Source organism: Bidens hawaiensis, unplaced genomic scaffold, assembly GCF_021521415.1.
Source record: "Bidens hawaiensis isolate Kalapana, Puna unplaced genomic scaffold, B.hawaiensis_p1.1 tig00028739_1, whole genome shotgun sequence".
NCBI lineage: Eukaryota > Viridiplantae > Streptophyta > Magnoliopsida > Asterales > Asteraceae > Bidens > Bidens hawaiensis.
This window is the reverse complement of record NW_027494703.1, coordinates 87,128-159,216: the sequence shown is the minus strand read 5'-3', so window position 1 is coordinate 159,216 and position 72,089 is coordinate 87,128. Positions and strand designations below refer to the sequence as shown.

The window sequence follows — 72,089 nt, the reverse complement described above, 5'->3', positions numbered from 1 at the left end:
CTAGATCCATCCAATATTTCAAACACTCAGTAACGTATAATTATGCTGAAAACGTAGTAGTGAATAATCGAATAACGTATATAAGATCTTCACCTGTATCTCGGGTATAATGCCAGCCGAGTTGCAAGTGACAATGGCAGATATTGCACAAAAACCATTAAACATCTTGGAAGCGTTGTTTCCTTTAAGTCCATAATCAATGACTCGGTTAGAATTTAACCCTATAAAATGTATAAATTTATCATTATCACCAAAGCCATGTTTACTGAGAGATGCTAATTAACATTAAGTTGACATGATTGTCATGCTAATTGATTATTTTTGTATGAACTACCTACCATCCTTAATTACAACTGCCAAAAGAATCACGATGTAAGTGAAGGTAAGAACCGTTGATATAATCAACCACTTCCCCATTGATGATATTGTTGGGACAAATATTGAAAATACAAAGTAGGCTACACCCGTGATGATGATAAAATATTGGAGTCTTAAAGAAGAACCACCAAATTCTGCATTGATTTCCTGTTTTTAAAACATTAGATATAAAATTTAAATCCTTAAAATAAACAAATCAAATCCAAAATAATTGTGTTTTGTACCTTTAATGCCTTTCCTCCAAGAAGTATGAACCCCATATTTGTAATAAGTAGGATCAAGATTTGGGAAACCCAAGTAAGATAGAACATTTCTTTTCCTACACATGACATAAATTTTTAAACTGCTAGAATTTGGCATGAACTAATATTAGTACATGTTTATTATATGTAAAAGAACTTACCAAAAAGAGAGCCCATAAGATCTCTAAATCTGATGTATCGCTGACCGTTTACAAAGTGAAAACCAGCCAAAAGCCAGCTTGAGTAGGCAGTGAAGACTGCAACCACTATCAAGCTAATGATGCCCCAAGTCCAGCCTAGAGGCACCAACATCAGGTTTGAATAGCTTAAGATGTAGCCACAAATGTAGCCGGTTACTAGAAGCAACCCAACTTGCTTCCATGAATCTACAGTTTCAAATCAATGTTTGTTGAATTTTGTTAAATGAAATGAGAAGGATAAAAGTTTTATTATGTTAGCTAGGTGTAACAGACCATGGTCAATTGTATGAGCAGAAACTGGACCACCCTTGTGCTCTATTTCCATTTTCAAAACATATCTGTTCGTCTAGGCTCAATGGGCTTATAGAAATATGATTGCTGGTGTAAAAGGTTAGTGGTGTTGGATGTGACATTTATATGTAGTGTATGTGTGGCTAGATAATATAGTCGTGTAGAAGTCACTAAGTGTAAAATCATGTCCCACGTACCAAATGATAGCGTTTGATTTTCCCACAATGTGACATTTCTCATGTAGCGAAAGATAGACAGTCGTATAGAAATCGGTAACTGTAAAAGCTGGTCCCACATACCAAATGATAGTGTCTGTTTCTCCTACAAGCAACTCACACATTTTTTTACCAAGGGATTGCCTCCTATCAAGAAGAACCCTTAATTCTAGAGGTCTCCTCTCATCTACACCCAATGCACCCAAAATACGTTGTTGGTTTTCGAGGCCAGACATTTCTTGTTAACACAACATCTCTCATGTCCGGAGACGTTGTGAGACTTGTCTATGGTGTTACATCGTGAATTCATCGCTACCGATAAGCTTTGCGCTACCATCTTGACCACGGACGTGGGATTAGCCTAAGGGGTCCAAAACACCACCTCACGTGATGATGCTCCCGAACAACACATGAGTGACTCTCATATCATTTGTAACATCCGCCCCTTGTATCAACAATGTTGTATACTTTGCTAAAAAGTAGTTCACAAATTTGTTTTTTTAACAATCATGGATTTTTCCAAGCATGTTCAACTCTGTAGGTCTCGTCTCATCTATAGCCAGCACACCTAAAATGCATTGATGGTGTTTGACACATGGCATTTCTTAGCAATCTAACATATCTCATACCCACAGGCCACAGCAGGTTTTGAATTTGCCTAGAGTGCCACAATATGTTGAACCAAGTTAATTGCTTCCATCATGTGAATTTCAACATAAATTATATATTGCCACTTAGCATTGTTAATTTTCTGTGTTTCCCTTCTAATGTTTTGAATTCAAATCGTGAATGATGTAGTGTTTTATGTTTAATTTGATTAGAGGTGACGCGGGTCCGACACATTGAGCTAGCATGTCAAAGATTATTGAAAAAGAAAACATTTGTTATTTGATAATCGTTAGGCCTTCATTTGATCCGGGAGAATCTTAACTATTATTTCTTTTATTAATTATTTTGGCCTTAAAGTTTCATACTCTTAAATTTGGTGCCATAATATATTTTGAAAGGAAAGTAAGTCACACTCAAAGATAAGCTTTGATGGACGGGTCACACAAAAGCTTCAACAAATTGAACTTTGATGAGCAAAAGATTTCCCAATAGGATAAGCACACACAAAAGAGGTCAATTATTGTATGGCTTCCTAGTGCCCAAAATAACAATAATTCCAATATGATTGCAATCATGTGGCCTCAAATTAGACTCCAACTTGTTGGCAAGACCGCTCACTTTATCTTTGTTAAAGGTGTTTTACATATTTGATTAACATGTAAACTTTTTTTATTAGTATGCAATAAAATCTTTTGTTGCAATATTATTTTGCAAGAATAAGTTGAAAAGAAGATGTTACATTGGAAGAATAAGCGAACCCACATAGAATTGTCTGGTTTATAAAAGGTCAGTTAATGTCATTTGACAACACAAACACAAAACTAGCCTTTTGTATCCTGGTAATTAAGAAGCCAAGTATTTCATAATATCAGCATTTGAGCAAATGAAATGGCACTTGAAAAGCCATATGCCTAATGTTCCTGACTATTCTTTCGAACAAATCTATCATGCATCAGCGAAAAAATGGTATTCCTTAAGGTTGTTTACAATCAGTCTGATAGCAGATATTGTAGTCGCAATCGTGAGGAGAGAAAACAGGACGATAATTCCCCCGTGCCAGACCGTCTTCTCCAATCTTTTTGACTTTCTTTTCACCTTTCAATGAAAAAAATATGCATTAATCCTTTTTTTTCTAATGCTTGAACTGTCTTGTATATTATTTGTATATATATTATTTACCTTGAAATATATCATGCTTGGGAATATAAAGGTTAAAGGGATGAGAGAAAATGATCCAAGCAAGTTCACAAAGTCCCCCATAAATGGGAATGCTGCTGTCACCAATGTATTGCCTGTAAAGACCATTGCTTGGACGAGCAGTAGGTTCTTAATGTTTTCACTTGAATGAATGCTTTTGTCAAGCCTCAGAAATTTGGTGTCGAGAGTCTCATGAATCGGTGCAATAAACATCTGAACAAGAATGGGGATTAAACATTAAACAGACTGAAAGTCACCTCGGAAGTGTACGTTTAATGTGTCCAATTATCCCCATCTGATTTCACACCGTCAAACGGCTATCCACAAAAAGAAAAATAAAAAAAAAAGAGAAACTTTGAAAAATAATTGGTCAGACGATCGTTTGAACCGACTACATGGTGTCAAACTTTGGAAAAAAAATTGGTCAAATGGCTATTCCGAACGTAGACAAACAAACTTTGAAATTTATTTGTCAAAACGGCCGTCCGGCCTCTATCCGAAAGGTTGTTATATACGGCGTGGGATTAGATGTCAGATGGTGTGTGAATATCTGACCCCTTAAAAAATGGACAAAAGTGTACCGAGTCAACCCAACCCAATCTGTAACTAACCGGATGCTAAAATTTTCCAACCAGAATCTTTTTTTTTTTTTCACGTCAAAAAGTGAAACAATAGAAGAAGGCTTACATGTTGTGATATTATAGATTGAATAAAGGTGATAGCGTTGATAGTAACATTAGCCCATTTTGGGCCACTGAGCTCTTCAGGCAAATAGGTAGATACAGATGAACCATAGGCCCAGTACCCTACAATGCTCACACCATAATAGAATAATAGTCCCACACTGTATTGTAAATATAAGGCTTTCCTCATGTTTGTGATAGCCGGTTTACGGAGCGTAGACTGCAATTCAGATCATATTTATGGTGCAAGTCAGATAATATAAATGGATGGCATTTCAAGATTAAGTAAACTAGTTGCTTTCCTCCGCACGAGAGGCGGCGAAAATTCAGTTTCGGTTGGTATACACTTTTTGGTTCATACAACCCACATAACTTGCACTACAACAAATTAGTTGATTGTACACACTTTTTGGTCTAATGAATTCAGTGCCACAAATTGATCTACGCTCTTTTAGCTCAGACAAATTATATAGTTCTCCGCTAAACAATTAGTGATTATCTTCTCTATAGCCATTCTAGTCATTTTGGTTATTTATCTTCATTTTCGTGCTTATACAAGCGAACATGTCTTTACACATTTATAAGAGTTAGTGTTATCTCAAAATCACCTTTTAATATGGATATATGTTTACCTGTAGTTCTGGTAGTATACCACTTGTGTTGCAAACAATAATGGCTGATATCGCACCAAAACCGTTCATCACTTTGGAGAAGTTGCTTCCGCTAATGTCATAATTTCTGTCTTTGTTTGATCTTCCTTTAAGAGAATATCAACATAGCAATCCAAAAGAGCATCAAACATTAACATAATAAAATGTACACTTGTAACCAAAAGGCTAACATTTAACTTAGGTAGGACTTTATTTAGGGTGCTACTAAACGTACGTCCTTCTCACAAACTTGTGGGTAAACCCCAATTATCCCTCTCACAAGGGGGGTATGTAAAGGGGGTGCGTTTAGACACACCCATTATATATACTTCCTGAATTTCATCGTAGTGTAGGAAGCTAAACGTCTCGTTTAAGGAAATCCAAATGATCAAAGTAGATCTGATAAAGTAGGCAAAGGGTTCAGGTTAACACTATATATGTGGTTTTTTTTTGTTTGGGTCATGTTAGGTTGAGCTTAAAGTTCCTTTAGTAGTTTTTAGGGATTACCCAACCTTGAAAACTAGTTAAGAATTTACACTAGACTCCTTACATAGCAAAAAAGATGACACCTACCATCTCGAAATAGTACCACAAGAAGAATCATAATATAAGTGAAGGTTAGAACCACAGAAATTCCTAACCATCTTCTCATTGATGACAACGTAGGAACCAAAAGTGCGAATACAAAGTAGGCAACACCGGTTATCACTATGAAACATTGTAGTCTCAAAGGTGAATCACTAAATTCTGAATTGATTTCCTGCAACCATTAACTACCGTTACGTTTGACCAAGCATTGTTTCAAATTAATCACAGTGATAATACCTTAAGGGCTTTCCCTCCAAGAAGTAAGAACCCCATGTTCCCGAGAAGAAGGATCGAAAACTGAAGAACCCAGGTTACATAATACATTTCCCTCCCTTTACAAGTTGAAAACATACTATTAGAAAATATTAATATTAAGGTAGTTGGTTCAAGTATAAGTGACAATAATTTCAAACCTCTAACTTTAAAATTGCATTTTTATCTCAAATTGGTCAAAGTATTAGAAAATATTAATATTGTTTAGGAGGGGAATGGGTGAAGTTTATTTTACTAAATGGAGCTCATCCATTTATTGTTCACAAACTCATACTAGCAAAAGGACATAATTTTAGTTTAAGTTCAAAGTTGTGTGACAATCCACCGTAAGAATGGACAGAAATAACTAACCAAAAAGATAGCCCATAAGATCTCGGTATCTAATAAAACGTTTTCCATCGACAAAATGAAATTCAGATAAGAGCCAGTTAGCGTAGGCCGTAAATAGCCCCACAACTATCAAGCTAGTAATGCCCCAGGTCCATCCTAGAGGCACCAACATCAGGTTTGAAAAGCTTAATATGTATCCACAGTTGAAACTTGTTATTAGCAGTAAACCAACTTGACCAAACGAGTCTGCAATGTACAAGTGAATGGATATTCATGACTATTCATTAATGAACACAAATGAAATAATTGATAATATAAGTATATAACTCTATGGCTAAGTGAACATGACCATGGTCGATGGTGTGGGCCGATTCTAGATCTTTAACTGGACCAGGACCGCCTTTTAGTGGACTTGTGGGTTCGACTTGTAGTGATCTGCCGGCGCTGTTTGCTTCTGAGTCCATTGTTATAAACAAAATTCAAGATTCAGAAAATGTAAGAACCATTATGGTAGGTAGTTGTAGAAAGTTATGAATTTAAGGTTGATTTTTTACTTAGGCCTGCCAATTATTATTTAATTAGTAATTTGGTTTCCCCGGTGACTAAAAGACTAGATGATTTTGACCGTTAATGTTTCTTTGATTAAAATATTGTTGAATTTAACCGGTGTAGGTGCCTCCTTTTGATTTATAATTTTTTTTTTTTTGTGGTGTTGTTGTGAACGGCGATTTATATTTTGGCTTGTGATAAATTACCCTGCCAATATAAAACGATATAAAATGCTAAAGTGCAATACAAATCGGTTGATTCTACTAGAAAATACGCCATTTTTCTATGAAAATTTTGAACTGATTTCTTACCTCATATTTTCAACAAATCTCCAACAAACATAAATAATTGATTAACCAGACGTTCGGGGTATATCGGTTGTTCGTATGATAGAAAGTTCGTTTATGTTCGTCTGTTTACTATATGAACCGGACACGGACAAAAAGTTTTGTTCGGTAAGCTTAACGGACGAATACAGACAAAGGTTTCGTTCGTTCAATAGTGTTCGTGAACGTCTGGTAATGTCCGTCTGATAACGTCTGTTTAATAGTGTGTGTGTGTGTGTCAATTTAAATTCCTTGAAGAATGAAGAAATTGAAGATTGCTTCTCGTGAAACACTTGAAGTTTGTGGATTTCGAACACCAAAACATTATTTTGATATGATTATGTGTTTTGGTTACTATGTTAAGTTTAAGTATTTTTGGATATCATATGGTGTAATGTTCATTAGTTTTTATGTCAAGTATTTTGATATGTTCGTGTTTGTTTGTTCATTAACATTCATTAGTGTCCACTGGTGTTTGTTTGTCCATTAGCGTCCGTTAGTGTTCGGTTGCCCATTAGTATCCGTTAGCGTCCGTTTACAATACTAGTGAGCAGACACTGACAAACTTAATTTCTTAATGAACGGACACGGACACGAATTTTCGTTCGGTAGGGTGTTTGTGAACCGTTTGTTTGTCCGACAAAAGCTTAACAGACGAACATGAATAATGTCTCACCTGGTGGTTGTTCAGTCCACTTACAGTCCAATAAATAAACCATAATTGTGCCACAATGTTACAATAAAATAGCAACGACACGTTATTCCATCAAAAAAAACGTTGCTAAAATGGTGGGTCCAGAAAATTTAGCCAGTGGGTGAAAAAAAAAGTTTAACCTAGAACAAGTCAATTCAAACTAAAACAAGTCAAACCAAAATGGGTCGGGTCAAACCAAAACGGGTTGAGTAAAAAATTTACATTAAACAAACTACGTATAGAAATGTAAACAATAAATTTCATTAAAGATAAACAAAATACCTATTACAATTGACCTCTACATGAGTTGATCTTTTGAAAACGGTTAATTACAGTTTCATTCGTAACACATAAAGATGCTTCTTTTTCAACACTACAAATTACGCAAGCATTCAAAAATCTTCACCAATTCGATTAAGTAAATTTGTCTTTATGATCTTCATTTCCGAAAAACATCTATCAACCATTACGGTCGCAATAGACAAAACTAATGTTAACTTTAATAATCGATAAACCAAATGAAAAGAAATATGTTTCCTTGATTCCACCATACCTTTAGCAAGATCCGTAATACCTTTCAGATTAGCAAATCTTTCATCTTTTCGCACACTATCAATGTACAAACCAAGTTGAGATGCAAGAACAATTTTGTCCACATTATCAAAATCATATGGTTAGAACTCACACAATCTCATTAACTTTAATGCATCAAACTTGGAAAATGAATCATACGGATTGAAAGCCAACATTGTTTGAAGTAAATCCGTGTTAATCTCTTTAAAACGATTACCGAATTCTTGACTTTACGTATCGACAACACTGTGGAAACAATAAAAAATATAATAATGTTGATTGGTGATTGTGTACCTTTGTTTTTTGGGTCTATAACCAGTGTCAACGTCAACATGTGAAGCCGTATCACCGTAAGCTGTTCGCATCCCACTAATTCCAAATTTTCAATTAAAGTGCTTGAGCAATTAAGTAATATGGGCTTAATTATTATTGTTATAACAAAATTAAATTTGGGCTTAAAAATTTTGGGTTAAAATTTAAAAAGTTAAGTATGGGGCACTAAAAGAGTTAAGAATTGGTCACTAAAAGTTTTTTGTATGGGTCACTTAGGTCGTTAGACCTAATATATTACAAATTTATAAAGGAAACTATGGACTTGAGTTGGTGCAAACGCTCCCCCTGGCCGAACACTGGATCCGCCCTGTGCTAAATTACGACAAACTTTTGTCAGTATATACGTTTATTAATTATACTTCCAACTATTTCTTCAGGAAATATTATATTTTGTAATATTATAATATAGATATTAAAAGTTAGGGTAAAGTTAAAATACAAAGGACAACAAAAATGAGAATGGTGAGAAGGAATCTAATCCATTGATCTTAGATTTGGATGATGGAGATAAATTCAAGAATAAAAATTGAATAAAAATAGATGAGAAGGGCATGAAGATAATAACCCACTTATGAAGACATTCTCTCTCAACATGCAAGACACATGTCAATTCCTCTATCATTTTAAAACGTCTATAACTTTTTCATACGACATTTTTTTAAAAAAAAAAAATTTACCATAATAACAAGCGTTTTTTTATCTTTAATATGAATATCATATTGTTATATAAAAATAAAAAAAAAGTTGGTGGGTTTTTTTATATTGTGTTATTAGGTTGTTCATTGTGTTTTTAATTGGGTTTTTCTATGCATTATGTTATATATTTCGATCATTGTGTTTTTCAATTGATACTCATATGAAAGATAAAAATTAACACAAAGATTACGTCATTGTGTCTTTTGTGCTTCATTGTGTCTTTGTTTGTCTTTATACTTATCTTTGTGTTTTAGTCATTGTGATCAATATTCACTTAATTTGAGAAAAAGAGTATTATGTTGTTTGTGTATTACGTTCAAGGCATTGTGTAATATATAGATTCCATTGTGTTTTATGTTTCAGGTCATTGTGTTATACGTATTTAACATTGTGTCTTACGTTTCAGGCCATTGTGTTATACGTATTTACCATTGTGTCTTACGTTTCAGGTCATTGTGTTATACGCATTTACCATTGTGTCTTACGTTTCAGGCCATTGTGTTATACGTATTTACCATTGTGTCTTACGTTTCAGGCCATTGTGTTATACGCATTTACCATTGTGTCTTACGTTTCAGGCCATTGTGTTATAAGTATTTACCATTGTGTCTTACGTTTTAGGCCAGTGTGTTATACGCATTTACCATTGTGTCTTATGTTTCAGGCCATTGTGTTATACGTATTTACCACCGTGTCTTACGTTTCAGGCCATTGTATTGTATCTTATGTTTCAGGCCATTGTGTTATACGAATTTACCATTGTGTCTTACGTTTCAGGCCATTGTGTTATATGCATTTACCATTGTGTCTTACGTTTCAGGCCATTGTGTTATATGCATTTACCATTGTGTCTTACGTTTCAGGCCATTGTGTTGTTATATGCATTTACAATTGTGTCTTACGATTCAGGCCATTATGTTGTTATATGTATTCATTATTGTGTTTTACGTTTCAGGTTATTGTGTAATATACATTCATCATTGTGTTTTATGTATTAGATAATTTGCTAGAATTTCTCATTATATATATATATAGAAACATGATCAAATATATTTTACTCTTAGCATGAAAACGGTGAGAACCAATTTGTTGTTATTATTAGGTTTATTTTTATAGGTGTTTGATGTTACTTTTTGTTCGTATTTGCTAATTTTCGATTATGAGACTTTATAAGTATTTGCTGATATTATTTTGTTGTTATTATTAGATGTTTTCTTTTGCTGTTATAAGTATTTGTTGGTATTTGTTGTTATTATTTTGTTCTTGATTTTGATTCTTTTATTGTAATTTTTAGGTTCTTTTATTTGTTATTATAAATCATTGTTTATGTAGATTGGTATTGTAGTTGATTTGTTTCTTACGTTCTCATTTTTTTTATAAATTGGTATTATTTCCTACGTTCTCATGTTAAGATTAAAATGTACATGAACCTTCCCATATATATATATATATATATATATATATATATATATATATATATATATATATACACTATTGCACAACGGTGTTATTAGTATTTTAAAAAAACACAATGATCAGATGGAAGACACAATAGCGAAAAATACAATAACAAACACAAAGACACAATGACGTAAAAAGACACAATGACGTAAATTATTTTTTATTCTTATATAACAAAATTATACTCATATTAAAGGTAAAAAACGCTTGTTATTATGGTTAAATTTATTTTTTTTTTAAATATCATATGAAAAAGTTATAGCCGTTTAAAAATAATTGGGAATTAAAATGTGACTTGCATGTGGAAAGAGAAAATGTGTTATACCATTTTTCCTTTGGCCCCTACATGACACATGCCAACTAATTATGGCTTCTCATCCTTCTCATTTTTGTTTCCTTTTGTATAATAACTTGGCCCATTAATTTACTTTTATTATCTTAAATATTATGCTATTGTCCAAAGTTAAATAATAAATATTAACATTATCATAATATTATTATTTGTATTATTGTTATAATTTTTTTTTAATAAACGTCATTCATATATAAAATTTATCATTACCATTAGTAATAAAAAGTACTGTAATAAAGAAGTTGCCTTCATTGTAAAATTGTTGGACAGATCCGTTCCTCAATTTTGTAGAAAAAGGCAGAGGAAAATCGTAGGAAATCATTTTCTCACGAGCATTTTCCATGCAAATTATTTTTGTTGGAAGCTCACTTTTCCGACAAAATCTTTGGCCAGGAATCGTCCAGTTTTTTGGTAGTGACGTTTTAAATTCTCTATTAGTTTTTCTTTGTTTCGTGTCTTGCTTGGGGAATCAAAGACTCCATCTTAGGATTCATAGAAGATATTCATTATTTCAGTGACACCACAAAATTATTTTGTAGCAACATTACCAATCTTTGGTCTCTCTCCATACTTATTTACCCAATTTTATTTACTTTTTATACATGTAGAGTGAAGCCAGAAAACATGTGAATGAAGGAAGAAGTTTACAACTTGGTTATTCTATTACATGAATATACTTATTTTTTAACTACAGATTTTATAATCAAGTTTATATACTTTTCTATATAATATAAAAATTTATCTCTAATATTGGATGATATCATCCTCAAAGGTCGTCTCACCTCATAAAATAAAAAAAAGTATATACTAGACGCTTATGATTCTTGTAACAGATTATAGAATGTAATAAGGAGGAAAACATACATATACACAGAGGTAAAATACATCATAGGGATATAAGTAAACCATTCTTGTTTGCATATATGTATAAATCACAATGAAACACCAAAGCTATAATTTGATTGACATAACTAGTTTACTCATATGAAGAAAGTAATTGGGGTTACATGTATGTCATCGTCATCGTACTCAGTATATCCTACCAATAACAAAGTTATGGTAGGGTCTGAGGAGGGTAAGAAGTATACAACCTTACCTCTACCTCATAGGGATAGAGAAATTGCTTTCGGTGAGACCCCCGGCCAATTGGTGCACGTACCTGTAACATTCCGTTTTTCGCTCGGTTAATATAATAATAATATTTGATGTTATGAGATGAGCTTGTGTTGGGTTAAGTCTTATGAGTAATGGACTTGGGTTATTAAAGGAAAGGTCGTGGGCTTAAGCCCACTACCTATGATATATAAACCATAATTACCCATTAATCCATTCATTTTTTACATATTCCATACACCATCCAAAACACACACTTGAGCTATCTCCCATATTTCTCTCTTTCTCTAACAGAAACCAAGAAGAAGAATCGATCCCGACCCGAGGTAATGATAGTATGATATTGTACGGATCCAAACCCGCTAGATATAGTCGCGAAACGACGAGCCGACACCCTCAACCGTTAAAGTCACAAGATCCGGATGGAATCGGGTATAAACCGGTCAAAAGATGAGCTTAGGGGTCACCCTAGCTCAGATCTGGATCGAACGGGACGAAAAATGGTGAAAACGGTGCGAAAATACGTTTTTTCCGGCCACCGCCCGTTTTTTACAGCGATGGCGGCGCCAGAAAAGGTGTACGAGGTAAGGGAATGTCAGAGAATGTTTCTAATATTCTCTAACCTAACCCTAATTCGTTAGCAAGGAAATGACGAACTAGCAGTAATTCGTTAACGGGGGGATGACGAACTAGCAGTGATTCGTTAAGGGGGGGATGACGAACTAGCATTGATTCGTTAAGGGGGAAATAACGAAGTAACACTAATTCGCCATGACCATTTGTAAGGCCCCGTTACCGGTAGCCCTACTTTCGTGTTGGATTTACTCATAATCGCAGTTCTAAATATCAGAGTTAATTAAAACATTCGCGGAATATAAAAGCTTTCATAAAACATTTCATAACAAAATACGTCTTGTCTTAAAAAATCATTTTGTCTTTCAAAATAAACGAAACATTAAACTTAAACGTCTTGAGTCTTCCGATGCCAGCCTCTTATTCAGTATCACGTGTCTCCTCAAGCGAGCTGCCTCATCCTACTCACCTGCGTGCATACTAAAAGTCAGCTACGCTGAGTGAGTTCTAGTTAATCATACACTATGCAATACACATAAACTTATATTCTTCCATTCATACTTTCATACTTTCATACTTTCTTTTGTATTAACTTACTTTCATATCTTACGTTATAAAGAGCATTACGCCCTACATTCCTCAAGTATTATTAGGGCTCGGTACCCTCCTTCCTCGAGTATTATTAGGGCTCGGTACCCTCCTTCCTCGAGTATTATTAGGGCTCTGTACCCTCTTTCCTCGAGTATTATTAGGGCTCGGTTCCCTCTTTCCTCGAATATTAGTAGGGTTCGGTTCCCTAGTTCTCGAATATTAGTAGGGTTCGATTCCCTCTTCGTTACCGTACATCCATCCTTTCCTGCTTTTATTAACTTTATCACATTCATACACATAAGCATACATATCATACTTACCTTATACTTAGCGTTACAACCTGACAGTACGTGCAATATCCGAAGATCGTTCACGTACCGTCAAGCAATCATTCATACATATCACATTATTCACATAAGGCATACACTTATCTCTTAGGATAAGCGTATTAACAAACATATCGAGTATGCACACAGCCCCGAAAACATAACACATAAATGGGGCTAGAAACTCACCTGAACACGGTTACGTTCACCGTTAATCGTAATCCCTTTCTTCAGTTGTGCACGGCTGACTATATAACAAGTATACGTATCAATTAACTATCACTTCTCATATCATCTTTCTAGTCTTAACTAGTACCCACAACGAACAGGGGTCCGGGGGCAGCGCCCCTGGCAGCGGGGTCTAAGGGCGGCAGCCCCTAGCAGGGTCCAAGGGGCAGAGCCCCTGGCTGGGGTCGAGCTGCCAGGTCAGCTTGGAAAAATTTTATTTACATTAACTGTCTTAACACATTTTCCATTAGGTTTTTAATTTATTTTCTAAGCGAACTTAACTTTAGGCGAAGTTAAACCTTAAGCGAACTTAACTTTAGGCTAAGTTAAACCTTAAGCGAACTTAGCTTTAGGCGAAGTTATCAGTTAGGCGAACTTGGCCTTAGGCGAAGTTACCAGTTAGGCGAACTTGGCCTTAGGCGAAGTTACCAGTTAGGCGAACTTGGCCGTAGGCGAAGTTAAGCCTTGAAGGCGAAGTTAAGCTTTGAAGGCGAAGTTACCGTTTTGAAGGCGAAGTTGCCCAGTTCGCAGGCGAAGTTGCCCAGTTCGCTACGGGTTTGGTTTTTATCACGCATTTTGGCGATTTTAATACCCTTGTTATGGTTCGACATCACCCACTAACGTTCCTTAACCATTTCGTTCGTATATATATATCCCGTATAAACTATAAAGCTTGGATCTTTAAGCTTAAGGACATTCAATAAAACATAAACTTTAAAGGTCAAGAACATACCTTTTGTGCTCGTTTGGATCTCGTTTAACTTGTTTAATCACAACTAATCGTTTACTCTCTCTCGGATCTTGCTCGTTTATGGTGTGGGTGTGTTTGGAGTGTGTAGAGATTATGATGGAAATGAAATGAGGGTTTAGGGTTTTAGCTTGGTTTAGGGGATATTTATATCCCTTAAAGCCCATGGACCTAAGGCCCATTCTCATTTAACCCATCTCAATTAATCTAAGTCCATGATCCGTTCTTTACTCGATATTAATTAATTAACAACGCGAAATCACTAAACGTAACTTTCTTTATTCAACATTATAAATTTTAGGATGTTACACCATTCGTTAAGGGGAATAACGAATTAGCAGCAGTTCATTAAGACCAATTTATTATGAAGGCCAGTTCGTTAATAAGACCAATTCGTTATCTGGATTAATTCGTTATATAAGCCAATTCGTTAAGAAATAACGAAGGAGGCAAGGAGCCTCCTTCGTTAACGAGCTGGATAACGAATTAGACTTTGAAATAATGACAGAAAGGTCCCTAGACTTATAATATAATGGATTAATAAAGAAGCCCTCGAACTTTTGAGTTAGCAATAAAATAATAGTTAAGAACTCTAATGAAAAATGTGTTAAGACCGTTAATGGAAATAAAATTTTCCCAAGCTGACCTGGCAGCTCAACCCCAGCTAGGGGCTCTGCCCCTTGGACCCTGCTAGGGGCCGCCGCACCTAGAACCCCGCTGCCAGGGGCGCTACCCCCGGACCCCCGTTCGTTGAGGGTTATAACTAGACTAGAAACGCGATATAAGTTGTTATAGTTAACTGATACGTGTAATTGTTATATAGTTAGTCGCGCACAACTAAGGAAAGGAATAACAATTAACGATGAATGTAACCGAGTTCAGGTGAGTTTCTAGCCCCACTTCCTTGTTATGTTTTCGGGGCTGTGTGCATACTCAATGTGAACGTTAATACACTTACCTTAAATTGTAAGTGTATGCTATAATGATTGATGTGATAGTATGTAAGAATGTTATGAATGAATGTCTGTCGGTGTGTGAATGATCTTCGGATATTGCGCGTACCGCCAAGGGAATGATCTCCAAGTGGTTATTAGTGTGTGTAAATGTTATGATGTAACTTGGTTATTATGTAAATGATGTAATGGCAGAAAGTGTGTTGTAGACAAGTAGAGGTAGAGTGTGATAGAAGTGGCAAGGGTCTAGTAAGGGTGTTAGTGGCATAACGATAGTACGTGGTAGGGTAAGCCTATACGTGCCTTCGTTATTAAGTGGCATAACGTGAGTGCGTGGTAGGGTAAGCTTGTACGTACCTTCGTAATTAAGTGGTATAACGTGAGTACGTGGGAGGGCAAGCCTCTATGTGCTTCCGTAAACAAGTGGCTAGGACGTAAGGGGCAGTGGAGAGGTTAAGCGATAAGGTGAACAAGTTAGACAGAGGACCACATGTGTTTGGACACGTATATAATTGCATGTAATGGTTGTATGGTAAGTTGCTTGATTAACTAGAACTCACTCAGCGTAGCTGACTTTTAGTATGTGCGCAGGTGATCAGGCTAAAGAGCTAACATGAGGATGGCACATGGCATGGATTGAACGGGCTGGCATCTGAAGATGGAAGAAACGATGATTTAAATATGATGTTTTATGTTACGGTTTTAAAGAAAATATTGAATGTTTTGTAATGAATAGTTGAAGTTAATGTTTCCGCGAAAAGTTCTAATTAACTCTGATTTGTGAGAACTGTGTTTATGAGTAAATCCGACGTCAAAGTAGGGCACCGGGACCGGGCCGTTACAGTACTCTTGTCTTTCGGCTATCAACGCCACCACATGATGCCAAATTAACTTTCCGCCACTTTTAACGTTATTTTCACAAGATTAGTAAAATAACGTCAAAATTTTTGCAATTTCACTTTTGCCCACCCGAGCGTTCACACATATATACATTATATGCGCGCACCGCAAACAGGGAGTTTGGGGATACATGTATGTAGCATGTGTATTTTACACATACTTAACCACATTAAAATTAGAGTGGGTTGTAATTTTGTCTATGTGGTTTCTTCAATTTTGTCATTTCCATCTAAAAAGTCCTTACGACCATTCTCAAGGTTTCTAAAAGTTGGAATTTTGCGTCATGTCACAAACTCTGTCAATTAATTCTTTCAACTTGAAGGGCACTTTAGTGTTTTTCTTAACTCGTATACAAGTTCTTAATGTTGATGGTACAACGATATAGCTGATTAAAATACAACCAATTAAAATAATCATAAAAGAAAACAAAAGGTTCTCTCTTCTCAACTAGGGATGTTTGTGTAACATTCTACTTTTGATAATAATAAATAAAAGAATATCGTTTATTTAACAGTGTGTTATTATTTAGTTAAGTTAAATAATAATAATTGAGTGTGAGCTTGGACAATAAAATATGGAATAAGGGATGGTGATGGCCTTAGGGGTATTTAAACACCCTTAAACCTCCCTAAAACCGTAAACCCTCATTTGTACATTTGCCTCCATACACACTCAAAAAACATACACGAACACTCTCCTTAAATCCAGATCCAAATCTGAGCCAAAAGAGGGCAGATTCTTGTTCAAGCATCACCAAACAACTAGTAAAAAACCTAGATTAACGTGTTAAATCAAGTCCAAAGCAAAACCGAGCCATAAGAGGTACATTTATAGTTTAAAGGTCATGTATTTTGTGTCAGTTTGCCAAACGCTTTAGTAGGATGATGAATCGGACCTCATGTTGTTAGAAAAACTTACACTTTGTAATAAACAAGTTGTTTGGGATGAGTCGGGACGAACTAGTGACGTTCAGACCAAGTTAAAGTAAGAAAATGAAGTTGTTATGGCACATAACTCGTTTCATAAGTAAAACGGACATAACGGGATGTAAGAAAGTGATTAGAATGGATAGGCGTGAAAAAACATATTCGAATTGAGTTCTAGAGAAAATCGATACGTTTGGAGGAAAACGAATCGAATCGAAGTGAAATTAATCGAATCGAATTGAAACTGTCACACCCCGACCAAAGGCGGCGGAACATGCCGGGATGCGACGGATTGCCCATAAGCGCATGACACTATTTAAAGCGACAACATTTAACAAAATTCATTTAATTTCACAACAACAAAATGTCACATAACATACTTGTTCATACGATAAACATAACAAAATATATCAAATAAAATGTTGTTCATTTTACTAATATCCTAAAGGTCTTTGATAGTGTTTTCTTCCACGATCTCGAATCAACCTAAATGCAAACCTGTAACATTGTATAAAACAAAGCTTATCAACACAAAGGTTGGTGAGTAATTCATAGTTTGGACAAATATGTATATAATAAGAAATGCCACAACTTGTATACGAAACAATAAATAAAAGCAATAATTTGAATAATAATGAGGTCGCTAATAAGAATAAATTAGCGGCACCGTCTATAAAATAATAACAAATAGATTCGGATTTCCAATGAGATCGTTAATAAGAATACATTAACGACGCCATGCTATAAGAGAATACTAGATAGTTCACGGATTTATGAATCAACCCTCCAAAAGCGGTAGACACATTAGCATGTAAGCATGTAAGCATAGAACACCAAATCGAGCATTTATTTAAGTAAAGTATACAATAACGTTTGTGGTTTAAGACTCAAGTATAAAGCATTTAATTTGAATAACTATGCAATGTCACCCCCAAAACGAAAGATGGAAAAAGGGGTATGAAAGTACTCACGTTCAAGTAATAAACTTGAAAGATGGATGATTTGAATTTTAATCGGAACGACGGGTTTAACGAATGAAGCCTAAAATAAAAGAAGTCTTGTATTAGGAAAATTGTCTTGAAAGTCTTTAAATAAAATAAATGTTTAGAAATGTAAACAATTAAATTTCAAGGTTTAAAATATAACTATTTAAGAAATTATAACAATAGTCCTTTTAAAATATAAGTTTGGTCGAAACAGGGTCAAAGTATCTAGCCTTAAATTTACTCAACCTATGTTAAGTAATAAGCTGGGTAAAATGCAAGAATGCAAGTCCCTTTATAAAATAGATAATAAAACGGGTTTTAACGAGTGTACAGGTTATTGGTTCGGGTCTTGAAAATTGGTCAAACCCGAAGTCAACTTTCCAAAATATTAAATGTTATGGAGAACTCATAAAAATCAAGTAATACTTAACCAAGTATGTAGTTTTATTGTTTTAGAAATAACAACGTACGTTAAGCAAGTGTTCGGTTTAGTCGGTCCAAACTTTGTTATGAAATCAAGTTGGATCCAACATTTCCAAGTATTTAAGAAATAATTAAAATCAGTTTATAAAGTATTTTTAAAGTTTTATACAAGTCTTGATATCTAAAAACACACTTGTGTGTCTTAAGCGAGTGAAAGTCGATTTAGTTCGGTTTGGTTCGGTTTCCATCTCACAATAAGTTCAAAGATGGTTGCCACATGCCCAAATATCAAAGAACTTGTATAATAATTTATAAATGATGATACTTTAGTTTTACAAACAAAAAGTTAACAATAAAGTCTTTAAACAAAAGTTCGGTTTTCGGTTCGGATCTTGTTTCGGGTTAAGACCGAGGTTAGATTTCACAAACCCATAACCATAGAACTTATAAAAATGATTTTAGTAACTTAAATCCAACATAAAGTATGTTTAAACAATTATTAAACAAAACTAGTAAACAAGTTCGGTTTATGGTTTGGAGCTATTTACGGTTAAACCGAGGCTAGTCTCTTCAAATCCATAACCATGGAACTTCATAAATATGATATAAAAAATAAAATGAGCAGAAGTTAAGCATGATTAATATGTATAAACAAGTTATATAAGTATATATATATATATATCAAGGACCACGAAAGTCCCCCATGTAGCGTTGCCTTACGAGGTCCGTCACTCCACCGATCGAGACCGGGGAAGGGACTACCAAAGATAAAAAGAGGTGTATATTATATATATGTTGTATAACAAGCTTCAAGTATTAACAAGTTGATTAAAATGAAAAACTATGGTTAGTTTGACTTGGGAAGTCAAACTACCAAGAATATGAAAAACAAGAACAACCTTTAGATCTTAAGAATTGAGACAGGATTTGGAGTAAGAGCAAGTGTAAAAATGAAGGAGATGGGTGAGTATATATAGGGTAAGGATCAAGGGTTATTTCTAAGGTTCTCTTTCATGTTTGCATGCAAATAGGTTGGTTAAACAAGCAAGCAAAGCACAAAACAACAAGGAAAACGAAAATAAGTTGCAGATGCCACTAGGCGTCGCGCGACCAGTCCCCTGCCCTAGCCGCGCGGCGCGGCGTGTTTGGGGTGGGGTGGGTTGGCCCAGCTCGTCGTGCGTAGTTTGTTATGCGTCCCGGAAGTTCGTTTTCGATGTAATTTGATTGTTTTAAAGGCGTTTTCGAATCTGTAAAAGGGGTTTTTCAAATTGAACAAACAAGAATGATTTAGTAACATAAAAACAGATATTTTATATATTTGAAATGTTCGGTATATAAATCGGGTCGGTTTACAACATAAAAACAAATACAAGATAACCCGAAATTGACAAATATCACAGTATCCCCTACTTTAGGAAATTTCGTCCCGAAATTAAGTTGATGACGATGATGCAAATAAGTGTGGATACTTTTCCTTCATTGTGTCTTCTCGTTCCCAAGTAAACTCTGCGTCACGCCGTGATTCCCATCAAACTTTGACTAACCGAATATGACTACGCTTGGTTTTCTTCTCATTGTGATCTATGATCTCAACAAGTCGTTCAACAATGATCATCAACTCATCGACATGTACTTCGTCGAGAGGTATATGGAGATTACCCTCGGCTAAGCACTTTTTAAGATTTGAAATATGAAAAGTCAGATGAACACCGATAAGTTATTCCGGTAGTTTGAGTCGATAAGCTACCTTCCCAACACGTTCAAGAATTTTGAAAGGACCAACGCAACGAGGAGCTAGTTTACCCTTCTTTCCGAAACGGACTACCCCCTTGCAAGGAGATACTTTTAGAAGGACAAGATCGTCAACAATAAATTCGATCGGTTTTCGCCGTTTGTCGGCGTAACTCTTTTGACGACTTCTAGCGGCTAGGAGGTTCTTACGGATTTGATCGATCACGTCTGTGGCTTCTTGGACCATTTCGGGTCCCGTGATTTGAGCTTCACCGATTTCGTAATCGGGGAACGACATTTACAACCGTAAAGAGCTTCAAAAGGAGCCATCTTGATGCTAGAATGATAACTTTTATTATAATAAAACTCGATGAAAGGAATGTGAGTATCCCAATTCCCACCGAAATCAAGAACACATGCTCGTAGCATATCCTAGAGTGTTTGAATTGTACGTTCGGATTGACCGTTCGTTTGAGGATGATAAGCGTTGCTAAGATCGAGATGTTTTCCCAAGGTTTCTTGAAGTGAGCGCCAAAAATTAGAGGTAAAACGAGCATCGTGATCGGAGATGATAGACAATGGTAAACCGTGTCAGCACACAATTTCCCGAACATAGATTTGAGCAAGCTGCTCGACACAATACTTCTCGTGGATTGGGATGAAATGAGCAGATTTGGTTAAGCGATTGATGATCACCCAAATACTATCGTTGCCTTTTTGGATATTTTGTAGTTCAGTGATAAAGTCTATAGCAATGTCTTCCCATTTTCAAACGGGAATCTGTGATTGCTCGAGTAAACCAAAAGGTCGTTGGTGTGCGGCTTGACTTTTGAGCAAGTAAGACATTTAGATACAAACAAAACTACCAAAAGTTAGCACGCAGATCGGAATACATCTTATCCACACCAAGATGAACGGGATACCGCGAATTGTGAGCTTGGTCGAGTATACAAGTACTAAGGTCATCGCGATCAGGAACTCACAAACTATTGAGAAAGTACAAAAGGCCATCGGGTTTGGTTTCGAGTTGAAGTTCGGCTCCACATGACATTTTGTCGTACATGTTACCTTCTTAAACTGAGGTACACTAAGCTTGGAAGATACGAATTTGAAGATCGGTTTGAACAACAACGCTTAGAAGTAGAGCTGATTGAACATTAACCTTTCAACTTAGGGCGTCGACGAAAAATTCGCTTTACCGGGATGGTAGCGAATTTCGCAATCGTAATCACTAAGTAATTCGGCCCATCGTCGTTGTGACATTCGTCAATTCCAGGTCTTGTTTGTATTCGTTCATGCATTGCTTTATGTTGTAAACCGACCCGTTTGGTAAACTGGAACTCATGATATATAAAATAATTGATTTTTATGTTACCAAATTGTTCCCATTTGTTTAATTTCAAAAACCCATTTTACGGATTCGAAAACGGCTTTAAAACGACTAAAATACATCAAAAATGAACTTCCGAACGCGAAACAAACCACAACAAGACGAGCTGCCCCCCCCCCCCCCCCTTGGGGCGCTCCCGTTCTCTTCGTGAAAAAGAAGGATGGTTCGTTTTGTATTTGAATTGATTATCGTGAACATAACCAGCTTACTATTAAAAATCGTTATCCTTTGCCACATATCGACGACTTATTCGACCAACTTCAAGGCGCAACTTGTTTCTCCAAAATTGATCTTCGATTGGGTTATCATTAATTGTGTGTTCGCAAAGAAGACATTACTAAAACCGCTTTCTGTACTCGATATGGACATTTCAAATGTTTGGTTATGCCCTTCGGGTTGACAAATGCACCCGCGGTATTTATGGACCTCATGAACCGCGTTTGTAAACCATCCCTTGATAAATTCGTTATTGTCTTCATTGATGACATTCTCATCTTTTCCAAATCCAAAGCCGAACATGAACATCATTTGCTTTCCATTCTCGAGCTCCTTAGAAACGAATATCTATATGCCAAATTCTCCAAATGCGAATTTTGGCTCGAGGAAGTTCAATTTTTAGGACACATCGTAAATGACAAAGGTATTCATGTTGATCCCGCTAAAATTGACGCCGTTAAGGATTGGAAAACTTCAACAAGCCCCACGGAAGTTCGATCCTTCCTCGGTTTGGCCGGATATTATCGGCGTTTCATTTGGAATTTTTCCAAGATCTCTTTGCCTCTTACCTCTCTCACTCATAAAGGGTAACCCTTCGAATTGGGTTCGAAGCAAGAGGAAGCCTTTTGTACTCTCAATGAGATGCTTTGCAATGCTCCCGTTCTAACCCACCCGATGGAAACGACGATTTTGTTTTATTTTGCGATGCATCCCATCAAGGCCTTGGTTGTGTTCTCATGCAACGAGGTCAAGTCATCGCATACGCATCAAGACAACTAAAGGTCAACGAGAAAAACTATACGAATCATGATCTCGAACTTGGTGCCGTGGTTTTCGCTCTCAAAATCTGGAGACATTACTTTTATGGTACAAAATGTGTGGTTTTTACCGATCATAAAAGTCTTCAACATATTTTTGACCAAAAAGATCTCAACATGAGACAACTAAGATGGGCTGAATTATTTAGTGATTACGATTGCGAGATTCGCTACCATCCCGGTAAAGCGAATGTTGTCGCCGACGCCCTAAGTCGAAAGGTTAATGTTAAATCTGCTCTGCTTTTAATCGTTGTTGTTCAAACCGATCTTCAAATTCGTATCTTCCAAGCTCAACGTACCTCCGATGAAGAGGGTAACATGTACGATGAAATGTCATGTGGAGCCGAACTTCAACTCGAAACAAAACCCCATGCTCTTTTGTACTTTCTCAATCATTTATGGATTCCCGATCGCGATGACCTTCTTACTCGTATACTCGACGAAGCTCACAATTCGTATTATTCCGTTCATCCCGGTGCGGATAAAATGTATTTCGATCTTCGTGCTACCTTTTGGTGGTCGGGTACGAAAAAGGACGTAGCGTTGTTTGTATCTAAATGTCTTACTTGCTCAAAAGTCAAAGCCGAACATCAAAGACCTTTTGGTTAACTCGAGCAACCACCGATTCCCGTTTGGTAATTGGAAGACATTGCTATGGACTTTATCACCAAATTACCCAACACCCAAAAAGGCAATGATAGTAATTGGGTAATTATCGATCGTTTAACCAAATCCGCTCATTTCATTCCGATCCGCGAGAAGTATTCTGTCGAGAAGCTTGCTCAAATCTATGTTCGGGAAATTGTGTGTCAACACGGTTTACCGTTGACTATCATCTCCGATCCCGATGCCCGTTTTACCTCTCATTTTTGGCGTTCACTTCAAGAAGCTTTGGGAACACGTCTCGATCTTAGAACCGCTTATCATCCTCAAACGGACGGTCAATCCGAACTTACGATTCAAACACTCGAGGATATGATACGAGTGTGTGTTCTTGATTTCAGTGGGAATTGGGATTCTCATCTTCCGTTCATCGAGTTCTCTTATATCAATAGTTATCATTCTAGCATCGAAATGGCTCTGTTTCAAGCTCTTTACGGTCGTAAATGTCGATCCCTGATTAGTTGCAACAAAATTGGTGAAGCTCAAATCACGGGACTCGAAATGGTCCAAGAAGCTACCGATGTCATTGATCAAATCCGTAAGAACCTCCTAGCCGCTAGAAGTCGTCAAAAGAGTTACGTCGACAAACGGCGAAACCGATCGAATTTAATGTTGACAATCTTGTACTTCTAAAAGTATCTCCTTGGAAGGGGTAGTCCGTTTCGGAAAGAAGGGTAAGCTAGCTCCTCGTTTCGTTAGTCCTTTCAAAATCCTTAAGCGTGTTGGGAAAGTAGCTTATCGACTCGAATTACCGCAAGAACATGCCTGTGTTCATCCGACATTTCATGTTTCAAATCTCAAAAGGTGTCTAGCCGAGGGTAATCTTCATATACATTTCGACGAAGTACATGTCGATGAGTCGTATTCGGTTAGTTTCGATGGGAATCACGGCGTGGCGCGGAATTCACTTGGGAACGACAAGATTCAATGAATGAGAAGTATCCAAATTTTTTTGCATCATCATCTTCGTCTTAATTTTGGGATGAAATTTCCTAAAGTAGGGGATACTGTGACATTCGTCAATTTCGGGTCTTGTTTGTATTCATTTATGCATTGTTTTATGTTGTAAAGCTGCCCGTTTTGTAAACCGGAACTCATGTAATTTAAAATATTGGATTTTTATGTTACCAAATTGTTCCCATTTGTTTAATTTGAAAAACCCCTTTTACGGATTCGAAAACGGCTTTAAAATGACTAAAATACATCAAAAATGAACTTACAGACGCGAAACGAACCACAACTAGACGAGCTGGTCCAGCCCCCCCCCCCCCCCCCCGGGCATGCCTCACTGCATGACAATAGGGAAAGGGGAGGCCGCACGGTGCCTACACCGCCTGCTGCACAAATTCGTTTTTGTTGTTGTTTTGTGCTTTGCTTGTTTGTTTAACCAACCTATTTTCATATAAACATAAAAGGAACCTTGTAAAGAAGCCTTTGACCCTTACCCTATATATACACCCATCTCCTTCATTTTTACACTTGCTACATCTCAAAAAACTCTCTCATTTCTCCATGATCCAAGGTTGTTTTATATATGAGTTCTTGAAGGTTTGACTTCCAAATGTCAAACCAAGCTTCATCTTTCATTCTATTTTACTTATGTAGTCTTATTAATACTTGTTTATGGTGGCACAACATATATATAATACACACCCCTTGTTACCTTTGGTAGTTGCTTCTCCGACTCCGGTTGGTTAAGCTTCGGACTTCGTAAGGCAAGGCTTCATGTAGGACTTTCGTGGTCCTTGATATATATATACTTATATAACTTGTTGCATATATTAATCTTGTTTAACTTATGCTCTTTTTAGTTTGTTTGTCATATTTATGAAGTTCTATGGTGGGGGTTTGTAGAGACTAACCTCGATTTAACCGTAAATAGTCCAAACCGTGAACCGAACTTTTGCTTACTAGTTTTGTTAAAATAGTTGAACATGTTTAATGTTAGATTTAAGTTACAAAAATCATTTTTACAAGTTCTTTGATATTAAGCATCTTTCTTATTAGTTATTTTAACTAATAAGGATAGTCAAACTCAATAAATTGTATTAATGAGATACTTAAATTTGTAATTTATGTATACTAAGGCACGCCGGAAAAAAAAATATACATCAAGGTATCTCCGATATACATTAATATATTATTTTACCTATAAATAATGAATATAATTGAATATTCAAAAAAGAAATATACATCAATATAAAAAAAATACATCTAATAAAGTAATGCTCAATCCATGAAAATTAGCTGACATTAACCTGAAATTATAAAGTGGAATATTAATGTTGATATTATGGAAAATTTGATATTTAATTTATAATCAGAAAAATTTAATGTCTTACCGGAAAAAAACAATATAATGATAATAACTATGGTATCTCAGATTTAGATTTATAAGGTAAACTAAAATATTCCGTAAATCAATCGGGTAAATAATTTGAAATAATAAAGTTTTGTTATAACATTGATATTATGAAAGATTATAATTATAATTTATAACTGGATAATTTAAATGTGTCTTACCGGAAAAACGAAATAATGATATTATCCATGGATGAAGGTGATTTTTATTTAGAACCTAGAAGAACAACATGTAAAACAAATGTAAGGCCCCGTTACCGGTGCCTCACATTTGGTCGTTGGATTTACTTATAAACGCAGTTCATTATATCAGAGTTAATTAAAACATTTCACGGAAGTAATAAAACTTAAAACCATTCGTTACAATCATCCAAAATCTTGTCTTTTAAATGCATAACGTAAAATATAGTGATAAACATCATAACAAAATCTTCAGATGCCAAAATCGTCCAATTCTGCCATGTGTCTCCCTCAAGCTAACTGTCTCAATCTATTCACCTGCGTGCATATTAAAAGTAGCTACGCTGAGTGAGTTCTATTTAATACAGGTAACATACAATACGTTCTTAAATTACATACTTGTCCTTCTTTACTTTCTGTCATACATACATAAGTACATATACTTTCATTCTTACTTTCATACTTTCTTTCTTTCATACTTCATACTTTATCTTTCTTCACATACATACTTACACATTTTAAAGAGCCTTTCGCCCTATAACCTCACATATATTATTAGGTTCTGCCATCCTTAAAGAGCCTCTTGCCCTATAACCTCACAGATATTATTAGGGACTGCCACCCTTTTTCACATATATTATTAGGGTCTGCCACCCTCCTTCACATATATTATTAGGGTCTGCCACCCTTTACCGTCAATTCCTTCATATCATACTTTCCTTTCCTTTTCATACATTTTTATATACTTTCTTACATACTCGTAATCTATAGCATACATACATCATACATACAACATGTATAAACAATCACATTTTTAAACTATCTCCGAACGGTACATGCAATATCCGAAGATCGTTCATGTACCATCAAGCATTCATTCATATCTTCCACATATATCATAATAGGCATACACTTACCACTTAAGGTAAGTGTATTAACTAATCACATCAAGTATGCACACAGCCCCGAAAACATAACAAGGAATGGGGCTAGAAACTCAGCTGGATCCTGTTGCGTTCGCCGTTAATCGTTATCCCCTTCCTTAATTGTGCACGGCTAACTGTATATATATATATATATGTTTGTTAATTAACCGTATAATTGATTAAGTTGGTATTTTTGCTAACCAACGTACTTTCTAAGTTGGGCTTGTTTGTTTAGTTCATGATAATGGGCTAACTTTGTTTTAACTTGGAATGTGGGCTTAGCACCATATGGGCTTAGTTAATTCAGGCCCAACTGTCTATTGTCTGGACCCAACTGGACTCAGGCCCAAACCATACAAAAACCAAGTGGCCGAGAACTCTTGGTAGAGAACCATATTGGCCAAGAACCCATTCTTGACCGAAATCCCCTGTTTGACCGAGATCTCTTGTTGACCAAAATCCCATATTTGGCCGAGAACACGGGTTGGCGGAGAACGTGGGTTGGCTGAGAATTCCATATTGGACACCGAGAACTCAACCGGAAGCTCGGTTTGACTGAAGACCCTTGCCTGATGCTCCCAGTCCCCATTTTCCTATTTCTTTCACTTTCTTACCTAACCCGGTTAACCGTTAACTGTCCATATCATGATTTTTAACCACTTTTACCACATTTCCTAACGGTTACACACCTAATATTAATACATCACCTAGATCCAACCCGTTTTAGGTATAAAGCTTAAACCTTTATAGATTTAAAAGGTTCTAGGCTAGATCTAGGGTTTCCTTTATGAACCGTATATACCCATGAGTCCATTTTGTCCCTTTTAAATCATCAAGTTTGCATTTTTATGAAACATCTAGACCCGTTCTACTCTAGGGTTAAGTTTTATGGCAAAGTGTTCATAAAAACGTAACCTTTAAATGTAAAGAACATACCTTTTTTTTAGGTTACGGCTTTCCTTGGCTATGAACTACAATCTTGTATGTGGTTGTATATCAAGGATTTACTAAGGTTTAGCTCGGCCGGCCTTTGGATCCTCTCCTTCCTCTTGTGGCCGTGACTAGGGAGGGTGTGTGTGTTTTGTGGTGTAAAATGGATTAGATGGATGGAAATGGAAAGATTTAGGGTTTAATGGGGTATTTATATTCCCTTAAGCCCATGGTCCTAAAGCCCATCTTTCCTTTTTAGTCCATCATTAATCTCATCTAATTAGCCTACTTATCTTTCCTTCTTTATTATTATTTTTATTATTTATTTACTATCTCAAGTAAACTTTTCCGCCATAACAAATCAATGTAAAATATTAATATTTGAAATTTCGGGATGTTACAACAAAAACACAGGAAAGAAAAATATAAAACTTCAAATAAATATAAAACAACCATTGTTATAGGTATAACACATAACAGGAAAAATGTAAATACGTCCACATATTAGCTTCATCAGCGTTTTTTATTTATTTAACAATGAAAATAAAGATAAAAAGGTTAGAGAAAACAATAACCGGAAGAAAATATAATGTCGCCGGAAATACTTATATCAACATTCGGAAGTTTATTATAAAATATAAACTTACCGGAAAATGATTAATACAAATCTAGATCTAGATTAGCCGGAATATATGAGAGAAAAGAAAAATATAAAACTTAAAATAAATATAAAACAACCATTGTTATAGGTATAACACAAAACCGGAAAAACTTAACGGAAAAACTAACCGGAAAAACGTAAACACGTCCACATATAAGCTTCATCGCCGTTTTTGATTTACAACCTAAACTGATTTTAATAAAATTAGTTAACAATGAAAATAAAGATAAAAAGGTTAGAGGAAACAATAACCAGAAGAAAATATAATGTTGCCGGAAATACATATATCAACAATCGAAAGTTTATTATAAAAATATAAACTTACCGGAAAACGATTAATACAAATCTAGATCTAGAGTAGCCGAAATATATGAGAGGGTGAAAGGAGATCTGGCTAATAGAGAAAGAGAGGAAAATATGTTTAGGGTAAAAAATTATGAATTTTTAAGGTTTTAAATATAGGGTGATTGTATCAAGAGGACACGTGGCAGCATAATAGATAATCTGAGAATGGAAACTTGGTGACCGAAATGCGTATGTGCAAAGGCTAGTAGAAGGACATGTGGACAATTGATTTTGCTTTAATAGTATTTAAAGATGTGAAACTTCATTTTAGAACAAATAAGCCATATATATTAATAATCATAATTTACGGCTAGGCTGTGTATAGAAAAGGTAATAATCTTTAAAGCTGGGGGTAGAGGTGCATAAAAAACCATAATCGGAACTGGACCCCAAAAAAGTGCCCGGGACCGGTGTTTTTATACCCGAAACCAGAACCAACCCAACATGTAGGATATGGATAGAGTCCCGTACCCGGAACCGTGCCTGATTTATACCTGGAACCGGTCATACCCTATACATGGCTATACCCATACCCGGTTAAACCCCGATACCAATTTTTTAATACCCGAAATAATACAATAGTTTGTATATAATATATTTATGATTATTTCACAACTTTTATGTTTAAATTTTTTAAAATACATATTATAAAAGTAAATAATTTGTTTTTAGTGAATTCATGGTTTTTAATTATTTTTATAAATTAAAAGGCAAATGTTTTTAGAGAAATTAAATATGTATAAAATTACAAATTCAAAACCGCGTATTAATACCCCATTCATATGTAGACACATACATGGTTCCAATACTCAGTTATACCTGAACCCGATCATACCCTTCCCGAAGTCTCGAACCCTACTAGATTTCTCTAAATCTGATCTTACCCAAACCCAGTTCCATACCTGAAACTGAGTATTATAAAAAAAACCTGATTTGTGCACCTTTAGCCGGGAGAGTCTAGGGTATAAAAGTAGACGCATTCCCTCTTGCAGGTTTAAACAAAATTATTAAAATTTATCCCTTAAATATTTGTGACCAAATTTATTTTGCAATATGTGCGACCAATACATGGCAAAGTTAACAAAAAATGCACTTGCACTCATGTGTTAAAATGCATAAAAGTTTGATCAACTGCGATTTTTAAAAGTCAAACAATCATAATGCAACAAAATGGAATTCAATTGTCGTAATAATATGCAAATGCACACAACTAGTATGAGCTATAAAAAGTCCATTGACAAGAAAGATGTTTTATACTCTGAGTGCTCTGTAAGATTATGCAAGATGCTTATTGATTCATAACTCTTAAGGTATAGGTAAACCACACCGGTACTATGAATAAGACGATCAATATAAGTACTATATAATATATCACGAAATGATTATGAAACTAACAACAAACGAGTATTGTGTTATAAATTGCCGTTCGCCGCCGCATCGCGAGGGTTCTTACTAGTATGATATAATAATAACTTTGCAAGGACATATATGATATTTTTAGTTTTGCATAGCTATATATGATATTTTCAATGTTTTTAAGGGTATACATGAAATTGCCCTAATAAAAATGTTTTGTATTTTTTAAAAAATGTTATTTAAAAAAAATCTAAGAAAGGAATTCTAATAAAATATTTAATTGGATCATGATATTAAATCGAAGGAAAATTTTAAATGCATAATACTCTGTTACAAACGTTATGTAACTTATTAAAAAAACGCTTATTAAATAGAACAATTTTAGTTTTTTTAAATACTTTTTTATTTTTTTAAGAAATATTTGTATAAAGATTTATGTTTTTAATTTTTATATTTATTTTATATGTAACTTTAGAGTTTTTTTTTCTTGGGTTGTTCAACAAACTTTAGAAAATGAACACGAATAAAAAATGTAATTCTATAAAGAAATCATTGAAGATATTTCTAACGGCAATCGAAGAGATTAATGAATAGTTAAAAAAGATGCATCACATTTATAACATAATATAGGGAAAATTATATGATAATTAAAATATTCCCTTTTTGGTATTTAGTATTTCCTAAATAACTCTTTTTTCATAACGACATTAACAAAATAACTAGCAAAATATTGCCGGTGGGAAATTTGGTTATCGACTAAGATCTTTGCGTTACTAGCACTTGTTAAATGAATCAAAAGAAAAAACCAAAAGTGATACTACCAAAAACGAATACCGACATTGTTGTTGTTTGGCCAGAAATCGTTTCGGTTCATACGTTACCGACATAGCAACACTCATATAGTTTACTACATGAAAAAAAATGTTGGAAGTTTTAAGTGTAAGTGTGTGAATGAATGTCATAAATAGAAAAGTGGTGAAAGTTTGTCCCACATCGGGTTGTGAACAAAAAGAAGAGTGAGTTATAAGGTATAGTCTTTACTAGTCATTTGAAGCTTTAAATATGTTTTATCACAAATCCTAATCGCGCGAGGGTTGGTGAAGCAAATTTGGGTTTCTAGAATATAAATTCTTCGAACTCGTGCGCACCAGCACGTCATGCGGACACGAATGCAGCTCCGAAAACCCAGGCCCGCGTGATGATGATGATGATTATTGTTTTCGGTTTCAACTGCTGCACGCACTAATAATCATTATTTGAATTTTATTACGCTTTAATGGTCATTATTCAGTAATGAGTTCGAGTTATGGTTTTGTGGCTATTAAACCAGGACCAATGCATCAGGTCTACCACACCAAACACTCAGCTCTCTCTTCCTCTCCGCTGCAACATCATTAAGGTTTCGTTTCAGTCAAGTGATCGAGTCTGGCAGTACGCTGCTGATGCTTCGAACCGGCGTACCGTAGGAACATACCACGAATCTGTATAAGGGAATTGTGTCAAACACAAGCCCGGTTTAATGTTTTTTATTTATATGTTTCGGGTTTTATCATACATGAGTCCTAACAAAAAACATTTTCACAATTAATTGGGTTCACTATGTTTATATAAAATAAAATTCTTCTTTAACTAAAACAATGTTTTGAAATAATAATAAAGTCTATATTCAGATTTTTTTTATAAACATGATCAAAAGGTAATGTATTAATAACGTAATTTGTTTTTACGCAAAATAATATAAAAGAAATTAAGATATCATTATTATTACTATATAAAATTTAGAAAGAAATAAAAAAAATAAGTAGCAATAACTTAGTTTACAGAGACGTGAGTTAAAATTATACAAATTAATAACTTTTAATAAAAAAATATAATAGTACAAAAAAATGTTACAAATTTATTAAAAACTTTTTCTTAGCCTTTCTTAATTATAAAACCTTTTTTATCCAATGGCCCGATAAGATTACAAGGAAGAAGATAGAATTTTTAAGAAAATACCCATTTTGATAAATAGTTTTTAAATTATCCATTTTAGTAAATATTTTTTCCCTCACCCTGTTTTGATAAAACCCTCTGGCAAGGATCGTTGTCCCGTTACAAATAGTTTTACGGTGATACATGCATAAAGCAAATGGAAGATTTGACAATATTTTGATGTGTAAAATGTTAAATAGTTCATAAAAAGCTTGATACATTTAATGTGATGGATTATTGAGTGAAAACACGAGTTTCAAAAATGCATATACATATTTATAAGCATTTTAAATAGAGATGTTTAAACTGCTTGTCGTTCGTTCGTCGTTTGCTCGAAAATTATTCGAAAAATGCTCGTTCGATTTTGGCTCAGTTTGGAAGTGAGCCGTTCAGCTCTGTTCGGTTTAAAAACAATCCAAGCACGAGCAAAGTCTCGCTCGGTTTGGTTCGGTTCTTTTTGCTCGAATTATTTTTGTATTTATTAGTTTATATATAAACTTTATGTATATATATAAAAGTATACTATTTTTTAAAGTTTTTAATTTTTTTTCTCTTTTGTGTTGAATTCAAAGTTCAAATTTAAACCTTAACCGCTCGTTTTATATATGTTTTGTTGTTAACTTTGAGTTTTACACATTTTAAAGTTGGAAGTTTAGACAATTTAGAGTTGAAAGTCTTGAATTAATGATATTTTGAAGTTTTAGAAATTTAAAATTGAAAACTTTGTACGAAATCAAGCAAAACCAAGCCGCTCGGTTTCAGCCAAAACCAAGTCCAAGCAAAAAGATATCGTTCGTTTCTCTAAATTCAATCCGCTCGATTCGACTCGCTTTCAAACCAAACCAAGTATGAGCATTCTCTCGTTCGGTTCGTGAACAACCCTAATTTCAAACACGATAGGCTATGAGATTTTGTATACCTCGACCATGCCGAAATAAAAAGACCCGTAGGTTTAACGAGTAAAAAAATATATAAGCTAATTTATTTAAACGACATTAACATTATAACAATAAAAAATATCTTAGTGATAGTAATACAGTCAAATACGATCTAACGGTTGACGGATGACTCGTAAAACAAAATGACTGTAATAAAAAGAATTATAAAAAAAAGACTGTAAGTATGCAAATGGTTGGGTCTTTAAAAAAATTACTAAAACCCAACCCATTTGGCATTTATGTTTTTTAAAGTATTTTAAGTTTTTGTATTATTTATGAACCTCTTAAAAACATTTTATGTTTATAGATTTTACGGAAACACAGGGTCATGACTAATTTATGTTATACTAGTTTGAGGTCCGTGTATTAAACGGATAATTGATAAAAAATTTAAACTTTAACCATTAAGTGAACTATAGTCAACAAATTGATCATATATTGTTGATACAATTACAATTTACATTACAATTTAAAACTATGTTCAATTAATAGTGATTATTCGGAGTCAGAAGGATATTAGAAGATTTAAAGTTTCATAAAATGACGGTAGTGATTTTTATTTATAATAGTTGAAAGTAGGGATGTCACTTTTACCCGTAACCTGAAATTCAACCCAAGAAAACCCATACTCGAACCCAAACTAACCCGACTCGAGGAACTCGAACCTAAGAAAATACTAACTCGAACCTGAACCGAAGTAATTCGGGTTGGTTATTGGGTCTGAATTCTAGGTTTCGGGTCAACCCGAATAAACTTTTAGTTTTAAAATCATATATATGTGTAGGTATTAAAGGCTAAGCCTTAGTCGCTGGCGTTATCAGGATTTAGTCCAAGTCGATTGTTCTCATTTCATATTATGAATCGAATGTTTAATGTTTATTATTTAGAATATAAACTATAATAAACACATTAATTATGTACTAACCAACATTTAACTCTAACATAACCTCAATTCTTTGTATTTATATAAAAATAAATTAAATAAGTTAATATAATATTGACATTATGTAAATAACTTGTGAAAACGATATTCTATTTTTCAATATCCTAAATGATTTTTGGAAAACGAAAATAATAGAATGGGATTGAAACAATTTTTTGGTTTAATATATTAAATGCTTTTAATTAAGTAATTTATCTTATAAGGCTAGGTTTCGGTCACGGAGTCACTTAGTCGAACTATAAAGAAAGAGAGGCTAAGGTTACGAAGTAAGGTCAACTGGTTAAGGAAAGCTCAGATTATGAAAAAGTTTAGCCATTAATGAATTAATTAAGTAGCACTGAGACGGAGTTGCGTCAGCTGTGGATATAGACTAGGCTATGCGGAATATTTCTACGAAAAGATAAAAAAAATAGAACAGGTTAGATATACATCAATATAAATAAGAAGAGCCAATGATATAGAAATACTAAATTGTAAATAGAGTTAAGGTTCTAATGCCATATTAAATTAAATATATTTAAATGTATAAAAAAATTAAATCAAGTCATAAAACATATGTTTCTTAGGCATTTTGGTCTGAGTTATGGAATAAAATATTGAAAACTAAATATTGACCTTCTTATTGCTAAAACCCTTTATCTACACAAAAAAGTCGTATAAATAGATAACAGATAGTTCATATAGTAAAATGTTATACATATGAATTATAATTATAATATTCAACTTCAATGATATAATGTTAAACACCAAGATATATATAATAGGTATTCTCAATGTTTACAATATTTATACAAAATTTTTGTAGAAAATTAAGAAAATACACATTTCCTGAGTTAAATATATATGAGAAAATTTTAAATCCAAATTTGAAATCAATCTTATATAAAAAATTATGCACTGATGCTCGAATCACAACTTAAAAACAATTTGTAGTTTACCATACATATCCAAATTCTTCGGCAATGATGCACTTTTATATTTTTAATTTGCAATTACCTGTGACTTTCAAATTTTATTCTAACAAGTCTGCAACTTCAGTTTTGATATTCTTTATTTCACCATTAATGTTGATGAATGAATCAGTTAGTATTTACATTTAATAAAAACAAACTTCTATTCATATATTGAAATGCTTTAAAAGATAAGGACTATATATTAAATTGGTTGAAAAAAAGTGAGTATGACTATGAGATTGACAAGTGACAAAAATTATAGTCTTTTATTAGAATACTAGTTTGAGGCATGTGTATTGTTAAAAATTTTAAACTTTGACCATTAAGTGAAATACATTCAAGAAATTAATTATATATTGTAATACAATTATAAGTAAATTAAAATTACATAACTAAGATTACACAAATATGTTACAAATAGGTATAAACTTCCTTTTACACTACATTTGTGATTTTATTAACAGGTATACATTGTTTATCAAAAATCAAAATATTTAGTCCATGTCTGCTTGTAGCTATTAATTAAGTAACATATATGACTGCTTATAACTTTTAATATAGCCATATATAATTGTCCGTGTGACAAAAAAGGTTCTCCAAGTATATACCAACTCTAGATAAATGATAATATATATCTATGATACTAATAAAAAAATATTCATACACATAAAATATCATGTCTTTTGATAATATCTGCTCATGTTTATAAAAAAACATGATTATCTCAAAAACCATATACCTGAACTTTGATATAATTATCCTTAGAATCTTTACGATTTGAAATTGATTGATCATGATAAATTTGTTATTATCAATATTCTGTGTATGACAAATGTTTTAATTAACTTTATATTTTACAATTAAAAATTGTATAATCATGCAAAATAAAAACTGAAAATTTAAATATAACAAAATCATTTGTTTGTTTTATATGAATGTAATTGTCAGGAAAATGAAAAATACATACTAACATTAAAACCATATTCAAATAATAGTGATTATTCTGAGTTAGAAGAAAATTATAAGATTTAAAGTTGCATAAAGTGAATTGAGTGATTCTTATATATAATCGTTGAAAGTAGGGCTGTCACTTTTACCCGTAACATGAAACCCAACCCAAGAAACCCGTACCTGAACCCAAACTAACCCGACCCGAGAAACTCGAATCCAAGAAAATACTAACCAAAAACCTGAACCAAAGTAATTCGGGTTGGTTCTTGGGTCCGAATTCTAGGTTTCGGGTCAACCTGAAAACTTTTAGTTTTAAAATCATGTGTATTTTTAGGTATTAAAGGTTAAGCCTTAGCCGCTGACGTTATTAGGATTTAGTCCAAGTTGATTGTTCTCATTCCACATATTATGAATCGAAACATATTATGAATCGAATGTTTATTGTTTATTATTTTTAATATAAACCATAATAAACACTAATGACTAATCGTCTTTTGTCAATCCATATGAAGAATACTTATTATATGTAGTAACGATTTAGTTGGAATAAACAAATAATTTTAATGTCATATATTGAAATGACTTGAAAGATAAGGACCATATATGAAAATTGGTTGAAAAAAGGTGAGGAGGGCTATGGTATTAACAAGTGGCAAAAGTTGTAGGCTTTTATTAGAAGAGATAGATATATATATTTAATAAATTTTATTTATTTTATTTTTATCAAACAAAAATAATAATAATAATAATAATAATAATAATAATAATAAGGTAATAATTGAAAAGGATTCACTACACATTTTTCTTTGTCATAAAGCCCCTATGATAACATGACTTGATACTACGTAAAACGTCTATGCAGGTACTCCATCCAATCATCTACTACACCTGTTCTAACAACCAACTAGATACTAATCGGCTTTATTCACCATTTCCCCCTTTCGCTTTATGGGGAGATTAAGAGAGCAAAAGAAACAATGATTTGATGTCTATTATATATTAAAACTAAAGCTCCATTGTCATGATAATCATGTGTGTCCTTTTCTATATTTTATCTTAGTTTTTAACACAAGCATCGGGTTTGAGTGGTTTAGTGGAAAAGTTTATAAACCTAAGAACACCCGTAGTGACAACGTTGTCACTGCGTTATGTGACGAAAACGCGGGGGTACACCGCCCCCGTGCGTTATGTGAAGCTTGTTTTTGGCTGCGTTGTATACAAAACGCGGGGGTTGGCACAGAAATAAAAAAAATAGCCGTTGGGTGGGTGGGTGGGTGGGTGGGTGGGTTTGGAGCCGTTGGGAATTTAAAAAAATAAATAAATTATATTAATTATATTTATACTATATAAACAAACCAAACTCATTTTTTTTAACACACTCCTTCCACTTCTATACCAATTTATATCTTTTACACTAATATTTCTACCATCATGTTTCCAAACAACAACCAAAATATTCTCGGTTTCGGCCAATATGCCCGTCAAGGCAACCAAAATCCACAACCGAACCAATCTTCCGTCCCGACGCCAACCGTACCCGTCCCGCAAATGTTTGACCCGCAAATGGCCGCCTACTTTCAATATCTACAAAACTCTATGCCAAACGTGGTGCCCGGTTTCCAAAACCCGACGGCGAACATTTTTGCCGGTTCGGGTTCCCAACCCGCCCCGGAGACCCAACCCGAGGTCGAGTTCGTGCCGGAGACACAACCCGTCCCGGAGACCGTAGGCGGTTCGAGCCAACGCGGACGTTCGAAAAAACACGCAAAGAAGCCCGCCGGCGAACATCGGGTTAAAAAGACGGTGATAGCGTGGAGTATCGACGAGTGCGTACTATGTGCTCGTGCTTGGTGCCAGATATCGGAAGATGCCAAATGCGGTAGGTTTTTAAAATGCATATATATTTTTTTAAATTTCTTATAACAAACATTAAACTTGTAATGTTTTATTTTTTAGCGAACTATCAAAAAATGGGGGTATTTTGGCACAAAATTATAGAGAGGTTTCACAACCTTGGCGGGGACTCGCGTCGAGAAAAAGATTCGTTACTGTCGAAATGGGGCGACATAAACACCAAATGCATGGCTTTCCATACGGTTTTCTCTCGGATGAATCGAACTAGGAGTAGCGGTGTCTCAGACGCGGAAGTCATGGATAACGCGTTGGTTGAGTTTCAGGTCGGCGGGACCTTCAACTACTTTGGCATTTGGAAAGACCTCTTGAGGTTTCACCCAAAATGGGGCTTGGTGTTGGATGCCGAAGCCGAAGCCGAAGCCGAAGGTGGTCCGCGTAAAAAAAAGTCTAAAAATCGTCTTCGGTTGATCCAGACACGCCCCGTTCCGACGCTCGAAACTTCAACTTAAGCGATAATGACCCCGTGAATACTACCGACATGCCTCGGCCGGGGGGGTAGAAGAACCAAAGGCAAAGGAAAGGGGAAAGGGGCCGGTTCGTCGTCGGCAACGGGTTCGAATCCCGAATTGGAAAGCCAATTCCAATTAATGAACTCTCGACTCCAAGATTTACACCAACTTGGAACCCAACGACTTCAAGTAAATTTGGACGCAGTCGACCTACTTCGAAGGAATGAGATGGACAAAGACATCGAGATTTTATCAAACGAGCTATCCGAAGACGACCCGATAGTCCAATCTCTAAAAGCCAATCGACGAGTGAAAATTTTAGAAAAATATAAATGAGTTTTAGTTTTATTAGTATTATTTATGTTTTTTTATTTTAATTTGATTTTTCTTTTTAATTTAGTTTAATGTATTTTTTATTTGGAAGTTTAATGTAATTTTTAATTTTATGTTAATTTATTTAAATGATTTAGTATTTAAAAAAACAAATAAAATTTATAATGACTGGGCGCCACGTGGCGCATAACCCCTGGTAGTGGAGAGTTATGACTACAGCCTGTTTTTGTACAAAACCATAACTCTGACTGGGCGTCACGTGGCGCATAACCCCTGATAGTGGAGCTTTATGACTACACATGGTCTAAACCGGACCATTTGATTGGACATGACATCTCGCCGGTTTTTTTCAAGCTTCTTGATCCTGTCGATGCTGAATTGGTAATATTATAGAGGAAAGAAAGAGTTAAAATAAACTTATATAAATGTTCAACTGATTTTTGGTAAAATTAAATTTAAAAGAAAATTTGGACTGCTAACTATCCAAACTAGCTGATTTTAGATGTTCGAGATTCTTTTTTTATGGTCCGAGCATATTTTTTGTTAGTTTGTAACTTTGTATCAAAAAGTAAACACTGAATATAACACACAAACATAACTGAATATATTTAAAAAAAAAATTAAATGGTCAGTGAGATTTATACGGTTAGCTTCAAGTACAAAAATGTTGGTTGGACCGTCAAAACAAAACCATAAATGAACCGGTATAAAATTTTACATTGTTCAAAGTAGTTGGTTTGTTTTGATTCCTGTTGTTTGATCAGTTTCAAGGGTTTATGTATACCATACCATAGAATTACCAAGGATTGCAATTGCCAACTTATCCAATATGTTCCGTTCAAAAAAAAACTTGGATTAACACGGTTACTTTGATATGCATGTTTAGTTTGGTGACAATAAAATTTTAAGAGCTTGCCACAACTCAAAATGGGTCGAATTACGTCGGATAGACCCACCCATATTATTAAAACATCACACCCGGCAAATGTATACATACATGAGTGAGAATGTGGATCTACCTTTAACATGGAGATTGGAAACAACCTTTTTACACCGATAATCATAAGGTCAAGAAACAGGTTTGACAGACTTAATTAGGTCTAGACCATGGGATTAACAGGTTCTTCGAAATTGAAAAGTACTTACACGGAGTTGGGTATATAGTGGCGAGACAAGAATGTCGAGTTACATGTTTGTTTGTGTATTCCATGACAACTTCGACCCATTTAATAACAAGTGTGTCAATTTGAGTCATGTTTTAGTGTTTTACAACTAACATGTCAAAGTTGGTTCAAGCCACATCCATGACAAAGGTGCAGGTAGTTTTGCAATCATATTTTACACATCGAGATTATTAATAAGAAAATCAGAAATAGAGAATCAAAAACAGTTTGTGGGCCGGGTCAACCCAACCCGTACTAAAACATTTTGACTCATTACCTAACACGCAGACACACCCACTCCGCCACGCCATGATGTCATCACACCCATGATGTCATCACAGCATCCAAAAGTTCACTCTAATTTTATGAATCTAATAGTCATTTATTCTATCCTAAGTAGAAACACCAGCATAAGAGAATCCTAAACATGGCTTAACTGTATAGGGGCCCCCAGTTTCAAAATGCTTATCCAGAGAAACATAGGCTTTACTTTTGAGGGTTAACACCTACATGCAAGTAAGGTACTTAATCCAATTGTCACTTTCAAATATTCCCCATCTTTTTACATCATTATATATTGCCTACGCATAGCGTAATCATAAAACCACACACCAAGCTTATCACTTGCTTTGAGCCCAAACGGTCTGAGTCAGCAGCCCAAAAATGCAGCAGCAACAGCAGATGGTTGTCAAGAAGGATGCGGTTAAGAAGGACCGCCGAATGTTCAGTTCCACTGATGACAATGCAATGATGAAGCAAGTTGTTGGGACCCACTCACCCGATGGGCGTGATGTTGAGTTGGGGCCCATTCTTAGTATCATTGAAGAAACGCTCCGACGGGCCATTCCCGCAAACATTGATGGGGTTATTAATGTATGTAAATTTTATTCATCTTAGATGCTTTTTTTTTTTGTAAAAGTGGCAATTTGACCTGTTTGATCTGCAACAGGTCAGATTAGGGGTGTCAATCTTGTCGGGTTGACAGATTAAATTGTTCAACCCGAATGTGACATGTATGTTTTATTTGTGTCAAAAACATCAACTCTATCGCGCACAAACTTAACCTTGTGTATCCGAACACAACCCGTTTTACCATTTATCTAATATTGAAGTTGTAAACATTTTAATCGGACTAGTGAGTTGTGAAAGATGGGTTAAACGGGTCATAAATAAGTTGGTGGGTCGACCTGTTTAACTAAATAGGTTAAACAATTCAACCCAAACACAGCCCGTTAAATTAAATAGGTCAACTCAAACACGACCCACTTAAAAAACAGGTTACATATGCCAACCTAAAACATGATTATTTTGTGTTGTGTCAAAAATTGTCACCCCTAGGTCAAACAGAAAGAACAAGTCAATCCGGTTGAAAGTTCCCAGATGTGTATGTTTTATGCATACAACCACCTAAGCCACTTTATTTAAGAAAAAAAAGAATTTATCTATTATGACTGTAGGGCATACAAAATGGGCATATTGATGCATTGGTTGGAGAAGAGAAGGCTGATTTCTCTAGCTTTGAAGATTTTGATGGGTTCCCGGATGGATTGGCTCATGTCATCCATAAAATTTCTTGTGAGGTTAGTATGTATGTAAATTACAATATATTGATAATTAATTGTAGCGATTCCAGCCCGTTTACTAAATATTGGGTCGATTCAGGTTATGTTTTATCCTGCCCAAACGGTTTGTTAAGTTAACCAAAGTTTAATACTTATGAATAGAAACCAGAAACCTCTTAAATGATTATTGAAATAGTGCAACTTCTCTAAACATCCTTGAAACCACTATTTCTTCTTTCTAGTAACAAGACTACTTAATACTTTTATTGGCAGTTTTCTTGCAAGTGCTCAGGTGGACTAGACGCGCATGCATCAACAATGGCAATTCTCAACATATTATCGAGCTACCCATGGGAAGCCAAAGTGGTAATCTCATTAGCAGCGTTTGCGGTAAACTTTGGAGAGTTTTGGCTCGTGGCTCAACTATTCGCCACCAATCCGCTTGCTAAATCGGTAGCGTTGCTTAAACAGTTGCCAAACATCATGGAACATTACAAATCAATCAAACCTCGGTTTGATGCTGTTAATAACCTTATTAAGGTTATGTTGGATGTCACCAAATGTATCATTGCATTCAAGAACTTGCCTTATCAGTATCTCCAAGATGACATACCACCAAAGTCAACAGCTTTGACTCATGCTCCCACTGCAGTTTATTGGGCCATCAAGAGTATGGTGGCTTGTGTTTCTCAGCTAACAAGCCTTTTAGGCATGAATTACGAGTAAGTTTTATAAATTTCTCTCTTTAGTTTTTTATTATCAAGAGCTAAAGTTAAATGACCAAATTACCCTTCTTTTAACCTAATTTGAGGGGCTTTTACACCCATCAGTCTTCACAACAATGTGTATTTATCCGATTATTAAAGCTTTAAACAACAAAAACACATTCAAACACCATATCCTATAACTAGAGGTGTGAATTTCTGACACGACACGAACCTAACAAGAAATTCATGGGTTTGGCATAAACGGGTTCAGATCAGTTTCAGGTCAACCCCGTGAACTTGTTTAAATCTTTTATTTTTCTAAAATGTATTTTATGTAATAAATTAAATTGGTTGGGTAGCTTCTGCCAAAATATAAAACTAAAAAGGAAACTAACATAAGATTTTACTATAAGAATGTAATTGTTTTATATAAATTTGTAATTTTTTGTTGTGCAAACGTAAATTTAAAGCAATATATGTGAAAATTATGAGCAACATATCATGCATTATATGATAAAAGCATAAATGCAGGCACATCTCGGCTACCTCTGAGGCATGGGAACTTTCAAGCTTGGCTCACAAGGTTCAGAATATTCATGAGCACCTTAAAGGACTACTCCTTCTTTGCATGCAACACATAGGTTAATTACATTTTTTTTTGTAGTTTTAACTTTTAGATTATAATTGTCCTAAAAATACTAAAAAAAATGAGTTAATGTTCATACATTATGTTGCTACAGAGGAGAAGCAACATGATGAATATTATCTCATGCTCGTGCGAATCTTTGAAGTGCCTCACTTAGACAACCTGAAGATTCTCAAGGCTTTGTTTTGTGCCAAGGATGACATCCATCCACTTCTTGATGGCTCAACAAAAACAAGGGTTTAGTTTTGAATACCCTTTATTAATTTAGAATTTAGATCTTCAATTAGAATTCATCAACTAACTAATTGATTAAAACAGGTTAATGTTGATGTGTTAAGGAGAAAGACTGTGTTACTATTAATATCAGACCTAGATATCTCCCATGAAGAGATTCTAGTTCTCACTCATATCTACAAAGACTCTAGAATCCAACCAGATCTTCATTATGAAGTCGTGTGGGTCCCGGTTGTGGACAATCTGAGGACATGGAATGATTCACAATCACATCAACACAAGCTTGAGCAGCTTCAATCAATGATGACATGGCATATGTTGCATCATCCTACATTGCTAGAGCCAGCTGTCATCAAGTACATCAAACAAGTGTGGCATTTTGAAAAAAAACCAATTTTGGTCGCGTTAGATCCACAGGGGCGCGTGACATCATTAAACGCATTCCACATGGTCTGGATTTGGAGGAATGTTGCTTATCCTTTTACTAGCATGAAAGAGGACGCGTTATGGAAGGAAGAATCTTGGAAACTAGAGTTATTGGTTGACCACATTGACCAATATATACTACGTTGGGTAAGTTAATTTACTTTACTTAGTTGCACTTTATTAGTTTAGTTAAAATTAATAATCATTAGAGCTGTAAACGAAGCGAACAGAACCAAACCGAACGAGGCCTTGTTCGTTTTCGTTCGTTAAGCTTTTATCAGACAAATGGACAGTTCACGAGCAAATAACTGTACCAAATTTCATATTCGTGTTTGTTCGTTAAGGAAATGGATTTGTTTGTGTCCGTTAACTTTTCAAACGAACACAAATAAACAGAAGCAAAAATATATTAATTTAAAAATGAGAGGAAACCGAGATTGTGAGAGAAGCGAACTTAGGGCTAGTGAGTTAAGTTAGTAAAATAATAAAATTAAAAAATATAAAAAAGTTTAAATGTTTGGATAAAAAAACTAGAAAATACAAAATATAAAAGGCCTTTAGTGAACAAACATAAACAAACAAACTTATACAAACACAATATCAAATGTGCACGAACATAAAGGAACAAATGCGGCATTTTATCATGTCCACTCATTTAATTAATCGAACAAACTCCTTGTTAAGGTCCACTCGTTTATTAGCTGAATGGTTCGCTGAATGTTTGGTTCGTTTACAACCCTAAATTAATCATATTAACTAATGTACATTGCTAGATTGATGAAGACAAATGCATATGCTTATATGGGGGAGATGATCTAGAATGGATCAGGAAATTTACAACGATATTATCAAAAACTGCTAAAACCGCAGGTATCCCATTGGAGATGGTTTATGTGGGAAAAAGTGGAAACAAAGAGAGAATAAGGAATATAGGTACAGCAATCAGTGCAGAGAAACTAAGTCACACGTGGCCTGACCCCACATCCGTGTGGTACTTTTGGACCCGCCTTGAAAGCATGTTGTACTCCAAGATTCATCAAGGAAAAAGTTTTGAAGACGACCCGATCATGAAAGAGGTTATGACCATGATGAGCTTTGATGGGAGCGATAAAGGGTGGGCTTTGATATGCAAAGGATCAAGCGAGATAGCGAGGGCAAATTCGGAATTGGCGATAACGAGTTTAACTGAGTACGATAATTGGAAAGGAGATGCCCAGGAGAACGGTTTTGTCCCGGCTTTAAACACCTACTTGAGTAAACTGCATACACCTCACCATTGCAACCGGCTCATACTTCCTGGGATTAGTGGTGGGATTCCCGAGGTGGTGGTTTGTTCAGAATGCGGTCGGACTATGGAGAAATTCTTAATGTACCGTTGTTGTACCGATTAAGGAGATTGATCATTCAGTTGTTGTTCCAATTAAGTTTTAAATCATGTTTGTTTGTTAGCTGTTGACTTGTTTCTGTTTCAGTATTTGGACCAGTGAGGAGGTGATGCTACATATGTAACACTGGTTCATTGTTTTAAATAAGTATTAACAGTGTGCTATTTATTCTTAATTTCTTATTTCTACTCAATGTACAAGACTGGTAGCAGCTTGCTTTCCCTTTATTAAGTTTAAAGAAGTGCATGACATTCTAATATTATCCCACTATATGCACCATTATATCAAAAACTACTGTAAAAGAACACTCCAACAAAAGATGCAATGACAAGTACTATTGTATCAAGACTGCAAATCATAAAATATAACAAGCTCGCATTCGGTAGTACCTTAAAAATCTAGAAGTAACTGAGGAAGTACTCTTTCAAGGTGCGTCACTTCAATCTTGTCTCCACCTTCAGCTTCGGCAATAGTAGCAGCTCGTTGGACCGCTTCTGCATTAACAACAATAAAAATAACCTTCATAAGAAAATGAAACAACAAATAGTGGTTAAAATGTGATAATCTCTCCAATAATGTACCAGTAACAAATAGCCTAAGTAATTTACAACTTAGCCTCACAGCATTCGGATTAGCTGCAGTGCACCAACAGTAGATTGTAATTTGAAGTCACATCAACAGCTAGAAGATATTAATTAGGGTTTATGGTTACCGGAAGTATGCCGGTTCTTCTTCGAGGTTCCTGGTCGTTCCTGCAATGCAAAATGGAATCAGTTACTTAAAAGCAATAATAATAAGAGATAATAATAATAATAATAATAATAATAATAATAATAATAATAGGTAAGAAATTGGATGTGTTTGACCTCAGCCTTGGAAGTATCGGCGTCTTCAATCTTCGCGCGATCAGAAACGGAATTGAGTTGAGTAAGTGCAAAATGCAGTAAATGAATGAAGAAGTTATTATTAATTAGTAATTACCGATTGCCTTCTTGCTCCAAACGAATTTGAATATTGCATTAATCACATCCTGTTAGTTTCATATATACATTAAGAAGAACTGATCAAAACATCACAAAATGTATGGTAATGAGGTTAGGGTTCTATTCTACCTGATCGAAATTGGTCTCCATGGGAGCACAACGATGGATCTTAATGAATCGGTTAATAAACAATTAACAGAAACGACTTTACGGGTAATATTAAGATAACTCATGAGTATCTGAGCAATAGAGTGATCCTGAGGTCGAGAGCTCGAGCCTCTCAACCCCATATCTTTTTGTTTTTATTTTCGTTTGGAAAATATTTGTGTCAAGATTTTGCCAAAATAATAGCATTTGTTCTTCACGTCTTTGCGCCACTTGAGATGATAAATGCAATAAGAAATTTCTGGATTTTAAACCAATATATTTTTTGAACTTATAAAATTTTAAATTACTAGTTATATATTTAAGTTTAACATCATTTCAACTAGTATGATCAATAAAATGACCGGCTAAAAGATATGTTGAGTTTTCAAAACACTAACAGGTGAAATTAAATTTGTATTTTCTTTCTAAAACGATTCATTTCAATCCAACTTCATTTTGACCGAAACTTATTTTGACTAGGACCAAATTGATGTTTTTTTATAAATGACATATTATGACCCAAACTAGGGGGTGAGCTTTTCAAACATGCTTATTTGATTTTTGAAAAGCAAAAACGTTTTTGAAATAAGCAAATAATTAAGATTTAAAAGCTCATCTAAACAACCCTAATATTTCTCAAACCCCATCTTGACCCCAAGGCCAGCCCAATAGTGGAGTTGGCTAAAGCTAATGCTTGAGGCCCACCAAAAAATTAAGACCTCCGTTTAATAATTTTAGATATTATATATTTACATAATTGAATATTAAATATATATATATATATATATATATATAAAACATCTGTGTATGCCGGCGTGGTGTTTTAATTTACTGTTATGTCCTGGTTCTTTATACCACTTCCACGCAGGATCGATTCTTGGTAAGGGCTTTTTCCTTTATTTTTGTTGTTTTATAGTCAATTTTTAATTTTGTTGTGTCTAATTATTATGCACCTGTATAGCTTGAATTTGTATTATGTATTAAAACTTTATAATTTGGATACGTCGGTAAATAAAGACAATCCACCGTAAGAATGGATTGTTCGCTTATACAAGCGAACATGTCTTTACACATTTATAAGAGTTAGTGTTATCTCAAAATCACCTTTTAATATGGATATATGTTTACCTGTAGTTCTGGTAGTATACCACTTGTGTTGCAAACAATAATGGCTGATATCGCACCAAAACCGTTCATCACTTTGGAGAAGTTGCTTCCGCTAATGTCATAATTTCTGTCTTTGTTTGATCTTCCTTTAAGAGAATATCAACATAGCAATCCAAAAGAGCATCAAACATTAACATAATAAAATGTACACTTGTAACCAAAAGGCTAACATTTAACTTAGGTAGGACTTTATTTAGGGTGCTACTAAACGTACGCCCTTCTCACAAACTTGTGGGTAAACCCCAATTATCTCTCTCACAAGGGGGGTATGTAAAGGGGGTGCGTTTAGACACACCCATTATATATACTTCCTGAATTTCATCGTAGTGTAGGAAGCTAAACGTCTCGTTTAAGGAAATCCAAATGATCAAAGTAGATCTGATAAAGTAGGCAAAGGGTTCAGGTTAACACTATATATGTGGTTTTTTTTTTGTTTGGGTCATGTTAGGTTGAGCTTAAAGTTCCTTTAGTAGTTTTTAGGGATTACCCAACCTTGAAAACTAGTTAAGAATTTACACTAGACTCCTTACATAGCAAAAAAGATGACACCTACCATCTCGAAATAGTACCACAAGAAGAATCATAATATAAGTGAAGGTTAGAACCACAGAAATTCCTAACCATCTTCTCATTGATGACAACGTAGGAACCAAAAGTGCGAATACAAAGTAGGCAACACCGGTTATCACTATGAAACATTGTAGTCTCAAAGGTGAATCACTAAATTCTGAATTGATTTCCTGCAACCATTAACTACCGTTACGTTTGACCAAGCATTGTTTCAAATTAATCACAGTGATAATACCTTAAGGGCTTTCCCTCCAAGAAGTAAGAACCCCATGTTCCCGAGAAGAAGGATCGAAAACTGAAGAACCCAGGTTACATAATACATTTCCCTCCCTTTACAAGTTGAAAACATACTATTAGAAAATATTAATATTAAGGTAGTTGGTTCAAGTATAAGTGACAATAATTTCAAACCTCTAACTTTAAAATTGCATTTTTATCTCAAATTGGTCAAAGTATTAGAAAATATTAATATTGTTTAGGAGGGGAATGGGTGAAGTTTATTTTACTAAATGGAGCTCATCCATTTATTGTTCACAAACTCATACTAGCAAAAGGACATAATTTTAGTTTAAGTTCAAAGTTGTGTGACATAATTTTAGTTTAAGTTCAAAGTTGTGTGACAATCCACCGTAAGAATGGACAGAAATAACTAACCAAAAAGATAGCCCATAAGATCTCGGTATCTAATAAAACGTTTTCCATCGACAAAATGAAATTCAGATAAGAGCCAGTTAGCGTAGGCCGTAAATAGCCCCACAACTATCAAGCTAGTAATGCCCCAGGTCCATCCTAGAGGCACCAACATCAGGTTTGAAAAGCTTAATATGTATCCACAGTTGAAACTTGTTATTAGCAGTAAACCAACTTGACCAAACGAGTCTGCAATGTACAAGTGAATGGATATTCATGACTATTCATTAATGAACACAAATGAAATAATTGATAATATAAGTATATAACTCTATGGCTAAGTGAACATGACCATGGTCGATGGTGTGGGCCGATTCTAGATCTTTAACTGGACCAGGACCGCCTTTTAGTGGACTTGTGGGTTCGACTTGTAGTGATCTGCCGGCGCTGTTTGCTTCTGAGTCCATTGTTATAAACAAAATTCAAGATTCAGAAAATGTAAGAACCATTATGGTAGGTAGTTGTAGAAAGTTATGAATTTAAGGTTGATTTTTTACTTAGGCCTGCCAATTATTATTTAATTAGTAATTTGGTTTCCCCGGTGACTAAAAGACTAGATGATTTTGACCGTTAATGTTTCTTTGATTAAAATATTGTTGAATTTAACCGGTGTAGGTGCCTCCTTTTGATTTATAATTTTTTTTTTGTGGTGTTGTTGTGAACGGCGATTTATATTTTGGCTTGTGATAAATTACCCTGCCAATATAAAACGATATATAATGCTAAAGTGCAATACAAATCAGTTGATTCTACTAGAAAATACGCCATTTTTCTATGAAAATTTTGAACTGATTTCTTACCTCATATATTTTCAACAAATCTCCAACAAACATAAATAATTGATTAACCAGACGTTCGGGGTATATCGGTTGTTCGTATGATAGAAAGTTCGTTTATGTTCGTCTGTTTACTATATGAACCGGACACGGACAAAAAGTTTTGTTCGGTAAGCTTAACGGACGAATACAGACAAAGGTTTCGTTCGTTCAATAGTGTTCGTGAACGTCTGGTAATGTCCGTCTGATAACGTCTGTTTAATAGTGTGTGTGTGTGTGTGTCAATTTAAATTCCTTGAAGAATGAAGAAATTGAAGATTGCTTCTCGTGAAACACTTGAAGTTTGTGGATTTCGAACACCAAAACATTATTTTGATATGATTATGTGTTTTGGTTACTATGTTAAGTTTAAGTATTTTTGGATATCATATGGTGTAATGTTCATTAGTGTTTATGTCAAGTATTTTGATATGTTCGTGTTTGTTTGTTCATTAACATTCATTAGTGTCCACTGGTGTTTGTTTGTCCATTAGCGTCCGTTAGTGTTCGGTTGCCCATTAGTATCCGTTAGCGTCCGTTTACAATACTAGTGAGCGGACACTGACAAACTTAATTTCTTAATGAACGGACACGGACACGAATTTTCGTTCGGTAGGGTGTTTGTGAACCGTTTGTTTGTCCGACAAAAGCTTAACAGACGAACATGAATAATGTCTCACCTGGTGGTTGTTCAGTCCACTTACAGTCCAATAAATAAACCATAATTGTGCCACAATGTTACAATAAAATAGCAACGACACGTTATTCCATCAAAAAAAACGTTGCTAAAATGGTGGGTCCAGAAAATTTAGCCAGTGGGTGAAAAAAAAAGTTTAACCTAGAACAAGTCAATTCAAACTAAAACAAGTCAAACCAAAATGGGTCGGGTCAAACCAAAACGGGTTGAGTAAAAAATTTACATTAAACAAACTACGTATAGAAATGTAAACAATAAATTTCATTAAAGATAAACAAAATACCTATTACAATTGACCTCTACATGAGTTGATCTTTTAAAAACGGTTAATTACAGTTTCATTCGTAACACATAAAGATGCTTCTTTTTCAACACTACAAATTACGCAAGCATTCAAAAATCTTCACCAATTCGATTAAGTAAATTTGTCTTTATGATCTTCATTTCCGAAAAACATCTCTCAACCATTACGGTCGCAATAGACAAAACTAATGTTAACTTTAATAATCGATAAACCAAATGAAAAGAAATATGTTTCCTTGTTTCCACCATACCTTTAGCAAGATCCGTAATACCTTTCAGATTAGCAAATCTTTCATCTTTTCGCACACTATCAATGTACAAACCAAGTTGAGATGCAAGAACAATTTTGTCCACATTATCAAAATCATATGGATAGAACTCACACAATCTCATTAACTTTAATGCATCAAACTTGGAAAATGAATCATACGGATTGAAAGCCAACATTGTTTGAAGTAAATCCGTGTTAATCTCTTTAAAACGATTACCGAATTCTTGACTTTACGTATCGACAACACTGTGGAAACAATAAAAAATATAATAATGTTGATTGGTGATTGTGTACCTTTGTTTTTTGGGTCTATAACCAGTGTCAACATCAACATGTGAAGCCGTATCACCGTAAGCTGTTCGCATCCCACTAATTCCAAATTTTCAATTAAAGTGCTTGAGCAATTAAGTAATATGGGCTTAATTATTATTGTTATAACAAAATTAAATTTGGGCTTAAAAATTTTGGGTTAAAATTTAAAAAGTTAAGTATGGGGCACTAAAAGAGTTAAGAATTGGTCACTAAAAGTTTTTTGTATGGGTCACTTAGGTCGTTAGACCTAATATATTACAAATTTATAAAGGAAACTATGGACTTGAGTTGGTGCAAACGCTCCCCCTGGCCGAACACTGGATCCGCCCTGTGCTAAATTACGACAAACCTTTGTCAGTATATACGTTTATTAATTATACTTCCAACTATTTCTTCAGGAAATATTATATTTTGAAATATTATAATATAGATATTAAAAGTTAGGGTAAAGTTAAAATACAAAGGACAACAAAAATGAGAATGGTGAGAAGGAATCTAATCCATTGATCTTAGATTTGGATGATGGAGATAAATTCAAGAATAAAAATTGAATAAAAATAGATGAGAAGGGCATGAAGATAATAACCCACTTATGAAGACATTCTCTCTCAACATGCAAGACACATGTCAATTCCTCTATCATTTTAAAACGTCTATAACTTTTTCATACGACATTTTTTTAAAAAAAAAATTTTACCATAATAACAAGCGTTTTTTTATCTTTAATATGAATATCATATTGTTATATAAAAATAAAAAAAAAGTTGGTGGGTTTTTTTATATTGTGTTATTAGGTTGTTCATTGTGTTTTTAATTGGGTTTTTCTATGCATTGTGTTATATATTTCGATCATTGTGTTTTTCAATTGATACTCATATGAAAGATAAAAATTAACACAAAGATTACGTCATTGTGTCTTTTGTGCTTCATTGTGTCTTTGTTTGTCTTTATACTTATCTTTGTGTTTTAGTCATTGTGATCAATATTCACTTAATTTGAGAAAAAGAGTATTATGTTGTTTGTGTATTACGTTCAAGGCATTGTGTAATATATAGATTCCATTGTGTTTTATGTTTCAGGTCATTGTGTTATACGTATTTAACATTGTGTCTTACGTTTCAGGCCATTGTGTTATACGTATTTACCATTGTGTCTTACGTTTCAGGTCATTGTGTTATACGCATTTACCATTGTGTCTTACGTTTCAGGCCATTGTGTTATACGTATTTACCATTGTGTCTTACGTTTCAGGCCATTGTGTTATACGCATTTACCATTGTGTCTTACGTTTCAGGCCATTGTGTTATACGTATTTACCATTGTGTCTTACGTTTTAGGCCAGTGTGTTATACGCATTTACCATTGTGTCTTATGTTTCAGGCCATTGTGTTATACGTATTTACCACCGTGTCTTACGTTTCAGGCCATTGTATTGTATCTTATGTTTCAGGCCATTGTGTTATACGAATTTACCATTGTGTCTTACGTTTCAGGCCATTGTGTTATATGCATTTATCATTGTGTCTTACGTTTCAGGCCATTGTGTTATATGCATTTACCATTGTGTCTTACGTTTCAGGCCATTGTGTTGTTATATGCATTTACCATTGTGTCTTACGATTCAGGCCATTATGTTGTTATATGTATTCATTATTGTGTTTTACGTTTCAGGTTATTGTGTAATATACATTCATCATTGTGTTTTATGTATTAGATAATTTGCTAGAATTTCTCATTATATATATATATAGAAACATGATCAAATATATTTTACTCTTAGCATGAAAACGGTGAGAACCAATTTGTTGTTATTATTAGGTTTATTTTTATAGGTGTTTGATGTTACTTTTTGTTCGTATTTGCTAATTTTCGATTATGAGACTTTATAAGTATTTGCTGATATTATTTTGTTGTTATTATTAGATGTTTTCTTTTGCTGTTATAAGTATTTGTTAGTATTTGTTGTTATTATTTTGTTCTTGATTTTGATTCTTTTATTGTAATTTTTAGGTTCTTTTATTTGTTATTATAAATCATTGTTTATGTAGATTGGTATTGTAGTTGATTTGTTTCTTACGTTCTCATTTTTTTTATAAATTGGTATTATTTCCTACGTTCTCATGTTAAGATTAAAATGTACATGAACCTTCCCATATATGTATATATATATATATATATATATATACTATTGCACAACGGTGTTATTAGTATTTTAAAAAAACACAATGATCAGATGGAAGACACAATAGCGAAAAATACAATAACAAACACAAAGACACAATGACGTAAAAAGACACAATGACGTAAATTATTTTTTATTCTTATATAACAAAATTATACTCATATTAAAGGTAAAAAAACGCTTGTTATTATGGTGAAATTTATTTTTTTTTAAAATATCATATGAAAAAGTTATAGCCGTTTAAAAATAATTGGGAATTAAAATGTGACTTGCATGTGGAAAGAGAAAATGTGTTATACCATTTTTCCTTTGGCCCCTACATGACGCATGCCAACTAATTATGGCTTCTCATCCTTCTCATTTTTGTTCCCTTTTGTATAATAACTTGGCCCATTAATTTACTTTTATTATCTTAAATATTATGCTATTGTCCAAAGTTAAATAATAAATATTAACATTATCATAATATTATTATTTGTATTATTGTTATAATTTTTTTTTAATAAACGTCATTCATATATAAAATTTATCATTACCATTAGTAATAAAAAGTACTGTAATAAAGAAGTTGCCTTTATTGTAAAATTGTTGGACAGATCCGTTCCTCAATTTTGTAGAAAAAGGCAGAGGAAAATCGTAGGAAATCATTTTCTCACGAGCATTTTCCATGCAAATTATTTTTGTTGGAAGCTCACTTTTCCGACAAATTCTTTGGCCAGGAATCGTCCAGTTTTTTGGTAGTGACGTTTTAAATTCTCTATTAGTTTTTCTTTATTTCGTGTCTTGCTTGGGGAATCAAAGACTCCATCTTAGGATTCATAGAAGATATTCATTATTTCAGTGACACCACAAAATTATTTTGTAGCAACATTACCAATCTTTGGTCTCTCTCCATACTTATTTACCCAATTTTATTTACTTTTTATACATGTAGAGTGAAGCCAGAAAACATGTGAATGAAGGAAGAAGTTTACAACTTGGTTATTCTATTACATGAATATACTTATTTTTTAACTACAGATTTTATAATCAAGTTTATATACTTTTCTATATAATATAAAAATTTATCTCTAATATTGGATGATATCATCCTCAAAGGTCGTCTCACCTCATAAAATAAAAAAAAGTATATACTAGACGCTTATGATTCTTGTAACAGATTATAGAATGTAATAAGGAGGAAAACATACATATACACAGAGGTAAAATACATCATAGGGATATAAGTAAACCATTCTTGTTTGCATATATGTATAAATCACAATGAAACACCAAAGCTATAATTTGATTGACATAACTAGTTTACTCATATGAAGAAAGTAATTGGGGTTACATGTATGTCATCGTCATCGTACTCAGTATATCCTACCAATAACAAAGTTATGGTAGGGTCTGAGGAGGGTAAGAAGTATACAACCTTACCTCTACCTCATAGGGATAGAGAAATTGCTTTCGGTGAGACCCCCGGCCAATTGGTGCACGTACCTGTAACATTCCGTTTTTCGCTCGGTTAATATAATAATAATATTTGATGTTATGAGATGAGCTTGTGTTGGGTTAAGTCTTATGAGTAATGGACTTGGGTTATTAAAGGAAAGGTCGTGGGCTTAAGCCCACTACCTATGATATATAAACCATAATTACCCATTAATCCATTCATTTTTTACATATTCCATACACCATCCAAAACACACACTTAAGCTATCTCCCATATTTCTCTCTTTCTCTAACAGAAACCAAGAAGAAGAATCGATCCCGACCCGAGGTAATGATAGTATGATATTGTACGGATCCAAACCCGCTAGATATAGTCGCGAAACGACGAGCCGACACCCTCAACCGTTAAAGTCACAAGATCCGGATGGAATCGGGTATAAACCGGTCAAAAGATGAGCTTAGGGGTCACCCTAGCTCAGATCTGGATCGAACGGGACGAAAAACGGTGAAAACGGTGCGAAAATACGTTTTTCCGGCCACCGCTCGTTTTTTACAGCGATGGCGGCGCCAGAAAAGGTGTACGAGGTAAGGGAATGTCAGAGAATGTTTCTGATATTCTCTAACCTAACCCTAATTCGTTAGCAAGGAAATGACGAACTAGCAGTAATTCGTTAACGGGGGGATGACGAACTAGCAGTGATTCGTTAAGGGGGGGATGACGAACTAGCATTGATTCGTTAAGGGGGAAATAACGAAGTAACACTAATTCGCCATGACCATTTGTAAGGCCCCGTTACCGGTAGCCCTACTTTCGTGTTGGATTTACTCATAATCGCAGTTCTAAATATCAGAGTTAATTAAAACATTCGCGGAATATAAAAGCTTTCATAAAACATTTCATAACAAAATACGTCTTGTCTTAAAACATCATTTTGTCTTTCAAAATAAACGAAACATTAAACTTAAACGTCTTGAGTCTTCCGATGCCAGCCTCTTATTCAGTATCACGTGTCTCCTCAAGCGAGCTGCCTCATCCTACTCACCTGCGTGCATACTAAAAGTCAGCTACGCTGAGTGAGTTCTAGTTAATCATACACTATGCAATACACATAAACTTATATTCTTCCATTCATACTTTCATACTTTCATACTTTCTTTTGTATTAACTTACTTTCATATCTTACGTTATAAAGAGCATTACGCCCTACATTCCTCAAGTATTATTAGGGCTCGGTACCCTCCTTCCTCGAGTATTATTAGGGCTCGGTACCCTCCTTCCTCGAGTATTATTAGGGCTCTGTACCCTCTTTCCTCGAGTATTATTAGGGCTCGGTTCCCTCTTTCCTCGAATATTAGTAGGGTTCGGTTCCCTAGTTCTCGAATATTAGTAGGGTTCGATTCCCTCTTCGTTACCGTACATCCATCCTTTCCTGCTTTTATTAACTTTATCACATTCATACACATAAGCATACATATCATACTTACCTTATACTTAGCGTTACAACCTGACAGTACGTGCAATATCCGAAGATCGTTCACGTACCGTCAAGCAATCATTCATACATATCACATTATTCACATAAGGCATACACTTATCTCTTAGGATAAGCGTATTAACAAACATATCGAGTATGCACACAGCCCCGAAAACATAACACATAAATGGGGCTAGAAACTCACCTGAACACGGTTACGTTCACCGTTAATCGTAATCCCTTTCTTCAGTTGTGCACGGCTGACTATATAACAAGTATACGTATCAATTAACTATCACTTCTCATATCATCTTTCTAGTCTTAACTAGTACCCACAACGAACAGGGGTCCGGGGGCAGCGCCCCTGGCAGCGGGGTCTAAGGGCGGCAGCCCCTAGCAGGGTCCAAGGGGCAGAGCCCCTGGCTGGGGTCGAGCTGCCAGGTCAGCTTGGAAAAATTTTATTTACATTAACTGTCTTAACACATTTTCCATTAGGTTTTTAATTTATTTTCTAAGCGAACTTAACTTTAGGCGAAGTTAAACCTTAAGCGAACTTAACTTTAGGCTAAGTTAAACCTTAAGCGAACTTAGCTTTAGGCGAAGTTATCAGTTAGGCGAACTTGGCCTTAGGCGAAGTTACCAGTTAGGCGAACTTGGCCTTAGGCGAAGTTACCAGTTAGGCGAACTTGGCCGTAGGCGAAGTTAAGCCTTGAAGGCGAAGTTAACCTTTGAAGGCGAAGTTACCGTTTTGAAGGCGAAGTTGCCCAGTTCGCAGGCGAAGTTGCCCAGTTCGCTACGGGTTTGGTTTTTATCACGCATTTTGGCGATTTTAATACCCTTGTTATGGTTCGACATCACCCACTAACGTTCCTTAACCATTTCGTTCGTATATATATATCCCGTATAAACTATAAAGCTTGGATCTTTAAGCTTAAGGACATTCAATAAAACATAAACTTTAAAGGTCAAGAACATACCTTTTGTGCTCGTTTGGATCTCGTTTAACTTGTTTAATCACAACTAATCGTTTACTCTCTCTCGGATCTTGCTCGTTTATGGTGTGGGTGTGTTTGGAGTGTGTAGAGATTATGATGGAAATGAAATGAGGGTTTAGGGTTTTAGCTTGGTTTAGGGGATATTTATATCTCTTAAAGCCCATGGACCTAAGGCCCATTCTCATTTAACCCATCTCAATTAATCTAAGTCCATGATCCGTTCTTTACTCGATATTAATTAATTAATAACGCGAAATCACTAAACGTAACTTTCTTTATTCAACATTATAAATTTTAGGATGTTACACCATTCGTTAAGGGGAATAACGAATTAGCAGCAGTTCATTAAGACCAATTTATTATGAAGGCCAGTTCGTTAATAAGACCAATTCGTTATCTGGATTAATTCGTTATATAAGCCAATTCGTTAAGAAATAACGAAGGAGGCAAGGAGCCTCCTTCGTTAACGAGCTGGATAACGAATTAGACTTTGAAATAATGACAGAAAGGTCCCTAGACTTATAATATAATGGATTAATAAAGAAGCCCTCGAACTTTTGAGTTAGCAATAAAATAATAGTTAAGAACTCTAATGAAAAATGTGTTAAGACCGTTAATGGAAATAAAATTTTCCCAAGCTGACCTGGCAGCTCAACCCCAGCTAGGGGCTCTGCCCCTTGGACCCTGCTAGGGGCCGCCGCACCTAGAACCCCGCTGCCAGGGGCGCTACCCCCGGACCCCCGTTCGTTGAGGGTTATAACTAGACTAGAAACGCGATATAAGTTGTTATAGTTAACTGATACGTGTAATTGTTATATAGTTAGTCGCGCACAACTAAGGAAAGGAATAACAATTAACGATGAATGTAACCGAGTTCAGGTGAGTTTCTAGCCCCACTTCCTTGTTATGTTTTCGGGGCTGTGTGCATACTCAATGTGAACGTTAATACACTTACCTTAAATTGTAAGTGTATGCTATAATGATTGATGTGATAGTATGTAAGAATGTTATGAATGAATGTCTGTCGGTGTGTGAATGATCTTCGGATATTGCGCGTACCGCCAAGGGAATGATCTCCAAGTGGTTATTAGTGTGTGTAAATGTTATGATGTAACTTGGTTATTATGTAAATGATGTAATGGCAGAAAGTGTGTTGTAGACAAGTAGAGGTAGAGTGTGATAGAAGTGGCAAGGGTCTAGTAAGGGTGTTAGTGGCATAACGATAGTACGTGGTAGGGTAAGCCTATACGTGCCTTCGTTATTAAGTGGCATAACGTGAGTGCGTGGTAGGGTAAGCTTGTACGTACCTTCGTAATTAAGTGGTATAACGTGAGTACGTGGGAGGGCAAGCCTCTATGTGCTTCCGTAAACAAGTGGCTAGGACGTAAGGGGCAGTGGAGAGGTTAAGCGATAAGGTGAACAAGTTAGACAGAGGACCACATGTCTTTGGACACGTATATAATTGCATGTAATGGTTGTATGGTAAGTTGCTTGATTAACTAGAACTCACTCAGCGTAGCTGACTTTTAGTATGTGCGCAGGTGATCAGGCTAAAGAGCTAACATGAGGATGGCACATGGCATGGATTGAACGGGCTGGCATCTGAAGATGGAAGAAACGATGATTTAAATATGATGTTTTATGTTACGGTTTTAAAGAAAATATTGAATGTTTTGTAATGAATAGTTGAAGTTAATGTTTCCGCGAAAAGTTCTAATTAACTCTGATTTGTGAGAACTGTGTTTATGAGTAAATCCGACGTCAAAGTAGGGCACCGGGACCGGGCCGTTACAGTACTCTTGTCTTTCGGCTATCAACGCCACCACATGATGCCAAATTAACTTTCCGCCACTTTTAACGTTATTTTCACAAGATTAGTAAAATAACGTCAAAATTTTTGCAATTTCACTTTTGCCCACCCGAGCGTTCACACATATATACATTATATGCGCGCACCGCAAACAGGGAGTTTGGGGATACATGTATGTAGCATGTGTATTTTACACATACTTAACCACATTAAAATTAGAGTGGGTTGTAATTTTGTCTATGTGGTTTCTTCAATTTTGTCATTTCCATCTAAAAAGTCCTTACGACCATTCTCAAGGTTTCTAAAAGTTGGAATTTTGCGTCATGTCACAAACTCTGTCAATTAATTCTTTCAACTTGAAGGGCACTTTAGTGTTTTTCTTAACTCGTATACAAGTTCTTAATGTTGATGGTACAACGATATAGCTGATTAAAATACAACCAATTAAAATAATCATAAAAGAAAACAAAAGGGTCTCTCTTCTCAACTAGGGATGTTTGTGTAACATTCTACTTTTGATAATAATAAATAAAAGAATATCGTTTATTTAACAGTGTGTTATTATTTAGTTAAGTTAAATAATAATAATTGAGTGTGAGCTTGGACAATAAAATATGGAATAAGGGATGGTGATGGCCTTAGGGGTATTTAAACACCCTTAAACCTCCCTAAACCGTAAACCCTCATTTGTACATTTGCCTCCATACAGACTCAAAAAACACACACGAACACTCTCCTTAAATCCATATCCAAATCTGAGCCAAAAGAGGACAGATTCTTGTTCAAGCATCACCAAACAACTAGTAAAAAACCTAGATTAACGTGTTAAATCAAGTCCAAAGCAAAACCGAGCCATAAGAGGTACATTTATAGTTTAAAGGTCATGTATTTTGTGTCAGTTTGCCAAACGCTTTAGTAGGATGATGAATCGGACCTCATGTTGTTAGAAAAACTTACACTTTGTAATAAACAAGTTGTTTGGGATGAGTCGGGACGAACTAGTGACGTTCAGACCAAGTTAAAGTAAGAAAATGAAGTTGTTATGGCACATAACTCGTTTCATAAGTAAAACGGACATAACGGGATGTAAGAAAGTGATTAGAATGGATAGGCGTGAAAAAACATATTCGAATTGAGTTCTAGAGAAAATCGATACGTTTGGAGGAAAACGAATCGAATCGAAGTGAAATTAATCGAATCGAATTGAAACTGTCACACCCCGACCAAAGGCGGCGGAACATGCCGGGATGCGACGGATTGCCCATAAGCGCATGACACTATTTAAAGCGACAACATTTAACAAAATTCATTTAATTTCACAACAACAAAATGTCACATAACATACTTGTTCATACGATAAACATAACAAAATATATCAAATAAAATGTTGTTCATTTTACTAATATCCTAAAGGTCTTTGATAGTGTTTTCTTCCACGATCTCGAATCAACCTAAATGCAAACCTGTAACATTGTATAAAACAAAGCTTATCAACACAAAGGTTGGTGAGTAATTCATAGTTTGGACAAATATGTATATAATAAGAAATGCCACAACTTGTATACGAAACAATAAATAAAAGCAATAATTTGAATAATAATGAGGTCGCTAATAAGAATAAATTAGCGGCACCGTCTATAAAAGAATAACAAATAGATTCGGATTTCCAATGAGATCGTTAATAAGAATACATTAACGACGCCATGCTATAAGAGAATACTAGATAGTTCACGGATTTATGAATCAACCCTCCAAAAGCGGTAGACACATTAGCATGTAAGCATGTAAGCATAGAACACCAAATCGAGCATTTATTTAAGTAAAGTATACAATAACGTTTGTGGTTTAAGACTCAAGTATAAAGCATTTAATTTGAATAACTATGCAATGTCACCCCCAAAACGAAAGATGGAAAAAGGGGTATGAAAGTACTCACGTTCAAGTAATAAACTTGAAAGATGGATGATTTGAATTTTAATCGGAACGACGGGTTTAACGAATGAAGCCTAAAATAAAAGAAGTCTTGTATTAGGAAAATTGTCTTGAAAGTCTTTAAATAAAATAAATGTTTAGAAATGTAAACAATTAAATTTCAAGGTTTAAAATGTAACTATTTAAGAAATTATAACAATAGTCCTTTTAAAATATAAGTTTGGTCGAAACAGGGTCAAAGTATCTAGCCTTAAATTTACTCAACCTATGTTAAGTAATAAGCTGGGTAAAATGCAAGAATGCAAGTCCCTTTATAAAATAGATAATAAAACGGGTTTTAACGAGTGTACGGGTTATTGGTTCGGGTCTTGAAAATTGGTCAAACCCGAAGTCAACTTTTCAAAATATTAAATGTTATGGAGAACTCATAAAAATCAAGTAATACTTAACCAAGTATGTAGTTTTATTGTTTTAGAAATAACAACGTACGTTAAGCAAGTGTTCGGTTTAGTCGGTCCAAACTTTGTTATGAAATCAAGTTGGATCCAACATTTCCAAGTATTTAAGAAATAATTAAAATCAGTTTATAAAGTATTTTTAAAGTTTTATACAAGTCTTGATATCTAAAAACACACTTGTGTGTCTTAAGCGAGTGAAAGTCGATTTAGTTCGGTTTGGTTCGGTTTCCATCTCACAATAAGTTCAAAGATGGTTGCCACATGCCCAAATATCAAAGAACTTGTATAATAATTTATAAATGATGATACTTTAGTTTTACAAACAAAAAGTTAACAATAAAGTCTTTAAACAAAAGTTCGGTTTTCGGTTCGGATCTTGTTTCGGGTTAAGACCGAGGTTAGATTTCACAAACCCATAACCATAGAACTTATAAAAATGATTTTAGTAACTTAAATCCAACATAAAGTATGTTTAAACAATTATTAAACAAAACTAGTAAACAAGTTCGGTTTATGGTTTGGAGCTATTTACGGTTAAACCGAGGCTAGTCTCTTCAAATCCATAACCATGGAACTTCATAAATATGATATAAAAAATAAAATGAGCAGAAGTTAAGCATGATTAATATGTATAAACAAGTTATATAAGTATATATATATATATATATATATATCAAGGACCACGAAAGTCCCCCATGTAGCGTTGCCTTACGAGGTCCGTCACTCCACCGATCGAGACCGGGGAAGGGACTACCAAAGATAAAAAGAGGTGTATATTATATATATGTTGTATAACAAGCTTCAAGTATTAACAAGTTGATTAAAATGAAAAACTATGGTTAGTTTGACTTGGGAAGTCAAACTACCAAGAATATGAAAAACAAGAACAACCTTTAGATCTTAAGAATTGAGACAGGATTTGGAGTAAGAGCAAGTGTAAAAATGAAGGAGATGGGTGAGTATATATAGGGTAAGGATCAAGGGTTATTTCTAAGGTTCTCTTTCATGTTTGCATGCAAATAGGTTGGTTAAACAAGCAAGCAAAGCACAAAACAACAAGGAAAACGAAAATAAGTTGCAGATGCCACTAGGCGTCGCGCGACCAGTCCCCTGCCCTAGCCGCGCGGCGCGGCGTGTTTGGGGTGGGGTGGGTTGGCCCAGCTCGTCGTGCGTAGTTTGTTATGCGTCCCGGAAGTTCGTTTTCGATGTAATTTGATTGTTTTAAAGGCGTTTTCGAATCTGTAAAAGGGGTTTTTCAAATTGAACAAACAAGAATGATTTAGTAACATAAAAACAGATATTTTATATATTTGAAATGTTCGGTATATAAATCGGGTCGGTTTACAACATAAAAACAAATACAAGATAACCCGAATTTGACAAATATCACAGTATCCCCTACTTTAGGAAATTTCGTCCCGAAATTAAGTTGATGACGATGATGCAAATAAGTGTGGATACTTTTCCTTCATTGTGTCTTCTCGTTCCCAAGTAAACTCTGCGTCACGCCGTGATTCCCATCAAACTTTGACTAACCGAATATGACTACGCTTGGTTTTCTTCTCATTGTGATCTATGATCTCAACAAGTCGTTCAACAATGATCATCAACTCATCGACATGTACTTCGTCGAGAGGTATATGGAGATTACCCTCGGCTAAGCACTTTTTAAGATTTGAAATATGAAAAGTCAGATGAACACCGATAAGTTATTCCGGTAGTTTGAGTCGATAAGCTACCTTCCCAACACGTTCAAGAATTTTGAAAGGACCAACGCAACGAGGAGCTAGTTTACCCTTCTTTCCGAAACGGACTACCCCCTTGCAAGGAGATACTTTTAGAAGGACAAGATCGTCAACAATAAATTCGATCGGTTTTCGCCGTTTGTCGGCGTAACTCTTTTGACGACTTCTAGCGGCTAGGAGGTTCTTACGGATTTGATCGATCACGTCTGTGGCTTCTTGGACCATTTCGGGTCCCGTGATTTGAGCTTCACCGATTTCGTAATCGGGGAACGACATTTACAACCGTAAAGAGCTTCAAAAGGAGCCATCTTGATGCTAGAATGATAACTTTTATTATAATAAAACTCGATGAAAGGAATGTGAGTATCCCAATTCCCACCGAAATCAAGAACACATGCTCGTAGCATATCCTAGAGTGTTTGAATTGTACGTTCGGATTGACCGTTCGTTTGAGGATGATAAGCGTTGCTAAGATCGAGATGTTTTCCCAAGGTTTCTTGAAGTGAGCGCCAAAAATTAGAGGTAAAACGAGCATCGTGATCGGAGATGATAGACAATGGTAAACCGTGTCAGCACACAATTTCCCGAACATAGATTTGAGCAAGCTGCTCGACACAATACTTCTCGTGGATTGGGATGAAATGAGCAGATTTGGTTAAGCGATTGATGATCACCCAAATACTATCGTTGCCTTTTTGGATATTTGGTAGTTCAGTGATAAAGTCTATAGCAATGTCTTCCCATTTTCAAACGGGAATCTGTGATTGCTCGAGTAAACCAAAAGGTCGTTGGTGTGTGGCTTGACTTTTGAGCAAGTAAGACATTTAGATACAAACAAAACTACCAAAAGTTAGCACGCAGATCGGAATACATCTTATCCACACCAAGATGAACGGGATACCGCGAATTGTGAGCTTGGTCGAGTATACAAGTACTAAGGTCATTGCGATCAGGAACTCACAAACTATTGAGAAAGTACAAAAGGCCATCGGGTTTGGTTTCGAGTTGAAGTTCGGCTCCACATGACATTTTGTCGTACATGTTACCTTCTTAAACTGAGGTACACTGAGCTTGGAAGATACGAATTTGAAGATCGGTTTGAACAACAACGCTTAGAAGTAGAGCTGATTGAACATTAACCTTTCAACTTAGGGCGTCGACGAAAAATTCGCTTTACCGGGATGGTAGCGAATTTCGCAATCGTAATCACTAAGTAATTCGGCCCATCGTCGTTGTGACATTCGTCAATTTCAGGTCTTGTTTGTATTCGTTCATGCATTGCTTTATGTTGTAAACCGACCCGTTTGGTAAACTGGAACTCATGATATATAAAATAATTGATTTTTATGTTACCAAATTGTTCCCATTTGTTTAATTTCAAAAACCCATTTTACGGATTCGAAAACGGCTTTAAAACGACTAAAATACATCAAAAATGAACTTCCGAACGCGAAACGAACCACAACAAGACGAGCTGCCCCCCCCCCCTTGGGGCGCTCCCGTTCTCTTCGTGAAAAAGAAGGATGGTTCGTTTTGTATTTGAATTGATTATCGTGAACTTAACCAGCTTACTATTAAAAATCGTTATCCTTTGCCACATATCGACGATTTATTCGACCAACTTCAAGGCGCAACTTGTTTCTCCAAAATTGATCTTCGATTGGGTTATCATTAATTGTGTGTTCGCAAAGAAGACATTACTAAAACCGCTTTCTGTACTCGATATGGACATTTCAAATGTTTGGTTATGCCCTTCGGGTTGACAAATGCACCCGCGGTATTTATGGACCTCATGAACCGCGTTTGTAAACCATCCCTTGATAAATTCGTTATTGTCTTCATTGATGACATTCTCATCTTTTCCAAATCCAAAGCCGAACATGAACATCATTTGCTTTCCATTCTCGAGCTCCTTAGAAACGAATATCTATATGCCAAATTCTCCAAATGCGAATTTTGGCTCGAGGAAGTTCAATTTTTAGGACACATCGTAAATGACAAAGGTATTCATGTTGATCCCGCTAAAATTGACGCCGTTAAGGATTGGAAAACTTCAACAAGCCCCACGGAAGTTCGATCCTTCCTCGGTTTGGCCGGATATTATCGGCGTTTCATTTGGAATTTTTCCAAGATCTCTTTGCCTCTTACCTCTCTCACCCATAAAGGGTAACCCTTCGAATTGGGTTCGAAGCAAGAGGAAGCCTTTTGTACTCTCAATGAGATGCTTTGCAATGCTCCCGTTCTAACCCACCCGATGGAAACGACGATTTTGTTTTATTTTGCGATGCATCCCATCAAGGCCTTGGTTGTGTTCTCATGCAACGAGGTCAAGTCATCGCATACGCATCAAGACAACTAAAGGTCAACGAGAAAAACTATACGACTCATGATCTCGAACTTGGTGCCGTGGTTTTCGCTCTCAAAATCTGGAGACATTACTTTTATGGTACAAAATGTGTGGTTTTTACCGATCATAAAAGTCTTCAACATATTTTTGACCAAAAAGATCTCAACATGAGACAACTAAGTTGGGCTGAATTATTTAGTGATTACGATTGCGAGATTCGCTACCATCCCGGTAAAGCGAATGTTGTCTCCGACGCCCTAAGTCGAAAGGTTAATGTTAAATCCGCTCTGCTTTTAATCGTTGTTGTTCAAACCGATCTTCAAATTCGTATCTTCCAAGCTCAACGTACCTCCGATGAAGAGGGTAACATGTACGATGAAATGTCATGTGGAGCCGAACTTCAACTCGAAACAAAACCCCATGCTCTTTTGTACTTTCTCAATCATTTATGGATTCCCGATCGCGATGACCTTCTTACTCGTATACTCGACTAAGCTCACAATTCGTATTATTCCGTTCATCCCGGTGCGGATAAAATGTATTTCGATCTTCGTGCTACCTTTTGGTGGTCGGGTACGAAAAAGGACGTAGCGTTGTTTGTATCTAAATGTCTTACTTGCTCAAAAGTCAAAGCCGAACATCAAAGACCTTTTGGTTAACTCGAGCAACCACCGATTCCCGTTTGGTAATTGGAAGACATTGCTATGGACTTTATCACCAAATTACCCAACACCCAAAAAGGCAATGATAGTAATTGGGTAATTATCGATCGTTTAACCAAATCCGCTCATTTCATTCCGATCCGCGAGAAGTATTCTGTCGAGAAGCTTGCTCAAATCTATGTTCGGGAAATTGTGTGTCAACACGGTTTACCGTTGACTATCATCTCCGATCCCGATGCCCGTTTTACCTCTCATTTTTGGCGTTCACTTCAAGAAGCTTTGGGAACACGTCTCGATCTTAGAACCGCTTATCATCCTCAAACGGACGGTCAATCCGAACGTACGATTCAAACACTCGAGGATATGATACGAGTGTGTGTTCTTGATTTCAGTGGGAATTGGGATTCTCATCTTCCGTTCATCGAGTTCTCTTATATCAATAGTTATCATTCTAGCATCGAAATGGCTCTGTTTCAAGCTCTTTACGGTCGTAAATGTCGATCCCTGATTAGTTGGAACAAAATTGGTGAAGCTCAAATCACGGGACTCGAAATGGTCCAAGAAGCTACCGATGTCATTGATCAAATCCGTAAGAACCTCCTAGCCGCTAGAAGTCGTCAAAAGAGTTACGTCGACAAACGGCGAAACCGATCGAATTTAATGTTGACAATCTTGTACTTCTAAAAGTATCTCCTTGGAAGGGGTAGTCCGTTTCGGAAAGAAGGGTAAGCTAGCTCCTCGTTTCGTTAGTCCTTTCAAAATCCTTAAGCGTGTTGGGAAAGTAGCTTATCGACTCGAATTACCGCAAGAACATGCCTGTGTTCATCCGACATTTCATGTTTCAAATCTCAAAAGGTGTCTAGCCGAGGGTAATCTTCATATACATTTCGACGAAGTACATGTCGATGAGTCGTATTCGGTTAGTTTCGTTGGGAATCACGGCGTGGCGCGGAATTCACTTGGGAACGACAAGACTCAATGAATGAGAAGTATCCAAATTTTTTTGCATCATCATCTTCGTCTTAATTTTGGGATGAAATTTCCTAAAGTAGGGGATACTGTGACATTCGTCAATTTCGGGTCTTGTTTGTATTCATTTATGCATTGTTTTATGTTGTAAAGCTGCCCGTTTTGTAAACCGGAACTCATGTAATTTAAAATATTGGATTTTTATGTTACCAAATTGTTCCCATTTGTTTAATTTGAAAAACCCCTTTTACGGATTCGAAAACGGCTTTAAAATGACTAAAATACATCAAAAATGAACTTACAGACGCGAAACGAACCACAACTAGACGAGCTGGTCCAGCCCCCCCCCCCCCCCCCCCCCCCCCCGGGCACGCCTCACTGCATGACAATAGGGAAAGGGGAGGCCGCACGGTGCCTACACCGCCTGCTGCACAAATTCGTTTTTGTTGTTGTTTTGTGCTTTGCTTGTTTGTTTAACCAACCTATTTTCATATAAACATAAAAGGAACCTTGTAAAGAAGCCTTTGACCCTTACCCTATATATACACCCATCTCCTTCATTTTTACACTTGCTACATCTCAAAAAACTCTCTCATTTCTCCATAGATCCAAGGTTGTTTTATATATGAGTTCTTGAAGGTTTGACTTCCAAATGTCAAACCAAGCTTCATCTTTCATTCGATTTTACTTATGTAGTCTTATTAATACTTGTTTATGGTGGCACAACATATATATAATACACACCCCTTGTTACCTTTGGTAGTTGCTTCTCCGACTCCGGTTGGTTAAGCTTCGGACTTCGTAAGGCAAGGCTTCATGTAGGACTTTCGTGGTCCTTGATATATATATACTTATATAACTTGTTGCATATATTAATCTTGTTTAACTTATGCTCTTTTTAGTTTGTTTGTCATATTTATGAAGTTCTATGGTGGGGGTTTGTAGAGACTAACCTCGATTTAACCGTAAATAGTCCAAACCGTGAACCGAACTTTTGCTTACTAGTTTTGTTAAAATAGTTGTTTAAACATGTTTAATGTTAGATTTAAGTTACAAAAATCATTTTTACAAGTTCTTTGATATTAAGCATCTTTCTTATTAGTTATTTTAACTAATAAGGATAGTCAAACTCAATAAATTGTATTAATGAGATACTTAAATTTGTAATTTATGTATACTAAGGCACGCCGGAAAAAAAAATATACATCAAGGTATCTCCAATATACATTAATATATTATTTTACCTATAAATAATGAATATAATTGAATATTCAAAAAAGAAATATACGTCAATATAAAAAAAATACATCTAATAAAGTAATGCTCAATCCATGAAAATTAGCTGACATTAACCTGAAATTATAAAGTGGAATATTAATGTTGATATTATGGAAAATTTGATATTTAATTTATAATCAGAAAAATTTAATGTCTTACCGGAAAAAAACAATATAATGATAATAACTATGGTATCTCAGATTTAGATTTATAAGGTAAACTAAAATATTCCGTAAATCAATCGGGTAAATAATTTGAAATAATAAAGTTTTGTTATAACATTGATATTATGAAAGATTATAATTATAATTTATAACTGGATAATTTAAATGTGTCTTACCGGAAAAACGAAATAATGATATTATCCATGGATGAAGGTGATTTTTATTTAGAACCTAGAAGAACAACATGTAAAACAAATGTAAGGCCCCGTTACCGGTGCCTCACATTTGGTCGTTGGATTTACTTATAAACGCAGTTCATTATATCAGAGTTAATTAAAACATTTCGCGGAAGTAATAAAACTTAAAACCATTCGTTACAATCATCCAAAATCTTGTCTTTTAAATGCATAACGTAAAATATAGTGATAAACATCATAACAAAATCTTCAGATGCCAAAATCGTCCAATTCTGCCATGTGTCTCCCTCAAGCTAACTGTCTCAATCTATTCACCTGCGTGCATATTAAAAGTAGCTACGCTGAGTGAGTTCTATTTAATACAGGTAACATACAATACGTTCTTAAATTACATACTTGTCCTTCTTTACTTTCTGTCATACATACATAAGTACATATACTTTCATTCTTACTTTCATACTTTCTTTCTTTCATACTTCATACTTTATCTTTCTTCACATACATACTTACACATTTTAAAGAGCCTTTCGCCCTATAACCTCACATATATTATTAGGTTCTGCCATCCTTAAAGAGCCTCTTGCCCTATAACCTCACAGATATTATTAGGGACTGCCACCCTTTTTCACATATATTATTAGGGTCTGCCACCCTCCTTCACATATATTATTAGGGTCTGCCACCCTTTACCGTCAATTCCTTCATATCATACTTTCCTTTCCTTTTCATACATTTTTATATACTTTCTTACATACTCGTAATCTATAGCATACATACATCATACATACAACATGTATAAACAATCACATTTTTAAACTATCTCCGAACGGTACATGCAATATCCGAAGATCGTTCATGTACCATCAAGCATTCATTCATATCTTCCACATATATCATAATAGGCATACACTTACCACTTAAGGTAAGTGTATTAACTAATCACATCAAGTATGCACACAGCCCCGAAAACATAACAAGGAATGGGGCTAGAAACTCAGCTGGATCCTGTTGCGTTCGCCGTTAATCGTTATCCCCTTCCTTAATTGTGCACGGCTAACTGTATATATATATATATGTTTGTTAATTAACCGTATAATTGATTAAGTTGGTATTTTTGCTAACCAACGTACTTTCTAAGTTGGGCTTGTTTGTTTAGTTCATGATAATGGGCTAACTTTGTTTTAACTTGGAATGTGGGCTTAGCACCATATGGGCTTAGTTAATTCAGGCCCAACTGTCTATTGTCTGGACCCAACTGGACTCAGGCCCAAACCATACAAAAACCAAGTGGCCGAGAACTCTTGGTAGAGAACCATATTGGCCAAGAACCCATTCTTGACCGAAATCCCCTGTTTGACCGAGATCTCTTGTTGACCAAAATCCCATATTTGGCCGAGAACACGGGTTGGCCGAGAACGTGGGTTGGCTGAGAATTCCATATTGGACACCGAGAACTCAACCGGAAGCTCGGTTTGACTGAAGACCCTTGCCTGATGCTCCCAGTCCCCATTTTCCTATTTCTTTCACTTTCTTACCTAACCCAGTTAACCGTTAACTGTCCATATCATGATTTTTAACCACTTTTACCACATTTCCTAACGGTTACACACCTAATATTAATACATCACCTAGATCCAACCCGTTTTAGGTATAAAGCTTAAACCTTTATAGATTTAAAAGGTTCTAGGCTAGATCTAGGGTTTCCTTTATGAACCGTATATACCCATGAGTCCATTTTGTCCCTTTTAAATCATCAAGTTTGCATTTTTATGAAACATCTAGACCCGTTCTACTCTAGGGTTAAGTTTTATGGCAAAGCGTTCATAAAAACGTAACCTTTAAATGTAAAGAACATACCTTTTTTTAGGTTACGGCTTTCCTTGGCTATGAACTACAATCTTGTATGTGGTTGTATATCAAGGATTTACTAAGGTTTAGCTCGGCCGGCCTTTGGATCCTCTCCTTCCTCTTGTGGCCGTGACTAGGGAGGGTGTGTGTGTTTTGTGGTGTAAAATGGATTAGATGGATGGAAATGGAAAGATTTAGGGTTTAATGGGGTATTTATATTCCCTTAAGCCCATGGTCCTAAAGCCCATCTTTCCTTTTTAGTCCATCATTAATCTCATCTAATTAGCCTACTAATCTTTCCTTCTTTATTATTATTTTTATTATTTATTTACTATCTCAAGTAAACTTTTCCGCCATAACAAATCAATGTAAAATATTAATATTTGAAATTTCGGGATGTTACAACAAAAACACAGGAAAGAAAAATATAAAACTTCAAATAAATATAAAACAACCATTGTTATAGGTATAACACATAACCGGAAAAATGTAAATACGTCCACATATTAGCTTCATCAGCGTTTTTTATTTATTTAACAATGAAAATAAAGATAAAAAGGTTAGAGAAAACAATAACCGGAAGAAAATATAATGTCGCCGGAAATACTTATATCAACATTCGGAAGTTTATTATAAAATATAAACTTACCGGAAAATGATTAATACAAATCTAGATCTAGATTAGCCGGAATATATGAGAGAAAAGAAAAATATAAAACTTAAAATAAATATAAAACAACCATTGTTATAGGTATAACACATAACCGGAAAAACTTAACGGAAAAACTAACCGGAAAAACGTAAACACGTCCACATATAAGCTTCATCGCCGTTTTTGATTTACAACCTAAACTGATTTTAATAAAATTAGTTAACAATGAAAATAAAGATAAAAAGGTTAGAGGAAACAATAACCAGAAGAAAATATAATGTTGCTGGAAATACATATATCAACAATCGGAAGTTTATTATAAAAATATAAACTTACCGGAAAACGATTAATACAAATCTAGATCTAGAGTAGCCGAAATATATGAGAGGGTGAAAGGAGATCTGGCTAATAGAGAAAGAGAGGAAAATATGTTTAGGGTAAAAAATTATGAATTGTTAAGGTTTTAAATATAGGGTGATTGTATCAAGAGGACACGTGGCAGCATAATAGATAATCTGAGAATGGAAACTTGGTGACTGAAATGCGTATGTGCAAAGGCTAGTAGAAGGACATGTGGACAATTGATTTTGCTTTAATAGTATTTAAAGATGTGAAACTTCATTTTAGAACAGATAAGCCATATATATTCATAATCATAATTTACGGCTAGGCTGTGTATAGAAAAGGTAATAATCTTTAAAGCTGGGGGTAGAGGTGCATAAAAAACCATAATCGGAACTGGACCCCAAAAAAGTGCCCGGGACCGGTGTTTTTATACCCGAAACCAGAACCAACCCAACATGTAGGATATGGATAGAGTCCCGTACCCGGAACCGTGCCTGATTTATACCTGGAACCGGTCATACCCTATACATGGCTATACCCATACCCGGTTAAACCCCGATACCAATTTTTTAATACCCGAAATAATACAATAGTTTGTATATAATATTTTTATGATTATTTCACAACTTTTATGTTTAAATTTTTTAAAATACATATTATAAAAGTAAATAATTTGTTTTTAGTGAATTCATGGTTTTTAATTATTTTTATAAATTAAAAGGCAAATGTTTTTAGAGAAATTAAATATGTATAAAATTACAAATTCAAAACCGCGTATTAATACCCCATTCATATGTAGACACATACATGGTTCCAATACTCAGTTATACCTGAACCCGATCATACCCTTCCCGAAATCTCGAACCCTACTAGATTTCTCTAAATCTGATCTTACCCAAACCCAGTTCCATACCTGAAACTGAGTATTATAAAAAAAACCTGATTTGTGCACCTTTAGCCGGGAGAGTCTAGGGTATAAAAGTAGACGCATTCCCTCTTGCAGGTTTAAACAAAATTATTAAAATTTATCCCTTAAATATTTGTGACCAAATTTATTTTGCAATATGTGCGACCAA

General features: G+C 35.0%; 5 protein-coding genes across 5 annotated transcripts in view; 1 reads left to right on the top strand and 4 right to left on the bottom strand.

Annotated features, from left to right (window-relative positions):
• The window catches only part of LOC143577589 (proline transporter 2-like), a 3,217-nt gene extending 1,998 nt beyond the window's left edge, over nt 1–1,219 (bottom strand). Inside the window, exons 1-5 of the mRNA XM_077061379.1 lie at nt 1,094–1,219; nt 782–1,006; nt 603–697; nt 339–525; nt 94–221 (exon numbers count right to left, since the gene is read on the bottom strand). Coding sequence (XP_076917494.1) covers nt 94–221; nt 339–525; nt 603–697; nt 782–1,006; nt 1,094–1,145 — 687 coding nt within the window. The 5' untranslated portion in view covers nt 1,146–1,219. The remainder of the gene's footprint in view (nt 1–93; nt 222–338; nt 526–602; nt 698–781; nt 1,007–1,093) is intronic.
• A 1,238-nt stretch (nt 1,220–2,457) lies between these two features.
• LOC143577588 (proline transporter 2-like) lies at nt 2,458–6,401 on the bottom strand. The gene is made up of 8 exons (XM_077061378.1): nt 6,006–6,401; nt 5,678–5,902; nt 5,291–5,385; nt 5,039–5,225; nt 4,448–4,572; nt 3,820–4,035; nt 3,115–3,345; nt 2,458–3,030 (listed from the first exon to the last, which is right to left on the bottom strand). Exons 1-8 carry the CDS (start codon nt 6,118–6,120, stop codon nt 2,881–2,883), a joined length of 1,344 nt encoding a protein of 447 aa, XP_076917493.1. The 5' UTR covers nt 6,121–6,401; the 3' UTR covers nt 2,458–2,880.
• Nucleotides 6,402–40,199: 33,798 nt separating this feature from the next.
• On the top strand, nt 40,200–44,735 carry LOC143577578 (protein SIEVE ELEMENT OCCLUSION B-like). Its single transcript, XM_077061369.1, has 7 exons — nt 40,200–40,475; nt 41,060–41,182; nt 41,438–41,886; nt 42,403–42,512; nt 42,612–42,754; nt 42,836–43,324; nt 43,951–44,735. The coding sequence occupies exons 1-7, from the start codon at nt 40,266–40,268 to the stop codon at nt 44,566–44,568; spliced, it is 2,142 nt and encodes a 713-aa protein (XP_076917484.1). The 5' UTR covers nt 40,200–40,265; the 3' UTR covers nt 44,569–44,735.
• Nucleotides 44,736–44,857: 122 nt separating this feature from the next.
• Nucleotides 44,858–45,479, bottom strand: LOC143577584 (protein MHF2 homolog; the record flags this gene model as incomplete). Its single annotated transcript, XM_077061375.1, has 4 exons — nt 44,858–45,056; nt 45,144–45,197; nt 45,275–45,314; nt 45,429–45,479. Coding segments are annotated over 4 exons (249 nt in total), but the record flags the coding sequence as incomplete, so codon positions are not given.
• Nucleotides 45,480–46,630: 1,151 nt separating this feature from the next.
• On the bottom strand, nt 46,631–48,731 carry LOC143577583 (proline transporter 2-like). Its single transcript, XM_077061374.1, has 6 exons — nt 48,412–48,731; nt 48,084–48,308; nt 47,665–47,759; nt 47,413–47,599; nt 46,821–46,945; nt 46,631–46,645 (listed from the first exon to the last, which is right to left on the bottom strand). The coding sequence occupies exons 1-6, from the start codon at nt 48,524–48,526 to the stop codon at nt 46,631–46,633; spliced, it is 762 nt and encodes a 253-aa protein (XP_076917489.1). The 5' UTR covers nt 48,527–48,731.
• Nucleotides 48,732–72,089: the final 23,358 nt, after the last annotated feature.

Excerpts from the sequence above, each read along its gene's own strand:
- LOC143577578 (XM_077061369.1), top strand. The coding sequence starts at position 40,266 with ATGCAGCAGCAACAGCAGATGGTTGTCAAGAAGGATGCGGTTAAGAAG. Across the intron at positions 40,476-41,059 it reads ACATTGATGGGGTTATTAAT|GGCATACAAAATGGGCATAT; the intron begins GTATGTAAATTT and ends TTATGACTGTAG. Across the intron at positions 42,513-42,611 it reads TCTTTGCATGCAACACATAG|AGGAGAAGCAACATGATGAA; the intron begins GTTAATTACATT and ends ATGTTGCTACAG.
- LOC143577583 (XM_077061374.1), bottom strand. The coding sequence starts at position 48,526 with ATGGACTCAGAAGCAAACAGCGCCGGCAGATCACTACAAGTCGAACCC. Across the intron at positions 47,600-47,664 it reads TTGGAGGGAAAGCCCTTAAG|GAAATCAATTCAGAATTTAG; the intron begins GTATTATCACTG and ends TAATGGTTGCAG. Across the intron at positions 46,946-47,412 it reads TGTGGTACTATTTCGAGATG|GAAGATCAAACAAAGACAGA; the intron begins GTAGGTGTCATC and ends ATTCTCTTAAAG.
- LOC143577588 (XM_077061378.1), bottom strand. The coding sequence starts at position 6,120 with ATGGACTCAGAAGCAAACAGCGCCGGCAGATCACTACAAGTCGAACCC. Across the intron at positions 3,346-3,819 it reads AATCTATAATATCACAACAT|ATGTTTATTGCACCGATTCA; the intron begins GTAAGCCTTCTT and ends ATTCTTGTTCAG. Across the intron at positions 3,031-3,114 it reads CAAGCATGATATATTTCAAG|GTGAAAAGAAAGTCAAAAAG; the intron begins GTAAATAATATA and ends TTTCATTGAAAG.